Source organism: Salmo salar, chromosome 01 (genome assembly GCF_965601325.2).
Source record: "Salmo salar chromosome 01, fSalSal1, whole genome shotgun sequence".
NCBI lineage: Eukaryota > Metazoa > Chordata > Actinopteri > Salmoniformes > Salmonidae > Salmo > Salmo salar.
Window position 1 is genome coordinate 68941356 of NC_138291.1, and position 72089 is coordinate 69013444.

Here is a 72089-nt window from a genome sequence, read left to right on the forward strand (position 1 = left end):
TTGTCAGAGTTAGTGTAATGTAGCGAACAGTGTTACAAGCTAATGTAGCAGGCTTTATAACAGTAGTTTAGAGTTTCAAGTTTTGTACAGGATACACATGGTATACACGTCCAATGAAATGCTTACTTGCAAGTTCCTTCTCGACCATGCAACAACAGTAAGAAATAATAAAATATAAGAATATGAACATAAAGTGTGTGAGTGAGTGCATGTGTGCTAGGGTGAGAATCAGAGCAGGTGTTCAGTCCAGTTCAAGTGTTCAGCAGTCTGATGGCTTGTAGATAGTTGTGTATGTTCCAATAATGTGACCATTATTAGAGACTGCTGCCTTGTTGTTCAATGGAGTCGAATGAAACCTCTCTTTCAGGAGTGGGCACCAGAAAATAAAAGCAAAAAAGGTAAGAAAGAAGTAGAAGGACAGCACAATAGAGGTGAGAATGTCTCCATCTGCCTTTCTGACCTCATGATAGAGTACAACTCTATCTCAATGATGCTAAGTAGTTGGGAGTCATTCAGTAATCACTTACCATCTCATTTTGATGTATCATCAATTCCTAATTACTGATTTGTTTGTTCAATGTTTGTAGATAGTGTATGGTTGATTTACAGTTATGTCTCCTCTGTCTCTCTATGTGTGTGGATTGATGCATTCACAGACTCAGCGATCAGCTTGTTGGGGTGAACTGGGATCACAGTGCTGTAGCGGTGGGACAGAGGAGACAGCAACAGAGGGCTTAATCTTGAGCCTTATATTAAGAATCAGGTTTGAGGTGTTAGCGAGTCAACTCTGGGTCCAACTCGGGATAACCGTTACCATGAAAGTGGCTCACCTTTTAGCCAGGTACATTTTAATGGCATTGAATCCTTTCTCATCTAATCTTCTCTGGGACAGGCTAAGGGCTAACTCCATTTACACTGAATGAAGTGTCTGAGCCACGAGTTGAGTACCAATGAAATCAGATGTCCTCCCTCTCGCAAAGATTGTGTCATCATCCCCTTCATTTCAGGAAGACTGATAAAATATTTTATTGATCAAATGTTTTTTGGAGTGTAAAAAAAGAGTAATGTTAAAATACGTATCAAATTACTTATTTAGAAAGGACCGCATTTGCTTTCCAAACTGTACATTTTTCACACAATTGTATTTTGAAATTTACAAAAGGCAAACTGACCTCCGCAACCAACCATAGACATATACTGTAATACATAGATGGCAGTTCCCATTCAAGTCAATATTGGCAGCCATTGCTAGTGTACCCATGAGTTTAACAGTCAAATTGCCAGGGTTAGAGGTTCCAAATGTGATACGAGTGGGAAAAAGGTGCTAGTGCATTGATAAGCATATAAAAGCATACCAAAGATGGCATTAACGATAAATAATAATGTAAAGATATGACTTCTAAAAGCCTATTTCCCACCATAGCCTGCTGAATTTGCAAGATAATTGTTATTTTATTTTTATTTCGTCACAAATTAAGATGTGACAGTTACTCGCCGACTGCTGTTTCAGAACTGTCTCAATGAAGAGTTCTGCGTTCGACTAGCCATGTGTGACATGCACGCACAGTTACAAGCCTGCTAGAGTTAGCGGCAGGCGGGCGAGGAATATCCACCGTCGTAGTAAGGATGAATCCTGACCTGGAACGTAAAGCTAACTGATGTTGGCTAGCTTAATAAAAGCCTGAGTAACTCTAGCTTGCTTCGTAGTTTACCACTCTGGTGACAGACACAGTGAGACACACACTGTGACACACACACTAACTGTCACGTCCTGACCCTTAGAAGAGGTCATTTTCCATAGTAGAGTGGTCAGGGCGTGACAGGTGGTTGTTTTGGGTGGATTTGGGTTTTCTGTTTATATGTGGGCTTTTTCTAGATTTCTATTTCTATGTTTCGTTTTCTATGTTTTGGCCGGGTATGGTTTCCAATCAGAGGCAGGTGTCTATCGTTGTCTCTGATTGGAAGCCATACTTAGGCAGCCTGTTTTTCCTTTGGGTTTTGTGGGTAGTTGTTTTCCGTTTTGTCAGTGTACCTCACGAAACTGTTGGCTGTCGTTTTGTTATTTTGGTTTAAGTGTTTTCATTAATAAAGGAAATATGAACACTTTACACGCTGCGCATTGGTCCCCTTTGTACGACTCATGTGACACTAACCACTAGTCCCATGTAGTGAGATGTTCAACTAGGAGACATACAGAGTCAACTCCTCTACTGGCTTCCTCCATGTACACTTGAGTATCTTCCCCTTAGCTCCTCAATATCTCAATGGCTCCTCAATTACTTTTTAGAAGGTTTAATAATGCATTATTTGCCTCGACATGCACCCCATTTCCAACCAAAATAACTGTATTTACACTGCTATGCCTTACTGATAAGACCATGTACATTTTATCCCCTTCCCATCTATCCCTCTAGCCACCCTCAGTGTTCCTCTGGAGAAGCCTTGGATGAATGAGACTGAGGGCAATCACCCTAGTACCACCACCTCACTGAAGAACGAAGAAGGCAAGACTGTACAGTACCAGGGTCTAAAAGAGAGAGGTGACATGAATGAGTAGCGCCGATGGCAGGTGGGTCACGAGAGAAATCAAAGACATAGACTAATAGATGATCACATACAAACTTGTAACAGAGTTAAGAACGTGCTGTAAGCTCACTCCAGCTAGCTTGAAATGTTGTGGATGGAGCCATCCAATTGGTACATTTTGGGTATCTCAGACCGTTGGTACGTTGTCAAGGAGGATAGTCATGTGTGTTTGCGAGCAGAGGATCACTGGTTTGAGCCCAGTGTAGGACAGGGACTGTTGAGGAAGATATAGCATTACACACCTGACTCAAATCATCAACACTTGATGATAAGTTGATCATTTGAATCAGCTGTCTAGTGCTAGGGCAAAAACAAAAATGGGCACTCCTTTGGGTCCCCAGGACCAGGATTAAGAATTGCTGTTCTATCTAGACTAATCATATTCCCCAGCTCCTCACCGGCAACTGAATGTAGACATGATCCAACTCTGAACACAATAACTGTACTTTAATTAATGTTTGTTACGTGTACCTGTTTTCTTTCTTTGCCGACCACAAGCGTGTAGGTTAGATATGAGAGCATTGCTAGGTTTTTTTAAAAGTTTCAGTGTTGCTACAGTTTGCAAACCAAAAAATTGTGACACAATTTATGTGATCATGGTGACAGTCTATCATAGAGATGGGCAACTCTCATCCTCGGAATGCAATTAGTTTAATCAGGTGTGTTGGCTGAGGCTGTGGGAAAAGTGTGACACCTATGAGGATGACCAGATCGAGATGGAATCAACAGACTTGACGTAAGATCCAACATGATCTGATACAGAGCACTCCGAGAGAGTTACTGTCCTGTAAGTTTTCTACAAACCATAATCTAGTGCACCTGAATTCAATAGCTATCTAGTTGATAAGTTACAGGAGGGTAACTCTCCAGGACATACAGTGAATTCGGGAAGTATTCAGACCCCTTGACGTTTTCCACATTTTGTTACTTTACAGCCTTATTCTAAAATTGATTACATTATTTTTCCCTAATCAATCTACACACATTATGTTGTAATGGTCATCTCCCTGACAGTTTGGCAAGGCGGGCCAGCTCTAGGAAGAGTGTTGGTGGTTCAAAACTTCTTCCATTTTAAGAATGATTGAGGCCACTGTTCTTGGGGACCTTCAATGCTGCAGACAATTCTTGGTACCCTTCCCCAGATCTGTGCCTCAACACAATCCTGTTTCGGAGCTCTACGGACAATTCCTTCAACCTCATAGCTTGGTTTTTGCTCTGACATGCACTGTCAACTGTGGGTCCTTATATAGAAAGGTGTGTGCCTTTCCAAATCATGTCCAATCAATAGAATTTACCAAAGGTGGACTCCAATCAATTTGTAGAAACATCTCAAGGATGTTCAATGGAAACAGGATGCACCTGAGCTAAATTTTGAGTCTTGTAGAGAAGGGTCTGAATACTTATGTAAATAATGTATATTTGTTTTTTATTTTTTATAAATTAGCATAAAATATCAAAAAAACTGCTTTCGCTTTGTCATTATGGGGTATTGTGTGTAGATTGATGAGGACATTTAAAAATATATATATTTTAGAATAAGTCTATAACCTATACAAAATGTAAAGTGGTCTGAATACTTTCCAAATGCACTGTATGGCTGAAAACAAAAATGAAATGAATTGAATGAGTGTCAATGTTGTCGGGATAAACTATTAACTAGCTATCTAAAATCGTGTGTAGCTAGCTACTGTTTGCTAAGATAAGAGTAAGTGGCTAGGTTTCAGTTTTGTCACAGCTCGTTACATAGAAGAGATAGTTCTCCAATGAGGACATGCTGCATTTCTCACTTTGAATAAGACTGCATGATCTGTCATCCTTTTTCTTTTTCCTTCAACAAGAATGAAATGTTAGCCTGTTAGCCCCCATGTAATTAATTTGCTTTCAGTCATTATTAAAGGGATAGCTTTAGATAAATGTACTGAAAATCCTATTGAATGATATCTCCACAATAAAATATTTTGGTCAGCAAGGGTAGTTTTTTTCATTGGTTAAATTACATGTATTCAGCGAGTGCAAGATAGCCACACCTAAAAAGCCTGTTATGGCCTAAATAAGGTAAGTCTAAATACCAACTAATCAGAAGTGTGTAGGAAAGGCGTGCGTAGGAAAGGAATCGGCCCACAGTGATGGGCTCGAATAAAGCAGTGAAATCGAGTCCAAAATAAGAGAGTTTTATATTGAAGCCGGGCATCTGGGGATCTGATTATGACCATGTTCTGCTGCCATCATCTCTCTCACTTCCCCTTTTCAATTTCAAAACAAGCCATCTCGCCTGCAGCATTTGTGAACATTTTAAGGTATCGCACGGTAGCCTACACTGTGGCGGTGAGGCAGAAAACTCCTCAGATATAACAAATAGTAAAAGTGCCTCTGTGCCTTGGTGTTGTTTCACAGTTTAAGTATCTGAAACCATCACATGAATTCGCAATCACAGCATTTTATTCAATATTGGAATACATTTCCTTTCGATGAAAACTGAGATGTCATTAACGGACAAAACAAAGGCTAACCATGGACATTTTTAATACTGTACATACATGTTTCATTAAGGTAAGATCTTACTTGAAATGTAATTAATGTGTAATAAAGACAGAGTAAAAATGTATTTATAGTTGATCAAACCAGCACTTTTGGCAGAATTGTTATTAGACTCTCCAATTTGCTACAGGGTTTAGGGGGGTTTGCTGAAAAGTTAACTGTCGGATTCAAGGCCAACACTTTCCTCATCCATAACTCATCCAAAACTCACTAAACATTAATTAGCTCTATCCGAGTAAAGCTAGTGTGAGTGACTGTGGTTCTGGGGTATATGGAGCAAGAGTTGCTGGGATAGCTGTTCAGTTTAGGGTTTGGTGCCACAACAAGTGCCAGCTATCGGCTCATATGATTTATCCCTATATTTTATTTGTCGCCTGAAGTTGTGTGGATGCTCTAATTAAACCCTGGAGTCTATATCTGTCCATGGATATTCTTTCTTTAGCCCGGCCTTACAGTAGAGATAGAATCAATTGAATCTAATAGTGTTGTATTGAATAGACAGAAATACAGAATAAATACATGGTGATGTGAGAATCTTCACCACCTGCCAGACTTCTTGTTAGTCAGTCACCAAGTGTTTTTAAGTGGTTCCCACCAGTGTGGATATACTTCTCAGCTACGGCTGCTGCCTTTCAGACTGTGGCTAACAATCCCCGTACTAGTCTAATCTGTAGCTTCAAAAATAATGTTTCTTGAATGCTTTTCTTCAGCAGTATAAGATTAATATTCACATGTTCTTAAAGCGCTGATTTGCAGAGAGGTTAAAGTGAGTACATTCTTGAAGGGCGTCCTATGCAGAGATCCATGGTAGAGAGGTATTTGAGTGTGCACTGTAGAGAATATTATAAATAAATTGAAGTGACTCCCTTTAACTCCCTTTCTCCCTGGCATGGTTTATCTCTGCCCCGTAGGCACACACACCACACAGATCCAATAAGAACACACTGGCTGCTTGGTGTTTCTAGAGACACAGCGTGGAACATAGATTTTCTGTTTGCTGCTGCTAAGCAGTGATGAGTGACAGACTGGAGCATTTCTTCGTTAAAAGCATCTAGGGACACCTCATGACAACCATGAGTAATGTTGTTTTGTACTGTGTCTGTACTGACACTGAAGTTCAAGTATGCACTTCCAAGGTCCCACAGAAAGTTTTCCGTTTTCTATGTACACTACATGACCAAAAGTATGTGGATACCTGCTTGTCGAACATCTCATTCCAAAATCAAGGGCATTAATATGGAGTGGGTTCCCACTTTGGTGCCATAACAGCCTCCACTCTTCTGGGAAGGCTTTCTACTAGATGTTGGAACATTGCTGAGGGGACTTGCTTCCATTCAGCCACAAGAGCATTGGTGAGCCCGAACCATGAAAAACTGCCCCAGACCATTATTCCTCCTCCACTAAACTTTACAGTTGGCACTATATATTCGGGCAGGTAGCCTTCTCCTGGCATCCGCCAAACCCATATTTGTCCATCGGAGTGCCATATCGTGAAGCGTCACTCCAGAGTCCAATGGCGGCGAGCTTTACACCTCTCCAGCCGGCGCTTGGCATTGCACATGGTGATCTTAGGCTTGTGTGCGGCTGCTCAGTCATGGAAACCCATTACATGAAGCTACCGACGAACAGTTATTGTGCTGACGTTGCTTCCAGAGGCAGTTTGGAACTCGGTAGTGAGTGTTGCAACCGAGGACAGACAATTTTTATGCGCAGCGTGCTTTAGCACTCGCCAGTCCCGTTCTGTGAGCTTCGTGGCTGAGCTGTTGTTGCTCTTAAATGTTTCTACTTCACAATAACAGCACTTACAGTTGACTGGGGCAGCTCTAAATTTGACAAACTGACTTGTTGGAAAGGTGCATCCTATGACTGTGCCACGTTGAATGTCACTGAGCTCTTCAGTAAGACCAATGTTTGACTATGGAGATTGCATGGCTATGTGCTCAATTTTATATACATGTCAGCAACCGTGTGGCTGAAATAGTCGAATCCACTAATTTGAAATGGTGTCCTCATACTTTCGTCTAAATAGTGTATTTTGCTTTATACAAGCACATAAATCTTTCATTTTAAGAATAAGCAGCCTCCAATGTAATTTTAAAGAATTTGTCAGTACATCCAAACAGACTCAAAACCGCAGACCACGTATAACCACGCCAGCTCTGGACCTCCAAATCTGTCTTCTTCACCTGTGGGCTCCCCAGTGGGAGCCCAGTCATGGGAAATCCATAGATTAGGGGCTAATGAATGTATTTAAATTGACTGATTTCCTTATATGAACAATAACTCAGCAAAATCTTTAAAATTGTTGCATGTTGCATTTATAGTTTTGTTCAGTATATTTAAAACATGCCTTCTGCACAACCTGGAGCTCAGTACACATTGGACTCAGAGATAAACCTTTAGAATGATAGCTTGCACATTCTGTATGTATCTCTCTCTCTCGATCTACACTACCGTTCAAAAATTTCGGGTCACCTAGAAATGTCCTTGTTTTTGAAAGAAAAGCTATTTTTTTGTCCATTAAAATAAAATAAAATTGATCAGAAATACATTGTAGACATTGTTAATGTTGTAAATGACTATTGTAGCTGGAAACAGCTGATATTTATGGAATATCTACATAGGCGTACAGAGGCCCATTATCAGCAACTATCTCTCCTGTGCTCCAATGGCACGTTGTGTTAGCTAATCCAAGTTCATCATTTTTTAAGGCTAATTGATCATTAGAAAACCCTTTTGCAATTATGTTAGCACAGCTGAAATCTGTTGGTCTGATTAAAGAAGCAATAAAACTTGCCTTCTTTAGACTAGTTGAGTATCTGGAGCATTACAGGCTCAAAATGGCCAGAAACAAAGAACTTTCTTCTGAAACTCGTCAGTCTATTTCTTGTTCTGAGAAATTAAGGCGAATAGCATGTGAGAAATTGAGAAATACAGCTGCCCCAGTCAACTGTAACATGTGAGAAATTGCCAAGAAACTGAAGATCTCGTACAACGCTGTGTACTACTCCCTTCACAGAACAGCACAAACTGGCTCTAACCAGAATAGAAAGAGGAGTGGGAGGCCCCGGTGCACAACTGAGCAAGAGGACAAGTACAATAGTGTGTCTAGTTTGAGAAACAGACATCTCACAAGTCCTCAACTGGCAGCTTCATTAAATAGTACCCGCAAAACACAAGTCTCAACTTCAACAGTGAAGAAGTTACTCCGGGATGATGGCCTTAAATTCATTTCCTTACAAGTTTGGGGGTTTTGATTTTGATGTCTTATTTTTGTTTACAATTCTATACATTTTGCTTTCAATTGTTTGGTTTTTGATTTCAACATCCATTATTTCACCCGTCCCCGAAAATATAATGTGTACATTCTAAACTTTAATTTTCATGTTCACGATTTATTTTATTTTGAATACATATGGCGTGAAATTGACCCCATAGTATTACATCAATGAATGTCACTTGACATCCACATATCTGGCATGGCAGGTCTGAATCAGTTGATGACAAGGTCAGGATGAAAACGAGCAACAGACAACAATGGCCCACATTAACAGGGTTTGATGCTACCAGCTTTAAAGCATGAAAAAGTGCAATCCTGCAAAACAAGAACCTGACATCTTTCGCTGCTTGACCAGAGGTAAATGACAAACAGACTTGGCAGGTTTGGTAGAGCCTTTATTGTGGTCTCGCACAACCTTGCTGAGAGAGAATGTCAGTGCAGTACAAACAGGGAGAAAGAATAACATGACCAAAAATCTAGTAAAAAAATGAGTAGCCTATTTCCAGTTTAGTGCTCTTTCAGCTTCACCTACATCATTTAAAGTGCATCTCTGAATAGCTAAGCTTTTGACTTTTTCTTATGCATTTGCATAAAGTTTAGCAACAGTTGTTAGACATAGTGTTGATTCAATATCAGTATCGATATCGGTTAATATAGTTCCTAATTCAATAGAGTATGGGACAATGCAATACAGCAGGATGGAGCTGATAAGTGATTCGACATGAAATACAGGAACTAGAAATGTATTGTTTTTATGAATATTTAAGACAAACAAATACCTCTCTCTAAGGTTGCAATTACACCATAGTAAGTAATTAATCAACAAATGAGCTAAAAGCTGTGTAAAATGTTGCTACAGATGAGGTAAGGGGTGTGTAAATAATAGTGGTATATGTGTAAGTAGTGGGGAAACACGAGGGAACTGCAGTCCTGTTGCATAAATAGTGCAGGTAGACTTACGAATATGAATTAACTAACCATGTTGTTAGACATGTGATCAGTGTAAGCCCAAAACCTGGACAGACATCAAAACAGCAGAGGGGACAACCCTGTCCTAAATTTAACCTGCTCAATTGCATTAAATCAGTATTCTTTAGCAATAACTACAAAACAGTTAAGTATACTATCCTAATGATGATAGGCAGGCAGCTATGTCCCTTCGGTGTCCCATTAACTAACACAATGTACAAAACAGGCAGTTCGTTTCTCTACTAAAGAGAATGTGCTAGAAATGGCAAATTCATTGAACTTGTTTTACTGCAGCTTAGGGCTCTTTGTTGTGGTTTAGCTAGCTCAGGGGTCTCCAACATTTTCTGACATTAGAGCTACTTTTAAAATGTTGCGAGCTACTAATTTATTTGTATTTCCTTTCTATCCTTTTCTGTTTCACTCTCAAAATTACAATTACTTATAGAGGACCCACAAAATTGGATGTTTAGAGTCCATGCCAATATATAAATCACATCAGAATAAAAAATGTTGAGGTTTTGACAAAAAAATTACAAATATAAATGTTTGAATGTGCACCTAGCAATAGAGGAATGTGTTTGGCTAGCGATGTTGATGTAGGTCTACTGCACATCATGGCAGAGTTTGCAAAACAAATGCCTACCCAGTTGATACAAATAATCATGATACCATTGTGTCTGGTAGACTTACTTTTCAAGTAACATTTAATAGAGAAAGGTTTTGGGAAAAGCGTTTATGTCTACACTCAATACGGCTATCATTAGCATCGCTAACTGGCTAGAAAAGGTGATCGACAAATGCGTGCACCACACAGACAGGGGCAAGATTGATGGAAATGAATTGGCAAATATTGTGTTATGTTTTGCTTTCTATGCCAATTGTTGCTAACCAGCTGTGGAATAAAGACAATGTGGCTTTGATTGGATAGTACCCGGGACCTCGCAGTGTCTGATATTTTGTGAGATTTGTTTATGACCGTTTGTGATTACACAGTTTGTTTGGCGAGTTACTCCCAGGCGGGCTGCGAGATCGACCTGTTGGACACCCCTGAGCTAGCTAGACTCCTGCTTTAGAATTATTGATGAAAGCTATTGAATGGCTGATGGACAGAACAGCACTACCCTTCCTCCCTAGCATGATTTCTGTGGTCTGTTGGCATATATTATACATCTCTCACACACACCCACTGCCAGATTTGTGTATCTAGAGACACACACAGCGGGGTGAGACTTTTGGGCTATTCTCCGGACCGTACCACACATCTCTCTCTGTCTCTCTCTTTCTCTCTCTCTCTCTTATCGATTTATCTGTTTGGCATTACCAAGCAGTGTTGACTGACAGGTCCGTATGGCATGGGAAGACATCTCACCATGGCAAACACAAATATTCTCTCTCACACAAAACAGACACAAGCTAGGTTTCCATCCAACTGGCGACAGATTTTCATGTGAATATTCTAAAATCTGAATAAAAACAATATGCGCATTTTCCCACCAGAGATGTGATTCCATCAAATTGACTTGTTGTGGATAAAAGGTTGTGTGATGATGTAGTGCACGTAAAAATACATTTTGCAGTTAAATTCCCATGTACCGAAATGAAATGTGTTTCCATCGCACTTTCAACTCTACTGATGGTTTTCTTACAAAAAATGTTGTGTTATATAGCAAGTGAGCCCACTCTAGCCAACAACTCGCAGATACAGTGCGGTTATAGCCTACATGATGAGATTATTATGGACAAAAGAGAGATCATTTTTATTTGTCAAACGGCAGCCAAGCATCGATGATCATATCACCAGAAAAAGACCATTGATATTTATTGGAAAAGAGTATCAAGCTCATCACCTTGCTCAACACCACTTTCACCACCAGGTGAAGTAAACCATTACATATTTCATCTGTAGCCTAATAAACTGCATACCTTCCAGAAGAGTTGTAGTGGGAGGACCACACAACATGACATCGCGTGACTCGTTCAATATGATGTTCATTATATACAGTTGAAGTCGTAAGTTTACATACACCTAGGTTGGAGTCATTAAAACTAGTTTTTCAACCACTCCACAAATTTCTTGTTGACAAACTATAGCTTTGGCAAGTCCGTTAGGACATCAACTTTGTGCATGACACAAGTAATTTTTCCAACAATTGTTTACAGACAGATTATTTCACTTATAATTCACTGTATCACAATTCCAGTTGGTCAGAAGTTTACATACACTAAGTTGACTGTGCCTTTAAACAGCTTGGAAAATTACAGAAAATGATGCCATGGATTTAGAAGCTTCTGATAGGCTAATTGACATAATTTGAGTTCATCGGAGGTGTACCTGTGGATGTATTTCAAGGCCAAACTCAGTGCCTCTTTGCTTGACACCATGTGAAACTCAAAAGAAATCAGCCAAGACCTCAGAAAAAAATTGTAGACCTCCACAAGTCTGGTTGATCCTTGGGAGCAATTTCCAAATGCCTGAAGGTACCACGTTCATCTGTACAGACAATAGTACGCATGTATAAACACCATGGGACTACGCAGCCAGCATACCACTCAGGAAGGAGACGCGTTCTGTCTCCTAGAGATGAACTTACTTTGGTGCAAAAAGTGCAAATCAATCCCAGAACAACAGCAAAGGACCTTGTGAAGATGCTGGAGGAAACAGGTACAAAAGTATCTATATCTACAGTAAAACGAGCCCTATATCGGCATAACTTGAAAGGCCACTCAGCAAGGAAGAAGCCACTGCTGAAAAACCACCATAAAAAGCCAGACTACGGTTTGCAACTGCACATGTGGACAAAGATCGTACTTTTTGGAGAAATATCCTCTGGTCTGATGAAACAGAAATAGAACTGTTTGGCCATAATGACCATCATTATGTTTGGAGGAAAAAGGGGGAGGCTTGCAAGCCGAAGAACACCATCCCAACCGTGAAGCACAGGGGGGCAGGATCATGGGTGCTTTGCTGCAGGAGGGACTGCTGCACGTCACAAAATAGATGGCATCATGAGGTAGGAAAATTATATGGATATATTGAAGCAACATCTCAAGACATCAGTCAGGAAGTTAAATCTTGTTCGCAAATCGGTCTTCCGAATGGACAATGACCCCAAGCATACTTCCAAAGTTGTGGAAAAAATGGCTTAAGGACAACAAAGTCAAGGTATTAGAGTGGCCATCACAAAGCCCTGACCTCAATCCCATAGAAAATGTGTGGGCAGAACTGAACAAGTGTGTGCGAGCAAGGAGGCCTACAAATCTGACTCAGTTACACCGACTCTGTCAGGAGGAATGGGCCAAAATTCACCCAACTTATTGCGGGAAGCTTGTGGAAGACTACCCGGAACATTTGACCCAAGCTAAACAATTTAAAGGCAATGCTACCAAATACTAATTGAGTGTATGTAAACTTCTGATCCACTGGGAATGTGATGAAAGAAATAAAAGCTAAAATTACTCATTCTCTGCTATTTTTCTGACATTTCACATTCCTAAAATAAAAGTGGTGATCCTAACTGACGTAAGACAGGGAATTTTTTACCAGGATTAAATGTCAGGAATTGTGAAAAACTGAGTTTAAATGTATTTGGCTCAGGTGTATGTAAACTTCCGACTTCAACTGTACATATTTTGGCATAAAAGTGTGTCAACAGACATTTCTCACATAAATAATTTTACCGACCCAAAATAATCCCATCTTGTCTAGCGTATTTAGTTTTGTCGACATTTGGAAAGTTTTTATCATTCCTGTCATTACATTTTTTATCTGACATTTACTTTACTTGCATAAAAAGGCTGGATGGAAACCTGGTCTCACACACACACACACACAAGATGGAACAGGACTTCAAGATGAACTGTGTTTAATTCAGGGGAGTTGTGCGAGAGTTGTAATTGTGTTTATGCTTGAGCAAAGATTCCTTGTGTGACTGTATGTGCGTACTTAAAAAAAAAGTTATCTTAATCCTTTGTGGTCGAATTATGGGTGCTAAATCTTTAAATAATAGTATCTAAAGTAGCCTAAATGTAATGAAGTGATGTTCAATAATGTTGTCTTAATCAGTCCATTACCGAACCAAAACTATCTAGTAGATACTATATGGTAAACCTATGTTACTCAGGGTTCAGGAGTTCACTGTGAGTTTAGTGGTGCCTGTCACTTGGTCTGAAAGAGGTACATCAGGGAGTTTAGTGGTACCTGTCACTTGGTCTGAAAGAGGTACATCAGGGAGTTAGTGGTACTTGTCACTTGGTCTGAAAGAGGTACATCAGGGAGTTTAGTGGTGCCTTTCACTTGGTCTGAAAGAGGTACATCAGGGAGTTAGTGGTGCCTGTCACTTGGTCTGAAAGAGGTACATCAGGGAGTTTAGTGGAAGGACATACTCTAGAGGAAATACTTAAAACTTTCTAGTCAACGATTGTTCTTTCAACCCATTTCCTGTTTAAGCAGAAAACTCCACTCCTTATTTCTTTCCCCAATCTGCTTTTTTTCTTTCATTCTATTTTTTACACTCTGGGAGGAATTGAACATTTCTGAGGTCATGTAAGCCTGTAGTCAAACCATGTGCTGCTGTTTCAATGGAAGGACCCATGTGAGTTTGAGTAGAGTTGAGTGGAACATTCTTTAAAAAAACATGTACAGTACATGTGAGAGATTAGCAAAGAGAAACTATGAATGCTAGTCATTCTTTTTCTGCATAAGACAATGTGTAATAAAAGGCTGCTAAGCAAGTGACTGGACATTTTATAAAGGATAAAACAGTCCTTCAGTATATCTCAGTCATAACCTGTGGGAGCCATTTTGAATAGATGTGCACTGTACCTTTACATTTTGTAAATTTTAAGACACGACTATGCTACATATTCTGTTCAGTTCAGCAGAAGTTCAAACAATAGTTAAGGGCAGTTCCTGAATGTCCATAAGGAGCTGTGGGCACACGCACATATGGACACACACATGGTGAGCAGGAACCATGAGGAGGTGGAAGAGGAGGGATGTTATACAGTATATAACATGTCATGTTTGATTATGTGAACTCTTCAGTGGATCTTTGGCATGGGGATGCATGAGAGGCTGGGGGGAACCAGGACTCTGGCTCTGAGCAGTCCCAGGTCTGGCATTTCCAGACTAGGGCTAGGAGGGCTGGTTCTCCCAAGGTCCCTCCTGACCCCCAGAGCGCGGGGCTTAGCGAGCACCCCGTGGTCCAGAGACGGGCTCACAGCCTGGGGATCAGAGTTGAAGCAGGTCAGGCCCCTGGAGGGAGGCGGCAGCTGCTTGGTCCTGTGGTTGGCCAGCAGCGCTGAAGAGCCCGATCGAAGAAGAGAGCCATTAGTGCCCCCCTGAGGCAGAGCCGGGATGGACACACGCTTGTGGAGGCGTGGCGGCTGCAGGATTCGAGGGCAGCCAGGGCCCTGTGGGGAGGCTCGCTGCCCTCCCTCTGGCCTGGACAGAGCTCCTGGGGTTGGGCTGCTGGCTTCAGCAAGCCCCTGGGTGGGACTGGGGGTGGTTCCAGGCCCCTCTCTGACATGGATGTTGAGCTGGGTGCTAAGCAGCACACTCAATTCATCTGGGTCAGGCACTGGTGGAGTGTCCACACCCATGGCCGGGCTTCCAGCGGGTGGTTCAGAGTCTGTGCAGTGGGATCCATCTCCCCTGGTCCTCCTCCCTCTCTGGGGGTCACTGTGGCCCTCGGTGTGGGCTGTTTTTACTAGTCTTTCTTGGGTGAGGTGCTCGTGGTGGCTGGGGCTGGAAGGCTGTATTTGTGGCTATGGGTGAAAAACAAAAATAAACACATTACTATCAATTCACTGAGAATGTTGAGATATAAATATATTGTGTGCATCACATATGAACTTCTGTCAGATAGAATGGAATATACATTTTTGCTCTATTCATTCTATTTATGCAGTTCCTGATACAGCCCTGCCTTTAGTTGAAGGCAGCTAATCCAATAGTTTCTGTTCTGGACACAACCCACCATTAGTTAAAGTCATTCAATCCAATATTCTTTTTAAGTATTCACTTTCTGAGATGTGTATTCAAATATTTTTTTAAGTAGTTGCTTTCTCAGATCTGTATTGAAATATTTTTGAAAAAGTAGTCATTTTCTGAGATCTGTATTCAAATAGTTTTCAAAAGTAGTAATTTTTTGGGATCTTAATAAAAATAGTCACCTCCAAAGTAATTATTTGTTCCCCCCATAAAATAGTTACTTTCCACAAAGCATATTTAAAAACTATAGTTATCGCAGGTCTGGCAGGAACACTAGGTAGACTCCAAAATCAACCCACGGCATGCAGATGCACATCAACACTGGCATGCTTTCATCGTGCCATGTCATGCCATGCCAGCATGCAGGTGGGTAGAGGTTAGAGGGATCGGAAACGCTTACTGTACAACGCTTTGGCAGTGATTTAATGTACTAGGTGCTCCACTCCTTGCCAAAGGCATTGTGGGAAAGGCAAAGGGAGAAAACATTGACAATGCATTCCAAGAGCAGGAGAGAGAGAGATGGTATGGAGTAATTTCAGTACCAACAAAAATTCATTTTGAATTTGTATTAAGATATTGAATTTGAAAGTAATATTTTGGTATTTGTAATGCACAATTTTATCATTGAATTCGTAAATGCAACTTGTCTTTCATGATTTGAAACTGAATGAATGTTGCATTCAGTTTAAAAATTATATTTAAATTTAATTGAATATTTAAATTCAATATTTATATATCAGTTTCAATATGGAAGATATATAAACAGCGAGTAGCAGCAGTGTAAAAACAAAGGAGTGGGGGGGTCAATGCAAATAGTCCGAGTGGCCATTAATTGTTCAGCAGTCTTATGGCTTGGGGGTAGAAGCTGTTAAGGACGGTACTGACACTCCAGTACCGCTTGCCATGCAGTAGCAGAGAGAACAGTCTATGACTTGGGTGACTGGAGTCTTTGATCATTTTTGCATTAATTGTCAAGTTTACAAACTATTGTGGCGCCCTCGGTGACGTGGCTGGGGAAAGCCACTGTTTAGAGTTTCAGTCAAGCCCCACAACCAGCATTGTAGGCTGCAGGGCTACGCCCAGACCTGAGGCCACTCTGCCTCGTTAGACTGCACATTTTAAGGGGCTGCTGTAGTACAGCACAAGGGGAGCCCTTGGTGGACGCCGGAGGCTGAGCCCTACAGGCATTTGTTTGAAGTCCTGGTCATTGGGTTCTCCGCAAGAAGAAGTGACCAGACTACAAGTGAAGTTGGTAAGCTGGGTAGCAGCCCAGCTTGTTTTATTTAAAGTTAAGGCTAACTCTAGGTTGAGTTAAGTAAAGTGGGAGAGGGTTTTCAGTTAATGTTTGAGAACCAGCTTTGTGAACCTTTAATTTGAATAAATATGCCAGCCTACCCTGGTTTATGCTGTGCCCCTGTGTGTTGGAATTCTGTCTGTTCCTCCTCGATGCCTTCCTATCAGCCACGCCTAGCGAGTCATTATACTATCATTTCAGGTTTATCAACATTTCATATATTCAACTTTTCAGATGCATTCAGATTCAGTTTTTAAATTCAGTTCTTTAAATTCAGATTCAAAACCTGAGACAACATCCTGGTACTTTGCCAGCCACGAATGGTAGAGAACAGATAGAATCAAACGTGTTCTGTGGAAAACAAGCTTCTGGTGGATTCTGAAGCCAATGTGGCATGTTGAATTTACATTTTTTGGGGGACTCTAGAATTTCAAAAATGTTGGCTATAAGCAATTATGAAAAAGAGCTAAGACTTCTCGAACTCAGGACCTCTGCCTCGCAAACACACATGACCACCCTCCTTGTCAATGTACTAACCGTTTGAGCTATCTAAAAGTATCAAGCTAGCTGCGGAGTAAGTTTACAGTACGCTCTTCAATTTATGAAATCAATGATTCAATTTGTACATTACGAATCCACAAATATTAAATTAATATTCAATATCCTTATACAAATTCAAAATTATGCAATTCAAATAAAATTGGCACTGAAATCATTCTATAGTTGGGATGAGAGAGAGATAGGAGATGAGACACAGTAGCAGAAAGCAGACTGACAGAGGAAGAGAGACACACACACACATTTACATATATGCACAGTACAGACATGCACGCACGCATCTAGGACACACGCATCCATGCACGCATGCACAGACACTGTTAAAACAGGGTTAACAGAGTTTGGTAGAGTTGGGTAGCTGAAAAGGAGCACTTGCATCAATGAGTGATGACATGAAGTGGTCAGTACCTTGACCACTTCATCATACTGACTCAGTCTCCCATTCAAGCACAGAAAAGGACAGACACACTTACATCACACCTGAATTCAAGGGTTAAATGGTTAATTGCAAACAAGCTCAATCGCCAGGGCATTTGGCTATCCAGTGCATCTACTGTATTCATGTGATCCTAACTCCTACCCACACTTCTCCTTTCTAATATCGAATATCGTACAAGCAAGAAACCCCAACCGAGTTGTTTACGCCTAGCGTTGACAACAGGAGCTCCACAACAACATTACTGCATTGAGAAACATGAGTCACTTCACTTCTCTCTTGACTCTGCCCTTTACTTTTTTCTCTCTCCTGAATTCCACAATGTTTTAATGACATGCCTGCATGCATATTACATTAGAACATATCTCTCTTTCTCTCTCTCTCTCTGTTCTAAGACTCTAGTTTAATTAGGACCTTGAAGCGTCAATGATGCCAAACCCGACAAATGCAACCCTTTGATTGACAGCGGGGTTGCCACATTATTATTGTCAAATCTAATTTAACACAGCCAATAGACTGCAGTGGTTGTGGAAATGTGCCCCCATTCCCTACTGTTATGCTTTGGATGATGCCCAACCAGCGCCCCATAGAGAAACATCAAAACAATGTAGTTTCTCTCTTTATTTATCATTATTTTTTTCTCCTTTTCTCTGTCACCCTCAGTTCATCAGCAGAAAACATAGTATTCATAATAGTGGGGTTTGGTAGGACAGAATGGCAACATTTGCACTGTGTAACGCCCTGGCCATAGAGAGGATTTTTTGTTCTCTATTTTTGGTTAGGCCAGGGTGTGACATGGGTGGGCATTCTATGTTCTGTTTTTCTATGTTTGGGATTGCTTTGTTTTTCGGCCGGGTATGGCTCCCAATCAGGAACAGCTGTACATCGTTGTTGCTGATTGGGAGTCATATTTAGGCAGCCTGTTTTTCCTTTGAGTTTTGTGGGTGAATGATTCCTGTTAAGTCTGTGTACCTGATGGGACTGTTTTGTCGTTTGTTTGTTTATTTTGTTCACAGTGTCTTTCTTTAAATAAATAAGAAAGATGAACCCAACTCACGCTGCGCCTTGGTCTACCTTTGACGACGGACATTACACACTGTGATTGCTAGTCTGCTTCATTTTAAATGAAAATGTCTCAAGAACTTGCTAAAAGTAAATGATAAACAACCAACTGTTCACTATTACCATGTACTAATTGTACTGTAGATAAAAGATGAGGTCTTGATTCGGGTGTCATAAACTCATCCAAGTAATTAGCTAGGCTTGTTACTTTACGCTGAGGTGTCAGATAACGATCCAAGTCAATTTACAAAAACTACCCACTGCTTTTGCTTACTCAACCATGCTACCTACTGATTTCCCTACACACACTTTGTTCAGGTGAATGAACTGAACACCACTCATCCCCTTCACTGATGAAAGCAATGGGTAGATGACATAGAGGAAGAGAGTAATGATGGAGAGAAGGGGGCAGAGACAGGGGATAATGGAAGCAGACAAGGCAACAGGGGGGGCCGGGGGGAGGTTGGGTTAGTGACTCACTCTGTCTGCGCTGGGGCATGCTGGTGCGGGGCGGACCCTGTCCGGGGGAGAAGAAGGGGGTGGGCAGCAAACCCTGCACAGAGAAAAGACAAAGGAGGTTTGACGTATAGTACCAGTCAAAGGTTTGGAAACACCTACTCATTCCAGGGTTTTTCTTTATTTGTACTATTTTTTACATTGTAGAATAATAGCAAAGAAATCAAAACTATGAAATAACACATATGGGAACATGTAGTAACCAAAAAAGTGTTAAACAAATCAAAATATATTTTAGATTATTCAAATTAGCCACGTTTTGCCTTGATGACAGCTTTGTACACTCTTGGCATTCTCTCAACCAGCTTCATGAGGTAGTCAACTGGAATGCATTTCAATTAACAGTTAAAAGTTAAGTTCATTTGTGGAATTTCTTTCTTAACTAATTTGAGCCAATCAGTTGTGTTGTGACGGTAGGCGTGGTATAGGCCGCAGATATGATGAAGATAGGCCTATTTATTGGAAGAACAGCTCAAATAAGCAAAGAGAAATGACAGTCCATCATTACTTTAAGACATGAAGGTCAGTCAATGTGGAACATTTTAAGAACTTTGTTTCTTCAAGTGCAGTCGCAAAAATGATCAAGCGCTATTATGAAACTGGCTCTCATGAGGTTTGCCATAGGAAAGGAAGACCCAGAGTTACCTCTGCTGCAGAGGATAATTTCCTTAGAGTTAACAGCCTCAGAAATTGCAGCCCAAATAAATGCTTCACTGAGTTCAAGTAACAGAGTCATCTCATCTGTTCAGAGGAAACTCCGTGAATCAGGCCTTCATGTTGAATTGCTCAAAGAAACCACTACTAAAGGACACCAATAAGAAGAAGAGACTTGCTTGGGTCAAGAAACATGATTAATGGACATTAGACCAGTGGAAATCTGTCCTTTGGTCTGATGAGTCCAAATTTGAGATTTTTGCTTCCAATCACCGTGTCTTTGTGAGGCGCAGGGTAGGTGAACGGATGATCTCCACATGTGTAGTTCCCACCGTGAAGCATGGAGGAGGAGGTGTGATGTTGTGGGGGAGCTTTGCTGGTGACACTGTTAGTGATTTATTTATAATTCAAGGCACACTTAACCAGCATGGCTACCACAACATTCTGCAGCGATATGCCATCCCATCTGGTTTGCGCTTAGTGGGACTATCATTTGTTTTTAACAGGACAATGACCCAACACACCTCCAGGCTGTGTAAGGGCTATTTGACCAAGAAGGAGAGTGATGGATTGCTGCATCAGATGACCTGGCCTCCACAATCCCCTGACCTCAACACAGTTGAGATGGTTTGGGATGAGTTGAACCGCAGAGTGAGGGAAAAGCAGCCAACAAGTCCTCAGCATATGTGGGAATAACTTCAAGACTGTTGGAAAAGCATTCCTCATGAAGCTGGTTGAGAGATTTCCAAGAGTATGCAAAGCTGTCATCAAGGCAAAGGGTGGCTACTTTGAAGAATCTCAAATATAAAATATATTTTGATTTGTTTAACACTTTTTTGGTTACCACATGATTCCATATGTGTTATTTCATAGTTTTGATGTCTTCACTATTACTCTACAATGTACAAAATAGTACAAATAAAGAAAAACCCTTAGTAGGTGTGTCCAAACTGGACTGTTACTGTACATCCATATAGAGACAGGTCCTATACATGTGAGAGTATAGAGTCACCATACAGCACACATACAGTACACAAACAGCACATATAAACAGGAACACACACTGTCATACAAACAAAGACACCCCCCCACACACACACACAATCCCAGAACTCCACAAGACATCTAGCAATGTTGTGAGCAAGTGTGTGAGTAGGAAGTATGACATCAACGAGCTTGAAAAAAACACACACTGTTACCATGCTTACCACTTCCTCTCTATTTCCCTGCTCTAGGATATTAATGCAAACATATTCCCTTTTAGAAAGGCATACAAATGAAAATGCATGAGGTTCTTATGCGAACCTCCCTCCAATATCTCATTCCTTTCTTTTCCATCTCGGTCTCTCTCACTCACTCTCTTTCCCACAGTCTATTACATTTAGCGCTGAAGAATCAGACCGACTGTTTGTCTGTGTGTGAGGGTGAATGCCTGTCCTCAATAACCGTCTCAATCCCACCTGAACAAACCCAAACTGTGCATAAAGATAAAAGCATCCTGTGTAGAAGAAGAGTGGAGGCTCTTCATTAACCAGAGATGACTGTCAACAGGTAATCTCCTTCTCCTGACTGTTTGGTCCTGCTCTTAAATTGGCCACATCTCCTTAAACCGAGAGGGACGCATAGGCATAGAGTGAGAGAGACTGGACTCTCTGGGATGCCCAAGCAATTTCAGAGACAACCGCAGTGAGGGAAGTGGAGGAAAAATGAGGTTTCTGATCGACTTCCTCCCTGTTTTTTCTGTACTACACAATTACAGCAGGACCCTTCTATGCTGCCACCTGCCACGGCTTAATTTGCAGAAAGGAAGGTTTGAAATGGGCAAGAGAGCCTAGCACTGACAGTGGCTGGAATTTTCATTGGGCTGTCTCAGCTCAGGGCGAGCTTTCCTGTCTTCATCTTACATTCTGGTGTGAAGACGTAGCTACTTCCCAGCTCTGACAGGTCTACGGGGAACCCTTTATGTGAGGAGTATGGAATTCTCTTTCATTAGGAAGTACGAGCAAAGAACTAGCAATAATCATAATGGTGTTTTGTATGGAAAGTTTCCCTTGCCATCAAACACACAAGTAGGCTAACTCTATAAACTACCTTGAACTCTACCAGAGTTATTAGATGGATTTGACTTTCATCATGATGTCATTAGCACCCTTAACATGTCAGTGTGAAGCATTCATAAATTGTGCATATTGTTGTTGATTTTCTCATAATGAAGTGTTAGCAAAGCATAAGCCGTTATGCTAGTAAAGCGTTAGCTTCCCCTTTCATCTTACAAGCTGGTGTGAGTGCTTATTTGAGGAGCATGTTGTCATTGCTCATTACAAGTTGTCAAGGCATTAGCAGCTCTGCTAGCAGTGTCCTGAAGGATGTCATGGCTGGCTTGATAAATCTTACTTTAACTCACCTAATCATCCACTACATGAAAGACTTTCAGCTAGACTGAGGATAATAACAAGACATACAACCAAGGTCTGTACATTACTTTTTACTTTGATAGTTCTCACAATTACATTTGCACCTGTCTGATATTATGAAGTTCATTTTCAAAGTAGAGTTTTGGTGGTAGCTGTGGGTAGGGCAGTGAGTGTGGAATCTCTGGGGGTGGGAGAGAGAGGCGGTATAGTGGACTACTGTCAGGACCTCTCTGTGAAAACCACCCATCATTCTAGATTAGAATGCTGGACACAAACTGTTCTGTCATTGCCTCTCTCTCTCTCTCTCTCTCTTGCTCCCTCTCCCTCTACAACCAACCTGCTGACAGAATGACAAGAGCATTGTGTCTGATTACAGCTTAGTTAAAGAAAGAAATAGGAAGGGAGAGAGACAGAAAAATAAAAGAGAGAAAGTTGGAGGAGGAGAGAGAGAGAGGTAGACAGAGGGGGGTGTAGCAGTAATTAGCCTCTTGTCTTGGCCTGATGAAACACAAGGTTTTGCATTCGATTAGTCTTCCTGCCAGCACTTGTTTGCTTGTTTGTTTTAATGAGGCCATTCCCCTGTTTACTAAGCCCTTTGTTCAGAGGCATCTTCTCCTTGCCTCTGTACTCTATCTATCCTGCACCTCCATGCACGCACAAACACACTCTGTCTCTCTCTGTCACTCTAATCACTGCATTGAGTTAACAGTAGGGTTGGGCGATTTTACGATTGCATCATCTATCGACGATGTTTGACAGCCATCGTCGATATTTGACAAGTAATCATCGATGGTGATGACATCATGATGTCAGATTTAGCATATTTGAACTTGACTGCACTGCCGGAGTCTGGCAGCGCACAACAGCACAGTGAGGTCAGGACACAGTGGAGGCCAGTCAAGTTCTTCCACACCGATCTAGAGAAACCATTTCTGTATGGACCTCATTTGTGCAAGGGGGCATTGTTATGCTGAAACAGGAAAGGGCCTTTACCAAACTGTTGCCACAAAGTTGGAAGCACAGAATCATCTAGAATGTCATTGCATGCAGTAGCGTTAAGATTTCCCTTCACTGGAACTAAGGGGCCTAGCCCAAACCATAAAAAACAGCCCCAAACCATTATTCCTCCTCCACCAAACTTTACAGTTGGCACTATGCATTCGGGCAGGTAACATTCTCCTGGCATCCGCCAATCCCAGATTCATCTGTCAGACTGCCAGATGGTATAGCGTGAGAACGCGTTTCCACTGATCCAGAGTCTAATGGCGGTGAGCTTTACACCACTCCAGCCAACGCTTGGCATGGCGATCTTAGTGTGGCTGCTTGGCCATGGAAACCCATTTCATGAAGCTCCAGACGAACAGTTATTGTGCTGACGTTGCTTCCAGAGGCAGTTTGGAACTCTGTAGTGAGTGTTGCAACCGAGGACAGAAGATTTTTAATAAGCGCTACGCACTTCACACTCGGCGGTCCCGTTCTGTGAGCTTGTGTGGGCTTACCGCTTCGCAGCTGAGCCGTTGTTGCTCCTGGACTTTTCCACTTCACAATAACAGCACTTACAGTTGACTGGGACAGCTCTAGCTGAGCATAAATTTAACGAACTGACTTGTAGGATGCATTCTTTCCAATGACGGTGCCACGTTGAAAGTCACTGAGCTCTTCAGTAAGGCCATTCTACTGCCGATGTTTGTCTATGGAGATTGCATGGCTGTGTGCTCAATTTTATACACCTGAAAGCTGAATCCACTATTTTGAAGGGGTCTCCACATACGTTTGTATATATAGTGTGCCTGACTACCTGGCAATACATGGATGTGTGCACAGCGCTCATTCAAAAGTATTCCTCATTGAGAGACCAGACAGGGAAGGGATATATAAGAAGGCTTCCATTTTCCTACTCACATTAACTCACACACTAATAACCTTTTTACACCATTGTGCCTACCCAGACCATAATAATCTGGCTTTGGATAGTTTATTCCCACATTGTTTATTCCATCACATTTCCAGCAGCATAACAAGACCATCTGTAACGCCCTGGCCATAGAGAGGGTTTTTTTGTTCTTTATTTTGGTTAGGCCAGGGTGTTACATTGGGTGGGCGTTCTATGTTCCTTTTTCTATGTTTTTGTATTTCTTTGTTTTGGGCCGAGTAGGGTTCCTAATCAGAGGCAGCTGTCTATCGTTGTCTCTGATTAGGAATCATACTTAGGCAGCCTGTTTTCCTTTGGGGTTTTGTGGGTAGTTGTTTCTGTTGTGTGGTTTGCATCGACAGAACTGTTGGCTTTCGGTTTCCCTGTTTGTTTTTTTAAGTGTATCATTAAAAATCATTATGACAACTTACCGCGCTGTATCTTGGTCCCCTCTTCCAGACGATCGTTACACCATCTCTAGTTATGTAATTGACTAAGTCTGCTCCTCTGACCTCGGTCCCAATAATCTGTCATGACATTTCTCATGTAGACTTTACAGTATGCAGCCGTTATAATTATATTTACTTTAATCCAGCCTTTTTATTACACACTCTCTAATTTAACGTCTGAAGATCACTGCAGCCCTTTTGCTCCTCCCCTACTTCCTCAAAGAAGATCCAAGTGGGCTGTACGTCACAGACAGGGTACGTATTTCCCAGCATGGCAAATAAATGAATGCAAAGTTAGTAGTAATACTGTGTAAGGTATGCTCAGTTGTTAACTTACTGTTTGAAGTATGACTTGATTACCCATTAGGCACACACTGGTTGAATCAACGTTGTTTCCACGTCATTTCATTGAAATTACGCTGAACCAATGTGTAATAGACATTGAATTGATGTCTGTGCCCAGTGGCTAACCTTCATATTTCGTATGTCTGTTTTAATTTTTACTTCTTACAGTGTGTAAAGTTCCCAGCACCTCCCATAAGAATTGAGGGGATGAGAGCCACGTCCAACTCTTCCTGAGTGGAGAGGAGCTACTCACTGAAGAGCCGGAGGAAATTTCCATGGGACTGGCAGTAGCGTGCCCTATCGCAGCCTGCTATGACCGAGAGACCCATGAGGCGGCGCACAATTGGCCCAGCGTTGTCTGGGTTAGGGGACGGTTTGTCCGGCTGGGATGTCCTTGTCCCTGTGCGCAATAGCGACTCCTGTGGCGGGCCAGGCGCATGCACACTGGCACTTCCCCGGTCAACTATAAGTGCTGTTATTATGAAGTGGAAACGTCTAGGAGCAACAACGGCTCAGCAGCGAAGTGATAGGCCACACAACCTCACAGAACGGGACCGCCGAGTGCTTAAGTGCGTAGCGCAAAAAAATTGATCAGTGGAAACACGTTCTCTGGAGTGATGAATCATGCTTCACCATCTGGCAGTCCGACAGACAAATCTGGGATTGGTGGATGCATAGTGGCAACTGGAAAGTTTGGTGAAGGAGGAATAATGGTCTGGGGCTGTTTTTCATGGTTCAGGCTAGGCCCCTTTGTTCCAGTGAAGGGACATATTAATGCTACAGCATACAATGACATTCTAGACGATTCTGTCCTTCCAACTTTGTGGCAACAGTTTTTTATTTTTTATTTTACTAGGAAAGTCAGTTAAGAACAAATTCTTATTTTCAATGACAGCCTCAGAACAGATTTGGCTTGTTCAGGGGCAGAATGACAGATTTTGTACCTTGTCAGCTCAGGGATTCGATCTTGCAACCTTTCGGTTACTATTCCAACGCTCTAACCACTAGGCTACGCTGCCACCCTATTTTGGGGAAGGCTCTTTCCTGTTTCAGCATGACAATGCCCCCGTGCACAAAGAGAGGTCCATAAAGAAATGGTTTGTTGAGATCGGTGTGGAAGAACTTGACTGGCCTGCACAAAGCCCTGACCTCTACTCCATCGAACACTTATGGAATGAATTGGAACATTGACTGTGAGCCAGGCCAAATCACCCAACATCAGTGCCGAACCTCACTAATGCTCTTGTGGCTGAATGGAAGCAAGTCCCTGCAGCGATGTTCCAATATTTTGTGGAAAGCCTTCCCAGAAGAGTGGAGGCTGTTATAGCAGCAAAGGGGAGACCAAATCCATATTAATGCACATGCTTTTGGAATGAGATGTTTGACGAGCAGGTGTTCACATACTTTTAATATATGACTCTCATTTCTATGTGGATTTTTTCTGGTAGTGCACAAAGCTACATACTGGACCTTTAACATAATGCAAGAGAACAATTTAGATTGTAGAAAGAGAGGAGAGTACCAAAACAGCGCAAAATATCAGATAGGGCCTAATGTGTTTTTCCCCCACATTCCTCTCCTTTCCAATGTCGGATGATCATGGGCCTTTTGCAGCAGATACTCCTTTATCTGGCTTATTGTTTCAAAATCTTAATTTCCCTTTTTCTCCCTATTCCCCCAATCATGATCAACCATCGAATGAATCTATAGGCCTAACAGAGTTCCATCTCATAAAGTTGTTTGAGTAGCCTAATTTAAAACATAGTACTGTAATAACGACAGAGAACAAACAATTGGAAGATAGACTAATCGAATAGGAAGTTTAAACAAACCTGATACCTTTCTGCATTACCTGACCAAAGTGTAGGCAACATAAATTGTGCAGTCAGAAAATCCCTCCTTACAAACCAAACAGACAATAATATAGGCTTACACATAGGCTACTGTCAATGAAAGATGCTGTAAACTTACTTTGCCAACGCATAAACTAATATTTATAATATTGTCAAAGTGTTTATTAATTTCCTTGAATTGAGCAACTGGCAATCGGGCTTAAACTCCCCGCAGCAGTCTTTCCAATAAGCGGGGGGGGTGGGGGGGGATTTGTCGGAGTTGTCTCATGACCAACTTTATTTTGAATAGCTTACAAATGGTGAATTTATATAAAAGTCCACAACAATCAGATAAAATCAATTATTTAGCCAATACCATTCTTTATAACACATAGGGTAAAAACCAATTAGCCTATTATTCTTAGGCTATGCCTTTTGCCAAATTATAAATATACAGTCAAATGATTTATAACATTCTTTATATCAAGGAACTCCAGCAGCATTTTCACCCCCGGAGTAGCGAACTCAGCAGGATGACAGGGGTCTGAGGTCTGTCCATCCTTTGCCCTGATAAGCTTTTAGCATATTCTGCAAGTGATTTGGGTCAGGTCTTCTGGCTCACCTCTATCACTCAGCCTGAAACCGAAGAACTGTCAAACAGGCGAAGACGTGCTTTCTTTCCCACCAAGTCAGCCATTGTTTTGTTTTTTTCTGATTTAGCTAAGGCAGGTTATACTATAGTTACTAAGTGAAATCCTGTCACATTCCTTTTTTGTTTTTTACAGTCTGAAACTGTCGGAAAGTAGCTTAATGGACGAAAGAATGTCACAAATGCGCTTACCCAGATCATCAAGTTGAAATAATAATAGCCTACACTTGATATGGCTATAATATTATTTTTTTAAAGGTAGGCTAATATAACTATATCGGAGTATTTTTATGGACAAGAGAAACATAGCTCCCCCAATTTGAAAATCATTCTGCAGCCTGGACTCGGTTAAAAAGTAACTAGGTCTAACACTTTTGTTTGAACAATGATTTCATGAGATTGTTACCGTGGCTTTTGTAACAATTGAAATAAGAAGAATGACATTATGCACCAAATCACAGTTCTGGTATAACCTATGTGTCCTTTATATTGTGTTCTTCGCAGGCACCCAGTGTCCGGTATGGAGCGTGAAGTCACAAGCTCTGCTAGTGACTGCATACTGTAGCAACCCAGCAGTGCAAAAACTCCTGGTCTGCCCTAGAAAGCGTAAAGTATGTAAATGACGATCGCCAGAACGGCCAAACCCCCCAAAAATGTACGGACGTTTTGTGCTCTATAACTATGATCAAGTTCGATCCCGACTGAATTATTAAAAAGTTTGCTACAACTGTAGATATTGAATTAAATAGTGATCCATTCTGACTACTACATTTGTCGACACACAGGACCACTTGCTGACACAGACCAATCACAGGCCGGCAGGCTACGAAGAGGCTCGCGCCTGGTTGGTTGACTTTCCCAGGCAGGATGAAAACGACTACTGTTCATTTACCATGATCCTTTGCTAGTTACGGAAACTTTCACCATGATCCGTAGCAACTTGTTGGTGCCTTTCAGCCCTATTCAGCAATATGGCACGCTTCAATTTCTAATACTTCCGGCTTCATGAGCCTTCGGGAGTTTTCCATAAGATTACGTGGATGATGTCAGCGCTGTCACTACCTACTGGTTTTAATGTCTATGGTTCTTCCCTCCCCCTCCGTACGCCACAATGTTTGGAGAGGACGATCTGTCATTCCATACATTGCCCCAGCCCTAGCTAACAGTGTATCAACTAAGCCATGGGAACTTAAGAGTTATATCTAATAACATGGGTACCCTTCATATCTTCCGAAGATACAGTGGACTACGTTAAATTCATCAAAGTGTGGTGTATATAAATTCTCCAATTCCATAACAGTTTAGACATTTAAAAGCCCAAACAACATCCTGGTCATTGGACAGTAGTAGTGTAATGCATTGGGTAAACCCATATAGAGGGACTAGTAGGCAGGCCACAGGATGTCACACATTCACAGTAGTGGAGGGAACTAAGATCAGAGGAGAAGATAAACCAAATATTCCACCTGCTCCAGCAGCCCTTTGAACTGTGAGGGGAGAGAGGGAGGGAGTGGGAGAGAGAGGGAGAGGGAGGAGAGAAAGGACAGATGCAGAAAGGATGGGAAGTGCAATCTGCAGTACAGCATAAAACGTGCAAAACTAAACCGTATGAAACGTGTAACTTTGATACTGTGTGAAATAAAGAGGGGAAAAAAAGAGAAACACCCTGTGGTTGTCATCTGATTTCTGTTTGTTTACACTCTTCTTTTTTCCTCTTCTCATAAACCACTTCACTATATTCCTCCTAACCTTTCAGAGCAATTTGGACAATGTCAAAGTTATCATTATCGACTGTGTTTCCCTACAAAGAGTTAGAAGCAAAACCATTCACACAACTGAATGTAACAGTGGATGAAAAGAAAGCAACAGAAAGAGAGAGGGTATATCAGACGGGGAAATAGAATAATTAAATGGGGAAAGACTAAGTGAGATTGAGACAGACAGAGGATAAAAGAAAAAAGAAGTCACTACACCTGTACATGGCTGACGGCTTGTCTCAAGCACACAGTCAGTCTTACCATCCATCAAGTGGTTCCACCATATAGGGCAATGGTGATGGGGTGGGAGTAGGAAGGGGGGATTGGGCAATGTAGTACCAGTGATAGGTGAGAGAGAAAGTTGAATGGGAGGATAGTATGAGGGTTGGGGACTATAGGTGATGGACTGGCTTGATGACTGACTATAGCACGCAGTAGTGGACAGATTGGAGACAAACTGGATTTAGGTCTCCTCTCTCCAGGTATATATACTGTAGGTGTACTCACGGCTTGGCTGTGTCCTTGTCCTCTCCATGAGGTCTGTGTGGCTTTGTCGTGGTGCGTTCGTCTGTCCCCCCCGAGTGACGGTGTCCTCTGGTGGCAGTGACACCTCCCGGACTGGGCAGCATGAGCAGGCTGGGGGAGGAGAGAGAGAGTTACCACTACTGTATCAGGAAAAGAACAATACAATAACAAATGAATGATCTACTAGGGTGAGTTGGTATTCAAAAACTGCATGAGTGGAACTTATTTCTGAGTCGTTAGACCCTATTAACTCTATGAGCTTGTATGTCATCCCCTGTGGGTTTTGAAGTTTGGATTATAGCAGTGGATCAGTTGGTAATTGGCAGTTTGTCGTTATTAAACAATGTGTTCATTCCAGGAGCCCCAATGTTGAGTGAGGTGAGGTTAATATTAATATTCAATCCAATCCAACCTCATAATCAATGAAGAGCTAAGCTACATTAAAATTCAACATACCCACATATCTATCTCTCTCCTTAGAGAGAAAAACAAATCCCACCACCAACCAACCTTTGCTAATGATAGAACATCTGCAGCTCTGCATCAACTGCTGACAAAGCAGACACACAAACTCAAAAGTCAAAACTTAAAGTATTTTGGCAGCTCACCCCACAGAGAATTCAGCATTTCTTTCTCCCTTTATCTGGATCATTATATTATTCTATCTATCTGTCTCTCTGTTATTCTCTCTGTCCCCTTCCCTCTATTATTCTATCGCTCATTATCTGGCTCTCATCTAATATTCCATTACATAACTCCCTTAATCTTTCTCTCTGTGTCCTTAGTAATTCTTTATTATTGTCTCTCTCTTTCTCTCGGAATCCTTCCCTACTGCAGTTCATCCTCTCTCCATCTTTTCTATCGCTTGCTTTTTCCCATTCTCAGTTCTTAAAGTTCAGACAGAGATCTGCAAATATCCAGACACTGTTTGCGTGTGTGATGTTAGAGGTGGCAGAAGTGTGAGGGAGAGAAGAGCGGTGCTATGTGGGCTATTCTAATTGGAATTGGGAGAGCTGGAGAGGTTGGAACATTGACGTTGCTCTGACATTTTCTATTACTGTACCTATTACTGTACTCTTGGAATTATTTTGTTTGTACTACTTTGTATCCCGTTTGAACGACTTAGTATCTCATTCCAATTACTTCGTATCTCGTTTGAACGACTTAGTAAAAAAATAGTTATTTAGTCTAATTAGCTCTCATTTGTTACGCAGCTTCTCAGACCATGTAATGGTTTGCTACAGCCATTCATTCATTGATTCCATTAATGTGATTATTCATTAGTTCTTTGATAGCCTAAAACAGGGCTGCTTTTGAATGCCAGAGCATGTAGGGGGAGTGTGGAGTGAGGAGCAGAGCATAATTCAAGCAGATTTTTTAAAAATGGTGTCGGCCTTCTCTCCCGCTCCAATTTCGCTCTGGTACTGCTCAGCCACAAGCTCTGGGCATGCTCTCCCTAGCATTTTTCATTTCCTCTATTTGGTTGTAATTATTTAGCCTACCCCACCTACAGTAGCCTATATCTAGTTTAGATTCTACTTTCTAACAATAGGATATGTAGTTTCTATTTTGAAGGTATTGTATTATAGATGTTTCAGGTAGGCAATACATAGACTACTGTAAAATGTATTTTTGCTTTTCTTGGAATAGAAACACCATAATATAAATCAATTTAATTAAGCTAAAACATATACATGTAAATAATAAAGGACAGTATCAGCTCCTTTTCATAAATAAAGAGGAATAAATCATGTCAAACTGCAGCGGTCAAACATTTTGTGCGCACAAGCAAGCACCAACAAGCTTCACATGTGCACTGAGCATGGGAAATGCACCCTACAAATAAAAAAATATTATCATTATATAGACAGGAAAAACACAAATGTAAAAGCTTGATTACAAACATTTTAAATACATTGAGATGAAGCCACCCCCATGTGTGTATGTAATTTCTCAAAAATCTATTACATTTAAGTAGGGACCGACACAGAGTCCAGTAGGACAGTATCACAAGGCTACATAGTCTACACTTCACCACTGCTGGAGGGAATACACAGCCATCCTTGATTGTGAGCTAGAATTAAATGTGTGCGACACAAGAGGTAAACAGACATTTTACATCAATAGAACCAATTTAGGGAGGTAGCGTGATATCATAAGGGAATTGCTTAGACCGCACTTACTGGTCGGACTAGATATATTGTGCAGTCTGGCAGAGAAGTGGCCTATATGAGTACTTTAATAGTAGCCTAAACATTCAGCTAAAGTATTCATCACCAATACATTATTGAACTTCAGAGATAATAGGCTGGTTCATGCTGCAAACATCATGTTTTTATTAGCCTACCAGAATACAAAAATAGGTTTGTGATAGGAATTCAATTGAAAGGTTTAACTTGTTATATCAAAATACTTTAAATCACCTAAATAAAAAGATGACTTTGTTTAATCTTTAAAGAGTATGCTAATTGTTTACTGAAACTTAAGGAAGCTCTCTGATTTTCAATAGCACCGATGACAACAACCTCCAAGCCATAACATAAGACTGCTGAACTGTTAATGAAATGGCTACCCAGACTATTTGCACTGACAATTTGTCTCGATGCACAGTCACTGGACTCTGCCCACACAATCACACATACTTACACTGTCACTCCAACACACACAAACACACACAATTATACACTCTTCACATACAGTACAGTGCTGCTACTCTGTTTATTATCTATCCTGATTGCCTTGTCACTTTCATTCCTACCTACATGTACATATTACCTCATACCCCTGCACATTGACTCAGTACACTTTGTATATAGCCTTGTTATTGTTGTCTTTTGTGTTACTATTTTCTATTTTTATTTGAAAATGTTCGTAATTTTTTTGTCATTTTTAACTATGCATTGTTGGGAAAGGGCTCGTAAGTAAGAATTTCACAGTAAAGGCTACACCTGTTGTATTCCGCACATGTGGCAAATCAAATTTGAATTTAACCTATTAATTTGATGATTGGAATGCATCCTCGAGAAGCAGTGCTTTAGAGAGAACCATGCGTAATGGATGGATTTGGCGTATGGGTTGCAAAATAAATCCTTGCATTGCAGAGATCAACTTGCTGTGGCAGTTTTATAGCCTCATACAGCAGTAGCAATAATAATATTAATTAAAAAAATAATAAACAATTATTACCTTACTATTTTGTGCAGGCTGATGCAGACTGATAAGGCTATTTCAAACATTTCAAGCTACCAGAAATCAAAAGCCACCTACTGGGCAAAAGATGTCTGAGGTGTATGTATGCATGGATGATATGGACAATACCGTTGTGTGGAGTTGTTTTTATTAGCGGGAAATAGTTTAACTAATGTCTAATTGGTCTTTGGTAAACAAATGTGTCACAATTCAGACGCATTTTTATTAAATTAGGGCATTTGAAGCTGAGTAGAGATCATCATGCCTTCTGCCAAACCTGGTCTGATATCGCAAAGAAGATTTGTCCTGTCCCTTTGGGGATTTAGATTGTAGATAACTGGTGTGGAGCTGTTTTTACGCACCAATAATCTGTGTTCTCTTTTGGTGATACCACCATTTTGCATGCCCTCTGTGACAGTCGATTACAGCCAAAAGCTATTTTGTTTGTAATGCGTCTCTTCTAGAACGTTTGATCATTCAGTTGCCTGAGTACTTCAGTCTTATAGACAGTGTAGTCTTGTAAAGTAACAGCGCCTCCCATGTCCGCTGGGCAGATGACTATGGAGGTGGCATTCTGGAGATTTAAGGGCTTGTTTCTCAGAGCGGGTAAAGTTATTCCTGAAATAGGGGATAGAGGCCTCCAACTTGGATATGTCTTTATGCACCAGTCTGTAGTACGTATCCACAGCTGGGTCAATAGGTCCATGTGGCATGAACATAGAGGACAGAGGGGTTGCAATCTCTAAAGAACCGTTTCAGATTTGCGTATGAATTAGTAGTCGACTCGAAACCTGTTGCAGTTGTGCATCCTGATATTCAGGCTGATTTGCTTCTATATGTATTCATTTGTATATATTTGTCTGTAAATAGTTCACAAAAGTTTATTGCACTGTACTGTCCACCAACTTTCTTTCTTTCTCCAATCGCAAAAAATAAATGGCACAATAACATTTTGTGGAAATAGAATCCACACTCGGGGGTGGCTTCATCTCAATGTGTTTTTCAATTTCAGGTTTTGGAAATACGCAGAACAAAAATATAAACTCAACATGCAATAATTTCTATGATTTTACTGAGTTACAGTTCATATAAGGAAATCAGTCAATTTAAATAAATAAATTAGGCCTTCATTTATGGATTTCACATGACTGGGCAGAGACGCAGCCAATCAAAGTGAGTTTTTCCCCACAAAAGGGATTTAGTACAGACAGAAATACTCCTCAGTTTCATCAGCTGTCCGGTGACTGGTCTCAGATGACCCTGCAGGTGAAGAAGCCGAATGTGGAGGTCCTTGGCTGCCGTGGTTACACGTGGTCTGCGGTTGTAAGGCCGGCTGGACGTACTGACAAATTCTCTAAAATGATGTTGGAGGCAGCTCATGACATGATTCTCAGGCAACAGCTCTGAGGGACATTCCTGCAGTCAGCATGACAATTGCACACTCCCTCAAAACTTGATACATCTGTTGCATTGTGTTGTGTGACAAAACTGCACATTTTAGAGTAGCTTTTTATTGTCCCCAGCACAAGGTGCACCTGTGTAATAATCATGCTGTTTAATCAGCTTCTTGATATGCCACACCTGTCAAGTGGATGGATTATCTTGGCAAAGGAAAAATGCTCACTAACAGGGATGTAAATAAATTTGTGCACAACATTTGAGAGAAAGAAGCTTTTTGTGCGTATGGAACATTTCTGGGATCTTTTATTTCAGCTCATGAAACATGGGACCAACACTTTACATGTTGCGTTTATATTTTTGTTCAGTATATATTCAATTCTCCTTTCACTTGTTTATATTATGGCTAGATTTACACTAATATTCCTTTATGTAATTAAGCTTTCACATGTGTATTTTCTGCCTTTATAATAATAATAACAATAATAATAATAATATTGTTACGCACTGATCTGTTTCACCTGTCCCTATGATTGTCTCCACCCCCTCCAGGTGTCGCTTATTTTCCACAGTGTATTTATCCCTGTGTTTCCTGTCTCTCTGTGCCAGTTCGTCTTGTATGTTTCCAAGTCACCCAGCGTTTTTCCTGTTCTCCTGCTTTTTGCTATTCTCCTTTTTCTAGTCCTCCCGGTTTTGACCTTTGCCTGTTTCTGGACTCTGTACCCGCCTGCCTGACCATTCTGCCTGCCTTGACCACGAGCCTGTATGCCACTCTATACCTCCTGGACTCTGATCTGGTTTTTACCTTTTGCCTGTCCACGACCATTCTCTTGCCTACTCCTTTTGGATTAATAAACATTGTAAGACTCTAACCATCTGCCTCCTGAGTCTGCATCTGGGTCTGGCCTTGTGTCATGATAAATATTTAATTTGTAGAGCGCATTTCCCATACTCAATGCACATCTGAAGCTTGGTTGCGCTTGCTTCTGTGTGCAAATCATTTGTCCATTGCAGTTTGAGATGATATATTCCCTTTCATTTATGAAAATAAACTGATTCTGGCCTTTATTATTTAAGATTTATCTATGACATTTTAGCTTCATTAAATATATTATTATTATATTATGATGTTTCTACATTTTATAGCAGCCTATGCATTGCCTACCTGAAACATGCGTTAATATATTTGAAGTCCTTCAAAATAGAAACAACATATCCTAATGTTAGAAAGTAGAATATAAACTAGATATAGGCTACTGTGGGCGTGGTAGGCTAAATAATTACAACCGAATAGGCCTAATTAAAAGTGATAGCGAAAAAGGAAAAAAAAAATGCTAAGAAAAGCATGCCCAGAGCTTGTGGCTGAGCAATACCAGAGCAAAATAGGTGCGGGAGAGAAGGCCGACACCATTTTCCAAATCTTTTCGAATTACGCTCTGCTCCTCCCTCCACACTCGTCCACTTACATGCTCTGGCATTAAAAAGCAGCCCTGCTTTAGGCTATCAAAGAACTGATAATGAATAATAATATCAATGGGTGGAATCAGTGAATGAATTGCTGCAGCAACCATTACACTGACTGACAACCTGCATAACAAATGAGGCCTAATTTGACAAAATAACTTTTTTTTTACTAAGTCATTCAAACGAGAAAACTATGTAATTTGGATGAGATAGCAGGTTGTTCAAATGAGTCTAAATTTTTATTGTATTTTTTTTGCCTTGGTCTTCAGGGCTTCCATACATTGGTATTACTGTACATGGGGAATTTGAATAATGTCAGTGGAAAGTCAGTTTTTTTGCCTGACGAGACCACTAGCCCCTGAACACTAATAAACGTTACAACACTGATGGATCCAGGTAAAAGCTAACATAACTGAGGTTACCATTCCCACATATGTAGGTGTCTGACTATGGTATGAGCAAAACCACAACTCCCACATAACCCAATGTTGCACTAAGCAGCTGTAGTGCACTGGCAGAGAATGACTGCCGTTCTCTCGCTGACCCCTCCTGGAGACTCACCCCCTGTTGCTGTAGCTGCTGTTGCTGTTGTGTGAGCTGAGCGATTGTCCTCTCCTTATTCCTCAGTTCCTCCCTGAGCTTCCACACCTCCTTCATTAGCTCCTCCAACTGAAACACACACAGTGGTTCATTTCTAGTCTAACAATGCTACTTGTTTTGGCTCAAAGTCCGAAATTGTGTTTTTCCAGGTGGTGTCTTACCTGTAGGGTCATGCTGTTATCCTCTTCACCACCCTCAACCTCTGGGCCACCGTCCTCCATCTACAAACACAGAAAAAACACAAAACATAAGATTCAGTATTCTGAACTGTACTATGCTGGGCAGAAAGGAGGACTAGATGTAGGTATATTTTATTTTATATGTTATTATAATGATACTACTAATTGATACATAGTTGGGAGATTATTCTGTAGAATGGCTGATATGGGCCTAGAAGCAGTTTGGTAGACATAAAAATAACTTTTCTCAAGCAGAGGGACATGTTCACTGTGTCCCCAAAAAACTGTAATTGTCTGCTTTTGGACGCTCTAGTCAGCTCGGTGCACCGATACAGCCTGTTGCTTGTAGCTCAGATAGATCAATTATGACTAAAGTAGAGATGCATTTTACAGCTGCTGCCCAGAGCACAACATCACAGCTCCAAAGAAACAATTGAGAAGAGAACAACTAATGGGCGGGCCAACAAACTGTTTGGTGCTCAAGGCCTAACTACCCTGTTAATTAAAGAAAACAAACAGACCTTCTCAATTAGATGACTATTACCAGCAGCAACAGCACTTCTTAAACAGTCGGAGGTCAAATATCAAATGAACATGAATCAAACATGGGTACAGATAACTCACATTTATCACTTTGGTCCCTATCAAAGATGTACCTTTTTGGAGATAATGAACAGAATCTCAGCTCTGACAAGCAAATACAATTACCATCACAGAAAGTGAACTGAATGTCGATATGCGTTTGTCATGTCATGTTAGAGATAATCTTGGGGCACAGTTGACTTGTTTTGGAGGAATGTAATCTGTTGAGGGCTGTGAGGCCAAAGCCAATATCAACCAGCCTGACACTAAGGTAGATATTGGGGTCCTACAGGGCCAGACATGAGACGCTGTACAGTCTGAGGCTGTACACTACTGATTAAATGTCTCACACATCACATCACACACTGTGTGTGTGTGTATGTGTGTGTGTATTTCTCTCTGTTAAATGGAATGTTTCATCTGATACCGACAGATCTATTAAGTGATTAGGTACCACAGGTAACCCACAAGGGAGGAGGAGGGTCGTAATAAGAGGTAAGAAGAGATGAGTGACACACAGAATAAAACCATGTGCCACAGTCACTCACTCGCAAGCCATGGGCATGAGACATGTAACATTCTCAGTAAAGCACAGTAAAGCCAGCATCTATTTTCTATGATTACATAATATCAAACCAGTTCTCTCCTCCAGAAATCTCTCCATCTAAGGAGATGTGGGAGAAATTCAGTGTGTATCTCTGCTACATCCTCACAAGTAGACATTGAGGGTCACTGTGGCAGAAATGCAGATTTCTACTGCCTTTCAACTTCAGAAGCCTTCTCTCACCTGGATGTGTGATAAACTCCTATAAAGCTACTGCTTGATAAAACATCAGCAGCCTCCGTCTAGCGAAATGTAAACTCAAACCTTGAGTTTTGAGTTTATTTTATTTTTACAGGGACAGTGCACATTAATCAACGTTTCAGTAAAAGTGCCGGTTTTAGCCAGCCGGCAAATTTTCAACCACAGTCACTGGGCAGGTTATTAAAAACAATTACCTTGACATAATAGTTATTCTACTAAAGTTACATTTTATTGGACGCTAAATCTATTTAATTGTAAAAGGAGCTGACAACAGTTACAAGATATGATTTCCACTTGCTTAGTCATAGCTCAACACAACAGAGTGATTAGATTGGAATTACATTGAGTTCCCGAGGCCTACATTCGAGCCTTTGAGGGAGTGTGTGTTACCTGTAATAAACTCTTGAGTGTAAGCAGCTGGTTTTTCACTGAGCTGCAGTCCTGGGCCATATGTTTGAGTGTGAGCTCGTCCAGCGCCCCCGTGTGTCCATTGTGTCTCCCTACAGGAGGAAAAGGCCGGGGGTCTACCCTGAACCCCACAGGGCCAGCATAACCATCATACTGCTGGAACACTGGACCCCTGGGAGTGGGAGGGGGAGAGAGAGAGAGAGGCAGTCAGATAATTATATTTGCCTCATTGACTAGGCGTAAATGGGCAAAATATGTCATTTACAAAATGCACTCAGGCTTTTTGTAAATCATTTCACCCTGGAGCTTTATATTCATGATTAAGTGGGTGGTTCGAGCCCTGAATGCTGATTGGCTGACAGCCGTGGTATATCAGACCATATACCACAGGTATGACAAAACATGTATTTTTACTGCTCTAATTACATTGGTAACCAGTTTATAATAGCAATAAAGCACCTCAGGGGTTAGAGGTATATGGCCAACATACCACAGCTAAGGACTGTATCCAAGCACGCGTTGCGTCATGCATAAGAACAGCCCTTAGCCATGGTATATTGGCCATATACCACACCCCCTCGTTCCTTATTGCTTAAATATAGCACACCTAGTATACTATGTTATGTTTAGTCTTTTTACAATTTTCATGCTGTAGGATAGCTACTGATTCTCACCTGTTGTCATTGTGGAAGTGATCCGGTCCATTCCAGTGATGCTGCCTTCTCCTCCAGTGACCTTGTCGTCCCCCCTTCTCTGAGCGTTCAAAATGGGACATCCCGTTAGCGTCTTTACAGAGAGAAAGAGAGGTCACGGTCATCCGGAGAGTTAGCTTAGAATCTAAGAAGTGTGTGTGTGTGTGTGTGTGTGTGTGTGTGTGTGTGTCTGGGGGCAGTGGTTCTATATGTTGCATGTAAACAGACTCCTGTATACACACAAACAAATATTGCCTCATGAGAACATAGCTTATCTTTATCCCTACATTGTTGGAAAATGACCCATAAGAAACATTTCACTGTTAGTCTACACCTGGGTTCAATCCTGTGACCAAAACAGTTGCATTTGCGACCATTTGACTTGGCAGTGCAACACACATTTTGATTTGATTTGGTCCAATTTAAAAAAATGTACATGGTCACATTCCTTTTTGGTTCCCAATTAGCTTTTTTTTATCATCATGATTTATTCAAAAAGTAACAACGGCACGGGAATGCCCATGTCTGTGTGTGTCAGGGCTCAACATGCATGGGAGGTTTTGGAAACCCGCTTGGGACAGTGGAAAAAAAATGGTATTTTTAATCCAGGCTACATAATTTATAAAAAATAAAAAAAATGATGGATTCCAGAAGCTGTTTGTTCGTTATGTCAATTATTTATCACGCGCGCAGCACACATATAGTCTATAGATAATCTGTCGGGCAGAAATAGTCTTGGTTGAATATTTGCAATGCACAATTCAGTCATCATGGAATAGCCTACCTCGAAAATGAAATACAAATTTAATTTGTCACATTCCCTGAATAAAACAGGTGTAGGCTTTACCGTGAAATGCTTACTTATGAGCCCTTTCCCAACAATGCAGAGTTAAAAAGTACGGAAAAGTTGCTAAAAATGTTAAAGGAAATAGTAACCCAATAAAATAACAATAATGAGACTATATACTGTACAAGGAGTACCGGTACTGAGTCAATGTGCAGAGGCACGAGGTAGTTGAGGTAATACAGTATGTACATGTAGGTAGTGGTAAAAGTAACTAAGCAATCAGGATAGATAATAAACAGAGTATCAGCAGCATTTGTGAAGAGTGTGAAGTTTTTTAAATGTGTCTATGTGTGAGTGTGTGTGTGTGGCATCAATATGCATGTGTGTGTGAGCGTATGTAGTGTGTGTGTGTGTGTGTGTGTGTGCGTGCACGTGTGTATATGTAGCCTAGCGGTTAAGAGCGTTGTGCCGGTAACTGAAAGGTTGTTAGTTTGAATCCCTGAGTCAAATTAGTGAAAAATCTGTCAATGTGCACTTAACCCTAATTGCTCCTGTAAGTCGCTCTGGATAAGAGTGTCTGCTAAATGACGTAAATGTATGTTGGAATGTCAGTGTAGTATGTGTGGGTAGAGGCCAGCATAGAGTCAGTGCAAATAAAAAGAGGATCAATGCAAATAGTCAGGGTAGCAATTTGAGTAACTGTTCAGCAGTCTTAAGGCTTGGCGGTAGATGCTGTTCAGGAGGCTTTTAGTCCCAGACTTGGCGCTCCGGTACAGCTTGATGGTGGTAGCGGGCGGTTTGATCCTTGAAAAGTCATTGAAGTTATGGTAGCAAATTTAGAAGTCCAATATAATTATCCGTGATTTAATTTATGATAACATTTTATGAGATACGTAGGCGCTTTCATTTCCTGACATTTCAATTGAAGGGTATTGCGCTTCATTCTGTAGCTAGAGGACTCCTGATATCTCCAGGAGTGATAAGTATAATTTGTTTGTCTTTATCTGTTGTGGTCTAGTACTGTCTTTTTGCTAGCTAGGGCCATCTACTTTAAGTGCTGCCTGTCTTCCTACTTGGTAATTTGCAGACAGTTGCTGACACATCAACCAGGATCAAGGGGCAGGGCAATTTGTTACTTGTTTTGGTAATCACTGTATTGGAGGGGGAATGGTTTAATCTATTTTCTGAGTGTATATAACCAGCTTCTCAGGCTCCATGCTTCATTCTATTGCTAGAGGACTCCTGATAGCTCCAGTAATCAGTGGCTGTATTGGAGGGGGAGTGGATTCACCTCTTTTAGGCAATCAGCAATTAGTACAGGGAGGCGTGCTCTCCACCTCTGCTAGTCAATTAGCAATTAGTGTTAGTTAGGAGCGCCTGTCAGGAACTATATATGGAAAGTGGCGTTTGTTCTTGCAGCGACATGGTCATTTGTGCTGGTCTCTTCTGTTTGTTTTAAGTTGTGATCTACCTCAAGCAACCAAGTTTTTAGTTGTATTAAATTGGATCATTAATAATGAGGCAAATAGCAGTACGTTTGTTTGTGAAACACACCAAACAAGCTGTCGACCTAACCCTCAATGGACACAGCGAGCCACAACCACCATTAATACAATCAACGTGTTCCCAAGGAAAGGCTTGTAAACTAAGGAAGCGTGGCAGTAGAGGAGGAATTTGGAATCGGATTCAAAAACAGCCCTTCAGAACACCTCTTCCATCTATTATGCATGGCAATGTACAAAGCATAAGGAATAAGACTGATGAACAACGTACGGGCTTGTACCCAATACCTCTCAGAGTACTGACAATCCTGCTTGATCTGTCTATCTGAGACCTGGCTTACGGAACAGGATCCCGACTCCGTTGTGGAGCTGCATGGCTCCGCAATTATTAGAATGGACTGAAACATGAACTCTGGTAAGAGATGGTGGTGGAGTTTGTGCAATCATCAATGAGAAATATTGCAATCCTGCCCATATTACAACTAAGCACAAGGTCTGTAATAAAGACATTGAACTCCTTGCTGTTAACCTACGGCCATACTACCTGCCATGGGAAATAAATCAGGTCTGATTATTTGTTTACGTAGCCCACGCTGACACCCAAATAGCTGCCGACTTGATTCCCAGGCTGAGACAGTCACCTGAAGCAGTAAAGCTGACCCTGGGAGACGTTAACATGTGCAATCTATCTGAACACTTACCATCATATCAGCAATATGTTACATGTCCTACCCGAAATGAAGCCTGTCTGAACCTCTGTTTTGCTAACATCCCTGGTGTGTATTTTTCCAAGGCACTACCCAATCTTGGGGGTTCGGATCATAACATGGTTCAGCTCATCCCAGTCTACAAAGCACGTTTGCAATGAGAAAAGTCTAAAAAGGTGGAGATTAAAAGCTGGACTGAAGCCCTCCATGACTGTTTTGAGTCCACTGATTTAGCAGCTCTGATGGACAGCGCCGATGACCTGGAAGAGGCAGTGGATACCGTCTCTGAGTACATCGGTTTCGGTGAGGATCTCATTATTCGCAAAAAGGAAGTCAATTTCTCCCCCAATAATAAACTGTGGGTAACTCAGGAATTAAAAGAGCTCTTCAACCAGAAAAAAAAGTGTTTTAAATCAGGTGGCAGTAAAGAGGAAAGGAAAAATATTCAGAGGCAACTTTTAAGGAGTGCAAAGCAGCGTACAAAGACCAATTAGAAAACCTTTTCAAGGACAGTAAGAAAGGGCAAGGGCTACAAACCATCACAGGCTACAAACCAAAGAGACATTGGATGACTGTCAAATGATCTTGCTTTTGCAAAGTATTTTAACCTGTTGAGGGTAGGGGGCAGTATTGACACGGCTGGATAAAAAACGTACCCGATTTAATCTGGTTACTACTCCTGCCCAGTAACTAGAATATGCATATAATTATTGGCTTTGGATAGAAAACACTCCAAAGTTTCTAAAACTGTTTGAATGGTGTCTGTGAGTATAACAGAACTCAAATGGCAGGTCAAAACCTGAGAGATTCCTTTACAGGAACTGGCCTGTCTGACCATTTATTGTCTTTCTTTGACATCTCTTTCTAAAACTTAGGATCTCTGCGGTAACGTGACACTTCCCACGGCTCCAATAGGCTCTGAGCCCGGGAAAAACCTGAATGTCGTCATTCCAGCCCGAGGCTGAAACACATTATCGCCTTTCTCAAGTGGCCGATCAAGGGACTGTGGGCTTAGGCGCGTGCACTGGCCGCCCCCGTCTTTGTGTTTTTTCCTCTGTTTGCCGAAAAGCAGATTCCCGGTCGGAATATTATCGCTTTTTTTACGAGATAAATTGCATAAAAATAGATTTTAAACAGCGGTTGACATGCTTCGAAGTACGGTAATGGAATATTTAGCATTTTTTTGTCACGAATTGCGCCATGCGCACGACCCTGATTTACCGTTTCGGATAGTTTCTGGAACGCACGAACAAAACGCCGCTATTCGGATATAACGATGGATTATTTGGGACCAAACCAACATTTGTTATTGAAGTAGAAGTCCTGGGAGTGCATTCTGACGAAGACAACAAAGGTAATAACATTTTTGTTATAGTAAATCTGATTTTGGTGAAGGCTAAACTTGCCGGGTGTCTAAATAGCTAGCCCGTGATGGCTGGGCTATGTACTTAGAATATTGCAAAATGTGCTTTCACCAAAAAGCTATTTTAAAATCAGACATCGAGTGCATAGAGGAGTTCTGTATCTATAATTCTTAAAATAATTGTTATGCTTTTTGTGAACGTTTATCGTGAATAATTTAGTAAATTGTTAGTAAATTCCCCTGCTAGTTCTGAACGTCACATGCTAATGTAAAAAGCTGTTTTTTGATATAAATATGAACTTGATTGAACAAAACATGCATGTATTGTATAACATAATGTCCTAGGGTTGTCATCTGATGAAGATCATCAAAGGTTAGTGCTGCATTTAGCTGTCTTCTGGGTTTTTGTGACATTATATGCTAGCTTGAAAAATGGGTGTCTGATTATTTCTGGCTGGGTACTCTGCTGACATAATCTAATGTTTTGCTTTCGTTGTAAAGCCTTTTTGAAATCGGACAGTGTGGTTAGATTAATGAGAGTCTTGTCTTTAAATAGCTGTAAAATAGTCATATGTTTGAGAAATTGAAGTAATAGGATTTTTAAGGTATTTGAAAATCGCGCCACAGGATTCAACTGGCCTAGAGAGGTTAACAGTTTCTATTGTAGGTTTGACCTTTTGTGATTTTACATCACAGCAGAAAGTGGCCTTGGACAGCATACCAGCTGTTGATATACAGATTTCTGTTAATGACATCAAGCAATACTTTCAACGTGTCAACCCAAAAAAATCATATGGTCCAGACGGCATCAACAGCAAGGCACTTCAGGCATGCGCAGACCAGCTCGCATTACCGTTCCAGAAGCTGTTACAGCTGTCACTGAACAGTGGGATAATCCAGACTTATGGAAGAAGTCGCTGATTGTCCCAATATAAGAGAAATGTTAAAATTCGTCTAGTGGTGTGCAGATAACTTTTGGGGAATAAATATCAAGAAAAAAAAGAGATGAGAAATTGATTTCAAAAGGAACAAACCTCAACTACCCCCTATGAAGATCAATGTGGAATCAGTCGATAGAGTGACCACATAAGTACCTGGTAATTGAAATAGATCCTCCTAAAACTTGAAAGCATTTTACAGGACAGTACTCATCCCCTTCACAAAAAAATTCAGTCACGGCAGCAGCCGGACAAGGGGAAAGAGACTTCTTCAAAAGATAATTTAAACAGAGGTAGATATGGGGACTCTTATTCCAACAGCCATTAGGCTGTATAATAAATAGTCTGTTGGTCCCTCGAGTATACAGCATCTTTCACTTTAAATGTGTAGCTATAGCACTTTGAATGAATTATTTTGTGTAGTTTCTGTGTTTTCATGTTTTATGTACTGCACATGACCAAATGAATTTCCCCTTGGTGGGATAATAAAGTTAATTTGAATCTCTCTGGTTTCTCAGTGGCAGCTGTAAGCTATGGTTGTGTCAGTGGCGGTTTTGTCGCAAAACTAAGACCGTCGCCGAAACAAAGACAGTTCCGCCGAGTTGTTCTTCGTAGTGAGAGGAAGGCTCCACACCACTCTCTCACTTGAGTATCTTACCTAGTTATTTACAGATTCTCATTTTGCTCTTTTGTAGCTTTGTCAACTATGGTTTCTATACCTGTTTGCACCTCTCCCTGTAGGCTTTACAGACGCTCCCCATCCCTTGGCTGCAACCCCTCTAATTTAGTGTACTCTGCGCACACAACCCCTGTGGAATTCCGGGGGTCTGGCAGCGTTTGGAACTGCTGCCTTTCAGTCCCTTGACTTTTTGGCCCTGACGGAGACATGGATCACCCCAGAGAACACTGCTACTCCAGCTGCTCTTTCTTCATATGACTATGTTTTCTCTCATAGTCCGAGAACATCTGGTCGTTGCGGTGGTGGCACAGGTCTACTCATTTCTCCTAAGTGGAGATTTTCTGTTTTCTCCCTCTCTCACCTGTCTATCTCCTCCTTTGAATTCCATACTGTCACTTGTCCACTCAAGCTTAACATTGTCATCTATCATCCACCAGGTGCCCTTGGAGAGTTCCTCAATGAGCTTGACACCTTGATAAGCTCAGTTCCTGACGATGGCTCACTGCACTTCGTAGTTGATGACTTCAACCTCTCAAGGTCTGCCTTCGATTCATTTCTTTCCAACTCTCTTTCCCCTCCTTGCCTCTTGACCTCACCCTTTCCCAATCCCCTCCAACTCACAAGGCATGCAATACACTTGACCTCATCTTTACTAGAGGCTGCTAGCCTACTAATCTCACCTCAACCCCCCTCCAGGTATCTGATCACTAATTTGTTTAGTTTACTGTCTCACTTTCCTCCAACCTTAACCACTCAGCCCCTACCCAGATGGTCATGTGCCGTTGCTCTCTCTCCTACTCTCTCCTCTTCTATGCTATCATCTCTCCCTTCTGCTAAATCCTTCTCCCTCCTGTCTCCTGATTCTGCCTCTTCGACCCTACTCTCCTCCATTTCTGCATTCTATGACTCGCACTGTCCCCTTTCCTCCCGGCCGGGTCAGCCCTCCTCTCCTGCTCCTTGACTCATTACGAGCTTGCGGGCAGCTGGGAGGGAAACTAAACTTCCGGAGGACCTATCATCCTTTCACTCCCTCTCTACTTTCTCAGTATCCGCAGCTAAAGCCACTTTCTACCACTCTACATTTCAACCTGCCTCTAACCCTAGGAAACTCTTTTCCGCCTTCTCCTCCCTCCTTAATCCTCAACCCCATCCACCTCCCTCTCTGCGGACGACTTTGTCAACCACTTTGAAAAAAAGGTTGACATCTGCTACTCATTCACTCAGCCTATTGACTCCACTGGTCTCTTACACAGAACTACCCTACGCTTTGACCTCTTTCTCTCCTCTCTCTCCAGATGACATCCTGTGACTAGTGAGGTCTGCCCGCCCGCCCGACAACCTGTCAGCTTGATCCCCATCATCTCATCCCTTCTCCAGACCATCTCTGGAGACCTTCTCACATCCCTCAACTCATCCCTGACCACTGGCTGCATCCCCTCTGATGTCAAAATGGCCCGAATTGCTCCCCTCGACTCATCTGACGTCAAACTATAGACCTGTGTCTCTTCATTCCTTTCTTTAAGGGTGCTGTCTCTGGTCAACTTTATCTCTCTCAGAACGATCTTCTTGACCCTAACCAGTCAGGCTTAAAGACGGGTAACTCAACCGAGACAGCTCTTCTGTGTCACAGAGGCTCTCCACACTGCCAAAGCTGGCTGACTCTCCTCTGTTCTCATCCTCCTAGATCTATCCACTGCCTTCGACACCGTGAACCATCAGATTCTCCTCTCCACCCTCTCAGGGCTGGGCGTCTTAGGCTCTGCACATTCTTGTATTGCATCCTACCTGGTGACGTGGAGAGGATCTGTGTCTGAACTACGTACTCTCACGAGTGGTGTCCCCTCAGGGCTTGGTTCTAGGCCCTTTTCTCTCTAGTCACCAAGTCACTTGTCTCCATATTCTCACATGATCTCTCCTATCATTACTATGTGAATGACACTGAACTACTCCCCGCTTGTGCCATGAAACACCTGCAACTTATCCCGAACGCTTCTGCCCGCCTGATTTTCAACCTTCCCAATTTCTCTCATGTCACACCGCTCCTCTGCACACTCCACTGGCTTCCAGTCAAAGCTCGCAGCCACTACAAGACCATGCTGCTTACCTACAGAACAGCTAGAGGAACTGCCACTCCCTACCTTCAGGCTATGCTCAAACCCTACACCCCAATCCGAGCACTCCGTTCTGCCACCTCAGGTCTTTTGGCCATCCCACCCCCATGGTAGGGCAGTTCCCGCTGAGCCCAGTCCAAGCTCTTCTCTATCCTGGCACCCCAAAGGTGGAACCAGCTTCCCCCTGAAGCTAGGACAGCAGAGTCCCTGCCCATCTTCCAAAAACATCTGAAACCCTACCTTCAAACAGTATTTTAAATAATCCTCTTCCTCACCTTGACCACCCCCCCCCCCCCCACAAAAAAATAGAAATCAAAAATGTAACCAACACTTGACCCCCCCCCCCCCCCCCCCCACACACACACCTAGCTATCTTAAGTCACTCTGGATAAGAGTGTCTGCTAATTGACTCAAATGTAAATATAGTCTATTGCACTTGCGGTTATTATGAGCAAGACAATGGATTTTGGCTTGATTCTCCATACAAAGCGTTCCATTACAAAGGGAAACCGGTTTTTGGTCGCTTTCTCGTTTTAAAACATGATACAGTAACCCTTCATCTCAGATGGTGAGACTGACTAGATGCCACATGGACAGACTTTATTAGTGTGTTTGAGTTGGGAGCATGCTGTCTATTTAGTCAGGCAATGCTCACATTACTCTGACATTTTAAAAATAAGGTGAAAATCTATGCTTAATATCATTAGGTATAGATGCATTCTTAAAGTGGTAATGCATACTTTTTTGCATACATTTTGGGGGGAGTTTTTTTTCTTCTATAGGCTATTACAATAATTAATTATAAAATGTAGGTCCTTAAATTACAATTTATGTGCTTGAAAAAGTATTTCATTTCACTTTCAAATGTCTGTATGAACCCTGTATAGATTGCTTTCTCAGACCGCAAAATTAAATCTAAAATCACCTGCTATTGAAATTATGCACTGATAATTTGCTTTCCGGTCAGATCTTGACCTGGGCCAGAATTCTTTTCATTTCGGCCAGTAGTGTTCAGTTGGCACTGGCCCAGTGCGCCACTGGCAAATTTACCTGAATGTTGAGTTTTGCATGGAATGCAGGCACATTATGGGACACAGGCCAGGTCATTATCAGTGTGTGTATGTACAGTTGAAGTCGGAAGTTTACATACACTTAGGTTGGAATCATTAAAACTCATTTTTCAACCACTCCACACATTTCTTGTTAACAAACTATAGTTTTGGCAAGTCGGTTAGGACATCTACTTGTGCATGACACAAGCAATTTTTCCAACAATTGTTTACAGACAGGTTATTTCACTTATAATTCACTGTATCACAATTCCAGTGGGTCAGAAGTTTACATACACTAAGTTGACTGTGCCTTTAAACAGCTTGGAAAATTCCAGAAAATTATGTCATGGCTTTAGAAGCTTCTGATAGGCTAATTGACATAATTTGAGTCAATTGGAGGTGTACCTGTGGATGCACTTCAAGGCCTACCTTCAAACTCAGTGCCTCTTTGCTTGACATCATGGGAAAATTTTTAAAAATCAGCCAAGACCTCAGAAAAAACAATGTAGACCTCCACAAGTCTGGTTCATCCCTGGGAGCAATTTCCAAACGCCTGAAGTTACCACGTTCATCTGTACAAACCATATTACGCAAGTATAAACACCATGGGACCACACAGCCGTCATACCGCTCAGGAAGGAGACGCGTTCTGTCTCCTAGAGATGAACGCACTTTGGTGTGAAAAGTGTAAATCAATCCCAGAGCAACATCAAAGGACCTTGTGAAGATGCTGGAAGAAACAAGGTACAAAAGTATCTATATCCACAGTAAAACGAGTCCGGTATTGACATAACCTGAAAGGGCCATTCAGCAAGGAAGAAGCCAATGCTCCAAAACCGTAATACAAAAGCCAGACTACTGTTTGCAACTGCACATGGGAACAAAGATCGTACTTTTTGGAGAAATATCCTTTGGTCTGATTAAACAAAAATATAACTATTTGGCCATAATGACCATCGTTATGTTTGGAGGAAAAAGGGGGAGGCTTGCAAGCCGAAGAACCCCATCCCAACCGTAAAGCACGGGGGTGGCAGCATCATGTTGTGGGGGTGCTTTGCTGCAGGAGGGACTGGTGCACCTCGCAAAATAGATGGCATCATGAGGCAGGAAAATTATGTGGATATATTGAAGCAGCATCTCAAGACATCAGTCAGGAAGTTAAAGCTTGGTCGCCAATGGGTCTTCCAAATGGACAATGACCCCAAGCATACTTCCAAAGTTGTGGAAAAATGGCTTAAGGACAACAATGTCAAGGTATTGGAGTGGCCATCCCAAAGCCCTGACCTTAATCCCATAGAAAAATTGTGGGCAGAACTGAAGAAGTGTGTGTGAGCAAAGTGGCCTCCAATCCTGACTCAGTTACACCAGCTCTGTCAGGAGGAATGGCCCAAAATTCACCCAACTTATTGTGGGAAGCTTGTGGAAGGCTAACTGAAACGTTTGACCCAAGTGAAACAATTTAATGGCAATGCTACCAAATACTAATTGAGTGTATGCAAACTTCAGACCCACTGGGAATGTGATGAAAGAAATAAAAGCTGAAATAAATCATTCTCTCTATTATTCTGACATTTCACGTTTTTAAAATAAAGTGGTGATCCTACCTGACCTAAGACAGGGAATTTTTTTACTAGGACTAAATGTCAGGAATTGTAAAGAACTGAGTTTAAATGTATTTGGCTAATGTGTATGTACATTTCTGACTTCAACTGTGTGTGTGTGTGTGTGTGTGTGTGTGTGTGTGTGTGTGTGTGTGTGTGTGTGTCATATATATACATACACACACACACACACACACACACACATTGCCTTCGGAAAGTATTCAGACCCTTTGACTTTTCACATTTTGTTATGTTACTCTGGGCTAGGCGGGACGAATTCGTCCCACCTACGTAACAGCCACTTGCAGCCTGTGGCGCGATTTTCAAAACCTTAAAAATCCTATTACTTCAATTTCTCAAATATATGACTATTTTACAGCTATTTAAAGACAAGACTCTCGTTAATCTAACCACACTGTCCGATTTCAAAAAGGCTTTACAACGAAAGCAAAACATTAGATTATGTCAGCAGAGTACCAAGCCAGAAATAATCAGACACCCATTTTTCAAGCCAGCATATAATGTCACCAAAACCCAGAAGACAGCTAAATGCAGCACTCACCTTTGATGATCTTCATCAGATGACAACCCTAGGACATTATGTTATACAATACATGCATGTTTTGTTCAATCAAGTTCATATTTATATCAAAAACCAGCTTTTTACATTAGCATGTGACGTTCAGAACTAGCATACCCCCCGCAAACTTCCGGGGAATTCGCTAACATTTTACTAAATTACTCACGATAAACGTTCACAAAAAGCATAACAATTATTTTAAGAATTATAGATACAGACCTCCTCTATGCACTCGATATGTCCGATTTTAAAATAGCTTTTTGGTGAAAGCACATTTTGCAATATTCTAAGTACATAGCCCAGGCATCACGGGCTCGCTATTTAGACACCCGGCAAGTTTAGCACTCACCATAATCATATTTACTATTATAAAAGTTTGATTACCTTTTGTTGTCTTCGTCAGAATGCACACCCAGGACTGCTACTTCAATAACAAATGTTGGTTTGGTCCAAAATAATCCATCGTTATATCCGAATAGCGGCGTTTTGTTCGTGCGTTCCAGACACTATCCGAAATGGTGAAGAAGTGTCGCGCGCATGGCGCAATTCGTGACAAAATTCTAAATATTCCATTACCGTACTTCGAAGCATGTCAACCGCTGTTTAAAATCAATTTTTACGCCATTTTTCTCGTAGAAAAGCGATAATATTCCGACAGGGAATCTCTTTTTTGGCAAACAGAGGAAAAAAAATCACAAAGGCGGGGGCGGTCGGGTCACGCGCATAAGCCCAGAGTCCCTTGATCGGCCACTTGAGAAAGGCGATAATGTGTTTCAGCCTGGGGCTGGAATGACGACATTCTGTTTTTTCCCGGGCTCTGAGCGCCTATGGACGACGTGGGAAGTGTCACGTTAGAGCAGAGATCCTTAGTAAAAGATAGAGATGGAAAAGAAGTTCAAGAAATGGTCAGACAGGCCACTTCCTGTAAAGGAATCTCTCAGGTTTTGACCTGCCATTTGAGTTCTGTTATACTCACAGACACCATTCAAACAGTTTTAGAAACTTTAGGGTGTTTTCTATCCATATGTTACTGGGTAGGAGTGGTAACCAGATTAAATCGGGTATATTTTTTATCCAGCTGTGTCAATACTGCCCCCTAGCCCTAACAGGATTTATTAAAGGCTTATTCTAAAATGTATTAAATAGTTTTTTTCCCTCATCGATCTACACACAACTGAAATATTACATTTACATAAGTATTCAGTACTTTGTTGAAGCACCTTTGGCAGCATTGAGTCTTCTTGGGTATGACGCTACAAGCTTGGCACACCTGTATTTGGGGAGTTTCTACCATTCTTCTCTGCAGATCCTCTCAAGCTCTGTCAGGTTGGATGGGGATTGTTGCTGCTTTGCTATTTTCAGGTCTCTCCAGAGATATTTGGATTTCTTTTTTATTTAATCCTTTATTTAACTAGACAAGTCAGTTAAGAACAAATTCTTATTTACAATGATGGCCAAACCTGGACAACGCTGGGCCAAGTGTGCCCCGCCCTATGGTACTCTGGCTGTGCCTCTCAAGGACATTCAGAGACTTGTCCCGAAGCCACTCCTGTGTTGTCTTGGCTGTGTGTTGAGGGTCGTTGTCCTGTTGGAAGGTGAACCTTTGCCCAAGTCTGAGGTTCTGAGTGCTCTGGAGCAGGTATTCATCAAGAATCTCTCTGTACTTTGCTCCGTTCATTGTTGCCCCGATCCTGCCTAGTCTCCCAGTCCCTGCAAATGAAAAACATCCCCACAGCATGATACTACCACCACCATGCTTCACCATAGGGATGGTGCCAGCTTTCCTCCAGACGTGGTGCATGGCATTCAGGCCAAAGAGTTCAATCTTGGTTTCAGACCAGAGAATCTTGTTTCTCATGATCTGAGTCCTTTAGGTGCCTTTTGGCAAACTCCAAGCGAGCTGTCATTTGCCTTTTTACTGAGGAGTGGCTTCCGTCTGGCCACTCTACCATAAAGGCCTGATTGTTGGAATGCTGCGGAGATGGTTGTCCTTCTGGAAGGTTCTCCCATCTCCACAGAGGAACTCTAGAGCTCGGTTAGTGACCATCGGTTTCTTGATCACCTCCCTGACCAAGGCCCTTCTCCTCCGATTGCTCAGTTTGGCCGGGCGGCCAGCTATAAGTCTTGGTGGTTCCTAACTTCTTCCATTTAAGAATGATGGAGGCCACTGTGTTCTTGGGAACCTTCAATGTTGCAGATATTGTTTGGTACCCTTCCCCAGAACTGTGCCTCGACACAATCCTGTCTCGGATCTCTACAGACAATTCCTTAGACCTCATGGCTTGGTTTTTGCTCTGACATGCACTGTCAAATGTGGGACCTGATATAGACAGGTGTGCCTTTCCAAATCATGTCCAATCAATTTACCACAGGTGGACTCTAATCAAGTTGTAGAAACCTCAAGGAAATCTCAAGGATGATCAATGGAAACAGGATGCACCTGAGCTTAATTTTGAATATCATAGCAAAGGGGCTGAATACTTATGTAAATAAGGTATTTTATTAAAGTTTTCATAATTTCCCCTAAATTACAAAACCCTTTTTTCACGTTGTCATTACAGGTTATTGTTTGTAGATTGCTGAGGATTTGTATTTAATTAATCAATTTTAGAATAAGGCTGTAACGTGACAATGTGGAAAAAGTCCAGGGGTCTGAATACTTTCCAAAGGCACTGTATATAAAAAAATTGGTGCAACCAAGTTATGTGCTGCTGCTGCCAACTGAAAAAGCACCAGTGGAAAAAGCTTGTGTAGAACCCTGAGAAGCACGTGACAAATAACTTGATTTGTTTAGATTTTTAGAGGACATCTATTTGTTCCTACACACACACACCTACCCACAAACAAAACACACACACTCAAAGTCAGAATACAACCAAATAGCAAAATAAGGATTCTTTAAGCAGTTCTTCATCTCATAAAACATTCACACATTGCTTCATTGCTTGAAGTATGATTTGTACTGAATAAGACATCAAACCAAAGAAGACGGCAGTTCTAGACTCAAGCTAAGGCCTATAGTCAGTAGGACTCTCAGGGGAAAACATCAAGAGAGAAGTTTAACAAACTCGTACTCACCCACAAAACACAGACAGACATGCAATTTCTCTTTCAAACAGAGCAAGAAAGTAAGGGACATAAATATTTGGCAACACTATTCAAAGAAGCCATTAATGAACCGAGACAACATCAAAAAGACAGACTGCATAAAATTGATTGCTAGTCTTCAAATAATTGAATCTTACTGCAGTTGTACCATGAGGTGGTGCAAAACAAATGACACAGAATATAGAAAGTCAGCCACTTTCTTCAGCTGAGGACTGAAGAAATACTTTATCCAGCCTCTCTCCACATACCGCAACTGATGACAACCCTGTCCAAATATTCAGCTCAGCTACATTCCAAGAATCTCTGCTACATCCATAAACTCGTTCTCAACACGTACAAAACTGAAATCCAAATATCAGAAAGTGTGAGAAGACAGTGTGTGCTAAAGTGCCAGTCAGCCGTTTAAAGGGCTAGAGAAACTCCTCCACCCTGTTTTCTGAGAAACTCTCTAGGAGCTGGGGCCAGAGAGGGAGGGAGAGGCTGGGGTGGCTGTGTTCGTGGCCAGGCTGGGTGTCACCAGCTTGGGGAGGGAGGGAAGAAACCACTGGGCCTCTCCTGTCATTGGAGCTGGAGCCTGCCTGCTGGAGAAAATAGCAGGGCCTCCCTTTCCCTTTTCCCTTCTTCCTTTCCCCTTCCTGCTTGGCTGGCAGAGCCTGCGTGTCAATGGGAAGGAGGGTGGAAGGGGAGGAGAGTGAGCCTAAGACTATGCAACAGTAAATCTCCCTCGCTTCTTCCCCTCGCTCTAGGCCTGCCTGGAACGGCTGAGCTTGGCTGGACCCTCTCTCTGCTCCCCTCTCCCTTAGCTACGATCCCTCGCTATGACATACATGACTATAAATACAGGCTCTTCCCAAAAAGGAGGAGTGAAGTATGCCGGTTGGATTCACATTCTTTCAGAGTGAACATTCCTGTCACACTCACTCACACACACACACCAACACAACACACTCACTGTAGCGCTCTGTAAACAGAAAAACAAGGCTGTGGCTGGTTATATAGTCTTTCATTAGCTAGTTCTAATTAAAGGGCAGCTGCCCAAGTAATGTGTGTGTGTGTCGAGACTACATAAGCTCTGGGTTTGTCTGAGCGTTTTGGGGTCATAAAGGGACCCTTGTTAGCAATCCCTTGGCAAGACTGGTCAGTGGTCTGACACTGGGCAAAGTGTTTTCAGAGCAGTAGAAACAACTACATTACCCATGAATAGCATTGTCAGCACGGCATTCACAATACAGTTGAGAGACTTCATTACCCAAGATTCACAGTCAATGACCGATGATCAATGGCGTGGAGAGTTTGTGATGGCTTGTAAATGGTAATAAAACACAGACACGCATGCATGCCTGTCCACACCCATACATTCACACAAAGACAATTATGCTGTATCTGAGAATCAAAGCTTATTTACCAAAACGATAAATGGGATTACTTTATCTTGTTACCTAATCAGCACTTGTTATAAGGCTAGGGAATGTGTCATGATTAGATATAAAATGGAAAGGAAACATGATTACAATTACACAGTGGAATGAAGAGCTACATTCAAAAGGTGACCGGATCTGATCACAGTGATTAGCCTTTCATTGTAATGATTAGGGCTCTTCTGAACCAATCATATTGTTAAAGACCACCAAGTCTGGGGAAAGATGAAGGAAGAGGTCAATCAACACTGCACCTGGAGCCACTATTGTCTGTCCTCTCACCATTGTGTAGAGAGCCTTCCTCAGTGAGGTGCACATCCAGCAGGAGGTCGTCATCATCCAGGTCAGCTGGCTCCAGGTTGTCCAGGTTGTTCAGAATGTCCTGCATAGTGGAACAAAATTCAAATTTTGATTAACTTTATGTTTACACATCCATCATCTAGAACAATAATCAAGCTAGTAACCCAACTGTTTGTTCTGTCAGTTCACAAGAGATTGTTACAAGAGGCTGACTGACCAAGCAGGCCCAGTTAGAACTGGAGTGCCAAGAGGACAGGCTGGGCTGCGGCCCAGCTAGGCTAGTCTAACGCTGTCTCCACTTACGCTGAAGTTGGTCACTCTCCTTGTTTGGGCGGCGTTCGGCGGTCGAAGTCACCGACCTTCTAGCCATTGCTGATCCTCTTTTCATTTTCCTTTGGTTTTGTCTTGTCTTCCATCACACCTGGTTCCAATCCCATCAATTACTTGTTGTGTATTTAACCCTCTGTTCCCCCTCATGTCCTTGTTGGTGATTGTTTATTGTAAGTGCTTGTGCACGTCTGTCCTGGTGTGCGTCGGGTTATGTACCCATTATTTGATTGTCCTGTTTGGGTTTTTGTTATTAAACTGCGCCGTTTGGAAACGCAGTTTTTGTTCTCCTGAGTCTGACTTCTCTGCCGCCAGTATGCACTCCTTACAAACGCAGTGCAAGGATTAAGTTTATCCTTGAGTTTAACATATTTATTGAAGTAATTTGAAGTTTATACATTTTTTCTAATTTATTAAAATGAAAATTTTTCTGATTTTTGGGACTCTGGCACTATACAAAGCCATTCACCTTTGCTTTAAATAATACAAAATAATAATAATAAAACTAGTTGCAACTGTTAACCATCCTCCTGTTCAGGCACCTTAGACACCTCTCCACTTGCTCTCTTAAACACACACTTGCTCTCCTGTGTTCTCTCCAGTGATCATTTCTTTACTTCTCTCACTCTCCCTTTTTACCTTTCTCCGTCCTCTTCCTCTCTTTTCTCCTGACTCTCTTCATCTCTCTCTTCTCCCCCTCTGCCCTTGCACACCTTCTCTTCTCTTTCCCCCCTCTCTCCTGTAGAAGTCCCTTATGTGGAGAAGGTCTTAGTCATGGCACGTTGCACCAGAGGAAATGGGATTTCACACCGGCAGGCTTCAGCTAGGATGCAGAGCGGCCCTCATAATCTACCCCAAAAAGTGGAGAAAAAGGCTGGTTGAATAGACTGAGAATCTGGGATCATGTTTCACACAAATCTCACTCAAGCTGACTTCCCTGGCACTCTGACATTCGAACCATCAGCCAAACTGAGAGGACTGGGGGGTCCAGCAAAACCACAGTAGCACAGCAGGACCCCATGTAGAAATTAAGCTAGCTCCAGTGTGGTCCAGTCAGTCAAACCTCCTGCTCAGCAGATTAAGACTACTGGCCACTAATTTATAGGAATAGTGTGATTATCTCTCTTTCTCTTGTTGTATATATATTAAATATAGTTAGATATTTAATCAATTGAAGTTACAAATTGTTCAAATATTTAATTGATTGAGGTTAGGTCATTTCCATGTAAAAGGACCCATGAGTACCAACGTGAAGTTCACAGGAGTATATCAAATTGGGTATCAAATGAAAGCTAGTCTATATATTTTTATAAAATGAAAGCATATACACTTTTGTAAATGTGGAATAAGTAAAGTCTTTGATTTCTGGTCAAATGGGTGGAAAAGGGGTCTTAGAACACATCTTCCAGAAAAGGTTTTTAAAAGGTATTAGAAATACATTAAAACAGAATAGTGCAGTAAATGTTCTGCCTTCTGTAAGTTTAAGAAACGTTCCCTTGTTCCTTGAAATTCCGTTGAAAAACAACATAAACACTACCGGTCAAAAGTTTTAGAACACCTACTCATTCAAGAGTTTCTTCATTTTTACTGTTTTCTACATTGTAGAATAATAGTGAAGACATCATAACTATGAAATAACACATATGGAATCATGTAGTAACCAAAAAAGTGTTAAACAAATCCAAATATATTTTATATTTGAGATTCTTCACATAGCTACCCTTTGCCTTGATGACAGCTCTGCACACTCTTGGCATTCTCTCAACCAGCTTTACCTGGAATGCTTTTCCAACAGTCTTGAAGGAGTTCCCACATATGCTGAGCACTTGTTGGCTGCTTTTCCTTCACTCTGTGGTCCGACTCATCCCAAACCATCTCAATTTGGTTGAGACCAGGTCATTGTGGAGGCCAAGTCATATGATGCAGCACCCCATCACTCTCCTTCCTGGTAAAATAGCCCTTACACAGCCTGGAGGTATGTTGGGTCATTGTCCTGTTGAAAAACAAATGATAGTCCCACTAAGCACATACCAGATGGTTTGGCGTATCGCTGCAGAATGCTGTGGTAGCCATGCTGGTTAAGTGTGCCTTGAATTATAAATAAATCACTAACAGTGTCACCAGCAAAGCTCCCCCACACCCTAACACCTCCTCCTCCATGCTTCAAGGTGGGAAATACACATGCAGAGATCATCCGTTCACCCACACCGCGTCTCACAAAGACACAGCGGTTGGAACCAAAATCTCAAATAGACCATTGCTCGTGTTTCTTGGCCCAAGCAAGTCTCTTCTTATTGGTGTCCTTTAGTAGTGATTTCTTTGCAGCAATTCGACCATGTAGGCCTGATTCACACAGTCTCCTCTGAACAGTTGATGTTGAGATGGGTCTGTTACCTGAACTCTGTGAAGCATTTATTTGGGCTGCAATTTCTGAGGCTGGTAATTCTAATGAACTTATCCTCTGCAGCAGAGGTAACTCTGGGTCTTCCATTCCTGTGGTGGTGCTCATAAGAGCCAGTTTCATCATAGCACTTGATGTTTTTTTGCGACTGCCCTTGAACAAACTTTCAAAGTTCTTGAAATGTTCTGTATTGACAGACCTTCATGTCTTAAAGTAATGATGGACTGTCGTTTATCTTTGCTTATTTGAGCTGTTCTTGCCATAATATGGACTTGGTCTTTTACCAAATTGGCATATCTTCTGTATACCCCCCTACCTATCACAACACAACTGATTGTCTCAAACGCATTAAGAAGGAAAGGAATTCCACAAATTAACTTTTAACAAGGCACCCCTGTTAATTAAAATGCATTCCAGGTGACTACCTCATGAAGCTGTTTGAGAGAATGCCAGAGTGTGCAAAGCTGTCATCAAGGCAAATGGTGGCTATTTGAAGAAACTCAAATATAAAATATATTTTGATTTGTTGAACAATTGTTTGGTTACTACATTATTCCATGTGTTATTTTATAGTTTTGACGTCCTCACTATTATTCTACAATAAAGAAAAACCCTGGAATGAGTAGGTGTTCTAAAACTTTTGACCGGTACTGTATCTTTAAGATATTTTCTAATTTCTCTCTCTCATGAGGGAGGATAATGAAAGTTCACAGAAGTAATAAGTAAAGGTAGACCTATCAATTTGTTATAGTGTTTTTACTGATATCAATTTTGTTTAGGAATTATTAACTGATTAATACTCAAAATTCCATTACCATATCAGTAGCGAAATTTCCCAAAGAAATAATTTACGGAATTTCTGTAATTGAATTGGCTACAATGGGAAATCATAGTCACAAACCACAGTTGGGTTCACAAGTTTGGACAGCATAGTACAATACAGCACATTAAAGTACAGCAGAGTACAGCAAAGATAAGTATAGTTTGGTACAGTACAGTAGAGCAGAATAGAGTTCAGTACAGTACACAGTACAGCACACTGGAGTTGAGTACACTATAATGTACTATATTGTAGGGCTGGGAATTGCCAGAGACCTCAAAATACGATATTATCACGATACTTAGGTGCCGATATGATATGTATTACAATTCTTACATTTCTATATGTATTGCAATTCGATACTGTGATTTTATTGCGATTCGATGTTCCAAGCATACTGCTCACCATATGTCTGCTGCAGAGGGACAAGAGAGAGCCATGAGAAAACAAGTTTTGATCAGTCATGGAAATAAATGTGCTGAAAACAAATTTGCTCCTTATTTATAAAGAGGATGGAGAAAAAAACTATGAAGGAAAAATACTGGAGTTTTGGGGCAGGTACAGCCAACTAGCACAAAAATAACATTGCGATAATGTTAAAACGATAAGATATATATATAGTCAAATATCCCGATATGTAACTGTATACATTTTTTCCCCCATCACTACAGTACTGTACTGAACTACACTATACTGAACTCTACTGTATTGTACTCTATTTTACTGTACTCTACTGTTCTGTGCTCTACTGTACTCTACTGATCTGTACTGTACTTTGATGTCCAAAACATATATGTCTATGATTGGTTCAGATTTGGTCCGTTCCAGACCAGCCAAATCTGGTCTTGTTTGGGGCATAGCTCATAAAAATGTTAGCCAGTGTGTAGAACAATACTCATACACAATACCCAGTGTGTAGAACAATACTTGCATATTTACACTTGTGTGTACCTATTTAGGATACATCACCATGAAGAGAATGACATTCATATTTATGTATTTCTGTGTAGTACAGATCAGGGACCCATGATGAAATTTTCATTACCGGGTGTAAATTAATTTCAATGACTGTAGTTCAATAACCAAAATAGCTTTTTTCAAAGTCAGTGTGTCATGTCATAGCTGACACCCTATTCCATTGCAGACATCACTGAATCTTGTTTCGGAGCAGATATTTAACCAAGTTTTTGGGAAAACGTGAACACAAAACTGAGGGAGATTTTACTGAAATTCTGTTACCAAATTTTGCATCTGCGCAGTTCTTCCAGTAAATGTGTTTTTGAAAAAAGTTCTGTGTAAATTGTTAAAAGTAGTCCTTGTGCATAGAGTTGAAGGGTTTGTTAACGTTTGAAATGAACTGTTTTTGTTTGGCATACATTTTAAGTGAAAAATCTGAGTCTAGGACCAACATCACATGCACACTAGCACTCAGTGTGCTCAAGGACCAGCGCGAGCAGCTACGACATCTCACATCATCCAAAAACAAGGCAGACATTGGATGAAAATAAAATGTTAACCTGTTATGGGTAGGGGGCAGTATTTTCACGGCTGGATAAAAAACGTACCCGATTTAATCTGGTTACTACTCCTGCCCAGTAACTAGAATATGCATATAATTATTGGCTTTGGATAGAGAACACTCCAAAGTTTCTAAAACTGTTTGAATGGTGTCTGTGAGTATAACAGAACTCAAATGGCAGGTCAAAACCTGAGAGATTCCTTTACAGGAAGTGGCCTGTCTGACCATTTATTGTCTTTCTTTGACATCTCATTCAATTACAAAGGATCTCTGCGGTAACGTGACACTTCCCACGGCTCCAATAGGCTCTCAGAGCCCGGGAAAAACCTGAACGTCGTCATTCCAGCCCCAGGCTGAAACACATTATCGCCTTTCTCAAGTGGCCGATCAAGGGACTGTGGGCTTAGGCGCGTGCACTGGCCGCCCCCGTCTTTGTGTTTTTTCCTCTGTTTGCAGAAAAGGAGATTCCCGGTCGGAATATTATCGCTTTTTTACGAGATAAATTGCATAAAAATTGATTTTAAACATGCTTCGAAGTACGGTAATGGAATATTTATAATTTTTTTGTCACGAAATGCGCCATGCGCACGACCCTGATTTACCATTTCAGATAGTTTCTGGAACGCACGAACAAAACGCCGCTATTCGGATATAACGATGGATTATTTTGGACCAAACCAACATTTGTTATTGAAGTAGCAGTCCTGGGAGTGCATTCTGACGAAGACAACAAAAGGTAATCAAACTTTTATAATAGTAAATCTGATTTTGGTGAAGGCTAAACTTGCCGGGTGTCTAAATAGCTAGCCCGTGATGGCAGGGCTATGTACTTAGAATATTGCAAAATGTGCTTTCACCAAAAAGCTATTTTAAAATCGGACATATCGAGTGCATAGAGGAGTTCTGTATCTATAATTCTTAAAATAATTGTTATGCTTATTGTGAACGTTTATCGTGAGTAATTTAGTAAATTGTTAGTAAATTCCCCGGAAGTTTGCGGGGGGTATGCTAGTTCTGAACGTCACATGCTAATGTAAAAAGCTGTTTTTTGATATAAATATGAACTTGATTGAACAAAACATGCATGTATTGTATAACATAATGTCCTATGGTTGTCATCTGATGAAGATCATTAAAGGTTAGTGCTGCATTTAGCTGTCTTCTGGGTTTTTGTGACATTATATGCTAGCTTGAAAAATGGGTGTCTGATTATTTCTGGCTGGGTACTCTGCTGACATAATCTAGTGTTTTGCTTTCGCTGTAAAGCCTTTTTGAAATCGGACAGTGTGGTTAGATAAAGGAGAGTCTTGTCTTTAAAATGCTGTGAAATAGTCATATGTTTGAAAAATTGTTTTTGTATTTTTGTATTTTTGAGGAATTTGTAATTCGCGCCACGCCTATCATTGGATATTGGAGCAGGTGTTCCGCTAGCGGAACGTCTAGATGTAAGAGGTTAATATATTTTTTTCACTGTGAGTGATGAAAAAAAAATCTGCCTCAGCGACAATTATTTGAAAAATGTAATGGATGTTTTGTGCACAAAAGTGATGACTAAAGTGTCTTATTAGGAATTTTCTAAATCTACTTCCTACGTGGCCGTCTTTGGAAATTTCTGTGGACGGGCGTCAGTTAAACTGCAGTAACGAAGCAAAACTGTAGGAGCAGTCTAAACCTTGCTTCTAGACCCGAACCCTGGCCCCTTGGTCTCAGCTAAATTCTGGGAATGTGGAATTTCCCTTTATACATTATTCACATTTTGGTTACATCAACTCAGGAAGCTTTTTGCTCTGGTTGTGTACAGGGACTGTAACATAATATGGGAATTCCTGCACTATTCTGTGTCCCACAGTGTGTCAACCTCTATTCCCCCTTCTTTTCCCTCCTGCCCCTCTCAATCTGCACCCTGTGGGGCGATCAATGCAGAATAATAAACCAAAGGAAAAGCCATGGCCCGTTCAACCCCATATTGAACTGAAACGTCAAACAAACACAACTTGTTCAAAAACAGAACCATATTCTGTCTGTTCAGATATGAATCTGAGGTTAGCTGAGGCCCAAAGCCCACACAGCTTACTTCATATGACACAAACTAGCTTGATCATTATATTGTGTAGCTGTCCCGCACAACCCAGACCTCTGTACAAAACATCCAGAGCTTCAGTCTGCCTTACCCAGAAATGTAATCAATGCAAAAAGAAACTATAACCAATATAAAATACAAATGTTTGGGTATATTATTGATCAATAAGGCAGTTGTGGGTACAAATACAAACACACATATCTCTACTGTAGTCTAGAGGGGCTTAAGAAATCCCAGCAAGCCACAATTGTTTCTGTGGTTACGGCAAATGTTCTCATAACACAAAAACTGTCCAGTCGTGCTGATGATTATAGAATTGTTGTATAAAACATTTGCCTGATCTTAAAATGTTCTCAGAATGTTTCATTAGGTTGTGGAAACAGTCTGGTGAGAATAGTGTGGGGACATGACAAAAGATATGTTCCCAAAACACAAAAACTGTCCAGTTGTGCGGATTATTCTACAATGTCTCTTTTAAGGTGCAAAAAAATGACCTGATTTTGCAAGAATGTTCATAGAACACATTTTGTCTGTTCTTTAAAGTTTACCAGAATGTTTCATTAGGTTGTGGGAACAGTCTGGTGGGAACATCACAAAAGATACAGTATCATCCAAAAGTATTGGGACAGTGACACATTGTTTTTTGTTTTGGCCCTGTACTCTAGCTCTTTGGATTTGAAATGATACGATGAGGTTAAAGTGCAGACTGTCAGCTTTAATTTGAGGGTATTTTCATCCATATCGGGTCAACCATTTAGAAATGTCAGCACTTTTTGTACATAGTCCCCCCATTTTAGGGGAGCAAAAGTATTGGGCCAGAACTCATATGGCAGGCAAAAACCTGAGAGAAATCCAACCAGGAAGTGGGAAATCTGAGGTTTGTAGTTTTTTTAAGTGATTGCCTATCCAATATACTGTATCTATGCGGTCAGATTGCACTTCCTAAGGCTTCCACTAGATGTCAACAGTCTTTAGAAAGTTGTTTCAGGCTTCTACTGTGAAAGGGGAGTGAATAAGAGCTGTTTCAACCAGTGGTCAGCCTGAAAGCCTTGAGTTGTTTATCGCACGCGGCCTTGAGTGCGAGCTCTGTTCCCTTTACTTTCTAATGACAAAGGAATTGTCTGGTTGGAATATTATTGAAAATTTATGATAAAAACATCCTAAAGATCGATTATATACATCGTTTGACATGTTTCTACGAACTATAATGGAACTTTTTTTACTTTTCGTCTGGAATTTGTGAGCGTGCTTTGTGCATTTCGATTACTGGACTAAACACGCAAAAAAAAGGAGGTATTTGGACATACAGATGAACTTTATCGAACAAAACACACATTTATTGTCTAACATGGAGTCCTGGGAGTGCCATCCGGTGAAGATCATCAAAGGTTAGTGATTAATTTTAACGCTATTTCTGTCTTTTGTGACACCTCTCCTTCTTTGGAAAATGGCTGTATGGTTTTCTGTGGCTAGGCGCTGACCTAACATAATCGCATGGTGTGCTTTTGCTGTAAAGCCTTTTTGAAATCAGACACGGTGGCTGGATTAACAAGAAGTGTATCTTTAAAATAGTGTATAATACTTGTATGTTTGAGGAATTTTAATTATGAGATTTCTGTTTGAATTTGGCGCCCTGCAATTTCACTGGGTGTTGGAGAGGTTATATCCCAGAGAAGTTAAACGCCAATTTTAGTTGAAAATGAAATATTGCATCACGCGGTGATGGCTCCCTCTATAGGACGTGCCAGGTCTCGAAGGGCTCTCTGGCCAGGACTATTTGGGGCTGAATGTGGTTGGTGAGTAATCAAAGGGCTGATTGCTCACCAGCTGAACGAGACCCATAAAGCTGCCAGAAAGGCAACACACGGGGGTGGGGACTGGGGAAGAGTGGTTACTCCTGTATAGTTGTGCTCAGTGTCAGTGATATCGGAGACCCCAGAGCCCAGAAGAAGATATCCTGGAGGATGTCCCCTGGAGGAGAACTATTCTTTTCTCTTTGTTTATTAATTAAATAAACACCCTTGACACCGAGCTAATACAATTCTGTCCATGTCTGATCTGTTTAAATGTCTTGACCAAACCCCCTGGTTTGCCACAAGTGGTGGAGAATGCGGGCATTCTGATAACGTGGTTGACGTTTAACTTCTCTAGGGTAGGGGGCAGTATTTTGACGTCCGGATGAAAAGCGTGCCCAAATTAAACTGCCTGCTACTCAGGCTTAGAAGGTAGGATATGCATATTATTAGTAGATTTGGATAGAAAACACTCTGAAGTTTCTAGAACTACTTGAATGATGTCTGTGAGTATAACAGAACTCATATGGCAGGCAAAAACCTGAGAAAAATCCAACCAGGAAGTGAAGAAATCTGAGGTTTGTAGTTTTTCAAGTGATTCCCTATCCAGTATACAGTGACTTAGGGTTAATTTTGCAATTCCTAAGGCTTCCACTAGATGTCAACAGTCTTTAGAACGTTGTTTCATGCTTCTACTGTGAATATGGAGCGAAGAAGAGGGCCTGGAAGTTGATGAGTGAGAAAATGACATGAGCTCAGAGGCACGCGCTCACATGAGAGTTAGCTGTGTTCCTTTGCTTTTCTGAAGACATTGGAATTGTCCGGTTGGAATATTACTGAAGATTTATGTTAAAAACATCCTAAAGATTGATGCTATACATCGTTTGACATATTTCTACGAACGTAAATCTAACTTTTTTTGACTTTTCATCGTGACATTTGCGCGCACTTCCTGCATTTGGAGTAGTGGACTGAAAGCGCGAAAAAAAGGAGGTATTTGGACATACATGATGGACTTAATCGAACAAAACAAACATTTATTGTGGACCTGGGATTCCTGGGAGTGCATTCTGATAAAGATCATCAAAGGTAAGTGAATATTAATAATACTATTTCTGAGTTTTGTTGACTCCACAAAATGGGGGGTTTTGGTTTCGTGTCTGAACGCTGTACTCAGATGATTGCAAAATTTGCTTTCGCCGTAAAGCTTTTTTGAAATCTGACACAACGGTTGCATTAACCTCTCTAGGGCAGGCGGGACGAATTCGTCCCACCTACGTAACAGCCAGTTGAATCCTGTGGCGCGATTTTCAAATACCTTAAAAATCCTATTACTTCAATTTCTCAAACATATGACTATTTTACAGCTATTTAAAGACAAGACTCTCGTTAATCTAACCACACTGTCCGATTTCAAAAAGGCTTTACAACGAAAGCAAAACATTAGATTATGTCAGCAGAGTACCCAGCCAGAAATAATCAGACACCCATTTTTCAAGCTAGCATATAATGTCACAAAAACCCAGAAGACAGCTAAATGCAGCACTAACCTTTGATGATCTTCATCAGATGACACACCTAGGACATTATGTTATACAATACATGCATGTTTTGTTCAATCAAGTACATATTTATATCAAAAACCAGCTTTTTACATTAGCATGTGACGTTCAGAACTAGCATACCCCCTGCAAACTTTTACTAATTTACTAAATTACTCACGATAAACGTTCACAAAAAGCATAACAATTATTTTAAGAATTATAGATACAGAACTCCTCTATGCACTCGATATGTCCGATTTTAAAATAGCTTTTTGGTGAAAGCACATTTTGCAATATTCTAAGTACATAGCCCAGCCATCACGGGCTAGCTATTTAGACACCCGGCAAGTTTAGCCTTCACCAAAATCAGATTTACTATTATAAAAGTTTGATTACCTTTTGTTGTCTTCATCAGAATGCACTCCCAGGACTGCTACTTCAATAACAAATGTTGGTTTGGTCCAAAATAATCCATCGTTATATCCAAATAGCGGCGTTTTGTTCGTCTGTTCAAGACACTATCCGAAAGGGTAAATAAGGGTGACGAGCATGGCGCATTTCGTGACAAAAAAATTCTAAATATTCCATTACCGTACTTCGAAGCATGTCAACCACTGTTTAATGCCATTTTTCTCGTAAAAAAGCAATAATATTCCGACCGGGAATCTGCGTTTAGGTAAAAAGAGGAAAGAAAATAAAGCACGGGGTCGACTCGTGCACGCGCCTAAGCCCATTGTCCTCTGATCGGCCACTTGCCAAACGCGATAATGTGTTTCAGCCAGAGGCTGCCTCGATATCATTCAGCTTTTTCCCGGGCTCTGAGAGCCTATGGGAGCCGTAGGAAGTGTCACGTTACAGCAAAGATCCTCAGTCTTCAATAAAAAGAGCCAAGATGAACAACAACTTGTCAGACAGGTCACTTCCTGTATGGAATCTTCTCAGGTTTTTGCCTGCCATATGAGTTCTGTTATACTCACAGACACCATTCAAACAGTTTTAGAAACTTTAGGGTGTTTTCTATCCAAAGCCAATAATTATATGCATATTCTAGTTACTGGGCAGGAGTAGTAACCAGATTAAATCGGGTACGTTTTTTTATCCGGCCGTGTCAATACTGCCCCCTAGCCCTAACAGGTTAAATTCACACAGGACACAGGAAAAGACAAGAGAAATACTCCAGATGTGACAGACTGAACCTAGCCCCCCGACACATAAACTACTGCAGCATAAATACTGGAGGCTGAGACAGGAGGGGTCAGGAGACACTGTGGCCCCATCCGATGAAATGACTGTGATGGAAAAGACACTTCCACAGTTTGGGAGAAAAATGACAGGCTGTTTAACATGCTTTAGCTAGTATTATAACTAGCAAATAGTTTACACTAAACATATAAAATCTACACATTTTTACAAAATTCTACCACAAATTAAAGAAATTATAGCCTGTTTGGAAATGACTGACACAAGCAATATTTACCTAGAATATTCTTCAACTTCTGGACATCACATCTGGAACAACTTTCAGCTGCAGCCATGTGCTTTAGAGTCACAATAAGTTTCTATGGTAACTAAGTTAACATTTGTCCTCAGTGGTGGAAAATAAATCACTACCAAACGACAGGTATATTTTGTGTAAAAAACAATCTAAAAGGGCATGCTCACAATAAGTACTGATATAGATTTTATTTCATTTACTTTCTCGTAGATAACATTATATAATGTGTAATTATTCATGTTTAAGTGAGGTCAGGGAGCGTGCCAGCATGCCGGAACCACCTTTTTCAAGCAAAAGGTATAAAGGTGTCACGTCCTGACCAGCAGAGGGAGTAATTGTATTAGTTTTGGTCAGGACGTGGCAGAGGGTTTGTGTTTTGTATGTATTTCTACATTCTGTCTAGTTTAGTTTTTCTATGTTTAGGATTGGGTGTTGGACTCTCAATTGGAGGCAGGTGTTTCTAGTTGCCTCTGATTGAGAGTCCTATATATAGGTGTGTGTTTGGTTTGGTATTTTGTGGGTAGTTTTATTTCGCACTGCTACGTATAGTTATAGCCTGTGAAACTGTCTCCTGTCGTTCTAGTTTGTTTTTCCGTGTGCATCAAACTTAATAAAATGATGTGGAACACGCTGCGCCTTGGTCCTCTCTACATAACGACAGCCGTGACAAAAGGATGGGTTAAGAAGTTAACACATTGGACCAGAAAAGTGTGAAATTCCAGGGAAATTCCACATTTAAAATGGTTTGAATGTTGACTCTCAACACAAGGTGGAGATGATAAACTCACCTCCCGGGCAATCACTGCTACAGCTGATTAGCTGTCTTAAGTAGAACCATCCTGTTACTCTGCTCAATCCATCTTATTACGCTACTCTCATCACCCCACTAGGGAACCATCGATAAAGCTGGCTAGCCTATCTTCAAAGAAGCATCTTCAAGAGCGAATGGAAGGAAACTACAACACTGTAGTTCTGTTCAGGACCACACGACAATTCACTGGATACCGTACAACTACGAAGAAGGACAACAGTAGAAGAGTTGTTGGAACTATTTTGGAAAAATCTGAGCCTTACAAGCATGCAGGGAAAAGGCCCAACCCCTTTTTCCAAGGCTGCCCCGTTCACTGAGATCCCCTGCAAACCCAAGCATTTCACGTAAATACAATCATGATTTCTTGCTCAAAGCGGGTGGTGGTTTGTGTGCAAAGTATATGGTTATTGTAGGAGAGTAGTTTCTGAATGTGGCAATGTTAAATGTCTCTGTCCCTCTCTTCCACTCCATCTCTTCTTGAACAAGTATCCAAGTTGTTGTAATTCCGCTAGGGACCTGTTTTCAGCATATTACGTCTGCCGTCAATAACCGGTACAGTGTGTGTTTATCTTATGTTACCATTTAATTAGTTAGTAAATAAATAATTAAATCAATTTGTGTAGTACTGAATCATAAGTAAGGCTTGTTTTTTTCATATGCAAGGAAGTTATGACTGTTCAGAATGGTGATATGATACGTGGTATGATAAGTTTACAGTTAATAGATGTGATTGGTAAAGACCATTTGGAGTTTAATTCGGGAGATGGTAACTCTTTAACCTCTCTAGGGGGTGTGGGACGCTACTGTTAATCCAACCACGGTGTCAGATTTCAAAAATACTTTACGGCGAAAGCAAACCATGCGATTATCTGAGAACAGAGCCCAGAAGACAAATCATTACAAACAGTAACCAGCCATGAAGACGAGTAACAAAAGTCAGAAATAGCGATAAAATTAATCACTTACCTTTGATCTTCATATGATTGCAATCCCAAGACTCCATGTTACTGTAACAACCTCTTTCAAGAGGGGGGTGTGTGTGGAATCAGGAGCAGGAGAGAAGGTTTCCAGGGAATCAAATGTATTTTAATACAGGCGGTCCCAAAGGCACAGCACAAAACGCACAAGGTAACCACACGAAATGTATCATCCACCCACAGGGATACGAACACAGTTCACACAGAGGAGAAACCTCAACTCCGAAATCTAGCGAACACAAATGTCCATGGTAAAAAACATACCGTTCAAAACGAAACAAAATCCCGTGGTGCAGGCACGCACCCCTTACCGTACTAATTAGTAACAATCCCGCACACAGCCTAACCTGCAGCGGGAAATATAAACCCACCGAATCAGACACAACAAGACACAGGTGTGACAAACTAGACAGTGCTAAACGAAAAAGGAAAATGGGATCGGTGGCAGCTAGTAGGCCGGCGACGACGACTGCCGAGCACCGCCCGAACAGGGAGAGGAGCCACCTTCGATGGAAGTTGTGACAGTTACACAATAATGTTTGTTTTGTTCGATAATGTCCCTCTTTATATTCAAAAACCTCCGTTTTGTTGGTGCGTTTTGTTCAGTAATCCATTGGAACAAAGTGTGGTCACAACAGACAGACGAAAAATAAAAAAAAGTACCATGAAAGTTCGTAGAAACATGTCAAACGATGTTTATAATCAATCCTCAGGTTGTTTTTGTCATAAATAATCGATCATATTTCAACCAGACAATAGCTTCGTCAATAGAAAAGGAAAAACAAGAAAGGCATGCTCCCAGTCACGCGCTGGACTCATGTCTGGAAATTTCCACTGTCCTCTCATTGAAAGTGGTGTTTCTCCCTCATTTTTCAGAGTAAAAGCCTGAAACAATGCCTAGACTGGCCACATGTAGTGGAAGCCATAGGGATCGTGAACTGCGTCATAAGTCTTTATATGGTGGATAAGGCTTTCAATGGAAAAACAAGCATTTCAAAATAATAGCACTCCCTGGATGGATTTTCCTCCGATTTTCGCCTGCCATATCAGTTATTTTATACTCACAGACATTATTTTAACAGTTTTGGAAACTTTAGAGTTTTCTATCCACATCTACCAATTATATGCATATCCTAGCTTCTGGACCTGAGTAGTAGGCTGTTTACTTTGGGCACGCTTTTCATCCAAAATTCCGGATGCTGCCCCCTACCCTAGTGAGGTTAAAGAACTGCTCTCGTGGTACCCCAGATACTAATGAGTTAATTGTTACGTGATTAATTTAATCGACTAACAATTAAACATAGTTAGTTAATTAGATAAATAACAGTATCCAGGGGATAACTGTGGTGTTGTGTTTTTTTTGTCTAATATTTGTCACACAATTTTATTAAAATGTTCTCGTCCTTTTCATATGTTGTGTGTGCTTGTAACACTGTATTTTAGATTTTGCTGCAAAGAGACAGAATCAATAGATAATTTATTCTGGCATTGCCCTTATGTAGCTTGTTTCTGCTCAAAGGTTCGGTAATGGTAAAAAAAAATCACAACATTCACTTAAAGTTGACCTTACAAACAGCAGTGTTGGGCAATTTGGAAAGCCATAGTCAGTCAATCAATAATTGAATAATACTCGTAGGAAAGGTTTACATGTTTTGTTCACAATCTGTGGATACTATATGATTAGAAAGGTTCAAAATGTAAAACAGCACAATTAAAAAATATATGGCACATGGAAACCAAATGAGTGTGGTCTATGGTGATAGGTGGGATGGGCTGAGAGTGGCTGAGGGGTGGGATTAAATAACTTATGTTTGGTGATGTATTATTGTTATGTGATTGCTGTATATAAAAGTAAATTAAATGTGTATTTAAAATGTATATATAAAATGTGTATGTGTCACCTCTACTCCCGCTCCCCCTCTTTGGCGCTAGACGTCGCCGGTCTACTAACCAAGGGTCCTGGCAACCCATCATTATGCACACCTGGAAACCATCATTACGCACACCAGCGCCCCATCATTAGGCACACCTGGACTTCCACACTACCCTGATTACTTCTCCTTTATCTAGCACTTTGTTGTATCACCCATCTGTCACTATTGTTTATTTTTTCATGTTCAGATGCTACGCCTGTTAATGTATTCACTCTATGTTCCTTCCTATTAAACTCACCGGCTGCACCTGCTTCCTGACTCCCTGCATCTTCATTACAATATGTAGCAGAAAAGCTATAAAACCCCCAAAAGATGTGTCTTCCGAAGAGGGGGGTGTCAAGACTTCCACCGAAGTCGGTCCCTCTCCTTGTTTTGTGCCCTTATTGACCATATTACTTATACACACAAAAGCACGGCTATCCCATGGTGGCGCAGAGGGTTAATGATCTGGTTGCAGAGCCAAAGATTGCAAGTTCAATCCCACATATTCTTTCAACATGTTTCTAATGAAAATAAACTATGAAATTGAGGCTCAGATACATCTATTTTCATAGAGTGTCTTTATTTCATCCAGATGTTCAGTATAAATCCAGTCAAATGCAGAATTGAGAATAACCCTAAAAAACAACATTGTGTAAATATAATTTTTTGGCATCCAATATAATTCCTACTTTGAAACGCTTGACATGGTTATCCTAGATCAAGGACATGTTTTAGAAAAGTAAGAAATATGCTAACATGATTGCCATTGCTAGCTAGATAGCTAAAACAGTTAACTAGCAACAAACACCTTAAGATTTTTAAGAAGTTATTTGAGAAGTTCATAAGAAAATTATGAAATCTTAAGATATTGCTAAGGAATTGCACTTCCAAACGTATTTTTTTCTTAATAAGCTTAAGTTTGCGTGACAAAATTAAGGCGGTAAAGTGCAATTCCTTAACAGTATCTTAAGATTTAATGATTTAAATAAAGGATTATTTATTTATTTATTTTTATCTCTTAAGATGATTGTCGCTAGGCAACCAATTTAGATACTGTAGCTATCTAGCTAGCAATGGCAATAATGTTAGCATATTTCTTACTGAGATTACTGTTCTAAAACATGTTCCTGGTTTTAAAAGAATCAACACTGAAATGTTCAGATGAAGTTTGTGAG

General features: G+C 41.1%; 1 protein-coding gene across 3 annotated transcripts; it reads right to left on the reverse strand.

The window, feature by feature from the left end:
- Positions 1–8782: 8782 nt before the first annotated feature.
- LOC106607606 (serine-rich coiled-coil domain-containing protein 2) lies at positions 8783–56597 on the reverse strand. Of its 3 annotated transcripts, XM_014204738.3 has the most exons (8): positions 55214–56589; positions 39068–39179; positions 38376–38565; positions 36581–36640; positions 36381–36488; positions 29751–29879; positions 19196–19268; positions 14905–15139 (listed from the first exon to the last, which is right to left on the reverse strand). In XM_014204738.3, exons 1-8 carry the CDS (start codon positions 55317–55319, stop codon positions 15051–15053), a joined length of 867 nt encoding a protein of 288 aa, XP_014060213.3. In that variant the 5' UTR covers positions 55320–56589; the 3' UTR covers positions 14905–15050. The 3 variants fall into 3 exon arrangements, with proteins under 3 accessions (XP_014060204.3, XP_045577278.2, XP_014060213.3); XM_014204729.3 differs by lacking the exon at positions 19196–19268 and having other exon boundaries at positions 8783–15139; positions 55214–56597; XM_045721322.2 differs by lacking the exons at positions 19196–19268; positions 55214–56589 and adding an exon at positions 53762–54288 and having other exon boundaries at positions 8783–15139.
- Positions 56598–72089: the final 15492 nt, after the last annotated feature.

Excerpts from the sequence above, each read along its gene's own strand:
- LOC106607606 (XM_014204729.3), bottom strand. The coding sequence starts at position 55,319 with ATGCAGGACATTCTGAACAACCTGGACAACCTGGAGCCAGCTGACCTG. Across the intron at positions 29,880-36,380 it reads AGCAGCTACAGCAACAGGGG|CCTGCTCATGCTGCCCAGTC; the intron begins GTGAGTCTCCAG and ends CTCCTCCCCCAG. Across the intron at positions 15,140-29,750 it reads GACAAGGACACAGCCAAGCC|CCACAAATACAGCCTTCCAG; the intron begins GTGAGTACACCT and ends TTTCACCCATAG.